The sequence below is a fragment of the Canis aureus genome, chromosome 25 (genome assembly GCF_053574225.1).
Source record: "Canis aureus isolate CA01 chromosome 25, VMU_Caureus_v.1.0, whole genome shotgun sequence".
NCBI lineage: Eukaryota > Metazoa > Chordata > Mammalia > Carnivora > Canidae > Canis > Canis aureus.
The window spans coordinates 41,632,758-41,700,614 of NC_135635.1; the positions used below are offsets into that span (position 1 = coordinate 41,632,758).

General features: G+C 46.9%; 1 protein-coding gene across 1 annotated transcript; it reads right to left on the reverse strand.

Moving 5' to 3' along the window:
- Positions 1-327: 327 nt before the first annotated feature.
- On the reverse strand, positions 328-30,288 carry CCND2 (cyclin D2). The gene is made up of 5 exons (XM_077871405.1): positions 29,789-30,288; positions 27,777-27,992; positions 24,961-25,120; positions 15,216-15,364; positions 328-5,861 (listed from the first exon to the last, which is right to left on the reverse strand). The coding sequence occupies exons 1-5, from the start codon at positions 29,981-29,983 to the stop codon at positions 5,712-5,714; spliced, it is 870 nt and encodes a 289-aa protein (XP_077727531.1). The 5' UTR covers positions 29,984-30,288; the 3' UTR covers positions 328-5,711.
- Positions 30,289-67,857: the final 37,569 nt, after the last annotated feature.

The window sequence follows — 67,857 nt, forward strand, 5'->3', positions numbered from 1 at the left end:
TCCCAAGGCAGGAAATACTCACTCATAACAAGAGTGAATAGCTGGCAATAATCAGGACCTAAGCCCAGTCGTAACAGCAGGGATTTGCCCACCTCAGGAAGGTGGGCTGAAGCTTCTAGTTTATGACCCAGCTCCCCAGGGGACCCAAAATGGAGAAAAAAGGGTTGCCAATTATTTTTAATAACACATATACACATGTAGATTACCCTCCAGGTTAGGATTTGTTTTATGCCACTACCAATTGTTGCCAATCTGAGTTCTGACATGAGAAAATGCGTTCTATTCTGAGGGCTGCTGGTCTATAAATAAGTCAAAGTGGCCAGAGAATTTAGGTCAAGGTGAGTTTATTGTCCAAATAGCATAACCTAATTGCATCCAAAACCATTTGCAAATCCATCTTTAAGCTGGTCAGAATAACAGGCCATTATTTTTAAAAATCACTTAACACTGAACAGACAGGACCTCTTAAAAGGCAGCTGACTATACCATGTCACCATCATAACCAATAAAACATTTTTCCATACTTCCTAAAAACCTTTTGCTTATACCGATCATGCTACTTTAGCACTTGCTAGCATCCCGACCAAATAAACACCCACACCTCTTATAGAGTACACTGTGAGAGAATAACATTGACTCGATATGGCATCACACTCATTTTAAAGCAAAAAAAAAATTATAATAATAATAAAAGAAGTCCAAGACGAGAAACTGTAACTGAGAGAGAAAGAGATCTGAGGTACACGGTACAAGGGTAATGAACATAATGGAAAAAATCCAATGGCCCAGTGATTTGCTGGGGATTTAAGAGTTGGCCAACAGTAAGAAACAAAAACCAATTAAAAAAAACAAAACAAAAACTTTTTTTTTTTTTAAGGACAGGCACCTGTCAAAATACATTGGATACTGTAATGGCTACAGTCAGTAAGGCACTTTTTTCCCCAAAGTAGGCTGCAGGCAAAGGGATAAACGTTGCAACTACAGCGTGCATGTGTACATTTGCTGATGGCTTCTTGAAACCTGAGCCAAGAATCGGGTCTGATAGTCCAGCCAAGTCTAAAAGCAGAGACACACAACTGTATGAGAATAGCTCCAGCTTAAAGGACTGTTCTGGGTTGTTTCGAATCCAGAATCATGAAAAGCCACATGGTATCAGAAAGTCATAAACATCCTCCTGAATCTTCCTGCCCTATCTTGTACAAGTGGATGACAGCATGAGTGGCTCTTACAAGCTGCTCCGAGCCCACACCAATAGAAGCCTGCACTCATTCTATAGCTACAGTTTGTCGGCTTAGGGGGACTTTACTGTCTCAGCACTAATTTCCCTTTTAAAGCTATTCTCAGGGTTGGACTGTCTCAAAGATAAACAAAGAGGAATCCTTTTGGCTTAGAAACCAACAGGCTTACTCAGACTTCCTCCCCATTCCTACCACCCATTACCACACTACCAATATTATCTTCTTGAACTAGAAAATCATTATTTACATGATATAAGGTGCAAGTCTATTTCTTCTCCCAGCCTTGCCCCCTGTGGCCCATGGAGAGAAAATACCCCCACCCTCTTTGAGAAAGTCATCCAATCCTGCCTAATGCTCTTCACCGCAGTCCTAGAGCTCCCCCCGGGGGCAGTGTGGAAAGGCCCAGAGGGTGCCAGGTCACAGGAAAGCTACAACTCCCTCTGAAGAGAAGCCTATCCTGCTGGCAAAGGGATGCAGTGCAACGCTGTCAGGGTTGCTTCCTCTGAGCCACGCATGGCCCTAACCTGCCTGGGAAAAGAAGCAAAACAAGAGCCTCTTGTACAGAGCACGTAGACCAAAGGGGATCTGACTAGAAGACATGGTGAGCTCTTCAGTGGGGTCCTGGGGCAGTTCCAGAATAAAGCCTCCTTTAAGACAAGCCCCTTTCTCTGAGGATCCCTCCGCTGAACACGGGAAGACATTCTACTGAGGGACCTGTCCCCTGCTTCCACCTGCAGGCTTCTTGGCTCTTAGGAACCTGCATGGAATTGAATTATGCTTAGCATATATTTTTGGCATACTAGGATTTTCCCCCCTGGGATTTGGCCAAAATAGGGGAAGGAATAAAATTTGGCAGGCTAGGGGAACAATTTAGCCCCCACTGATGGAGAAAAAGTTAACAACAATGACCAAAAACAAAGTAAAACAAAACAAAACAAAAAACAAACCAACCCCAAAACCAAAAACCAAAAGCCCAGAGAGGAGGAAGAACAGATAAAAGGACAACAAAGTAGCAGATGACCAGAATAGGCCTGGAACCCCATTTGTGGGAGGTGAGAAAGAGAAGAAAAATCCATGGGGGAGAGCTGACTTTCCTCTCATGCAAAAACTCCTAGCAAGGAGACCAAGATCTAAGGAGAGGGCATCAGCTACTGTAACAAATCCAAGCTTCTTTCTTTTGTTTAAGGAGGGGGTAGGGCAGAAAACCCAAAAGACCTAGCACCTTCCCCATCAGCAACCCGTCCCATCACACTAGGCCCCGAAGAAAAGAAGGAGAAAAAGATCAGAAGGCCCCAATGGCACCCAGGCTCCAGGAAAACAGACTGGGAGAGTCTGCAGGCCTGTTCCCTTCCTCATTCATCAGTCAGCTTCTCTCATTTGCCGCTGCTGTTTGAGCGTAGGGACAGTCACTGTTAGGTGACTTTGTACCTTGCTTTCTTTAGGCTCCAAGACTCCTAAGGACTTTAGGGACCGCGCCTCCTTTCCATTCCGTGTTACTCCTCAGGGCCCGAAAGAGGGTCCCATGCAAAGTGAGCTCTTGACAAAACCCTGGCTGCTCAGCTGTCCTCTCTGAAACTTCAGAATTCACCACCCACTGTCCTACCAGAAACTCCCTAGAATTCTAGGGTCGTACTAACTCGCCAAATCCTGAACCCTTCCAAACATACTTCAAGAGACACAGACTCACCCGGAGTGGCATCTCTGTAGAGACGCAGCCTCTCCACCTCCCTCCCACCACCATTCTAATACTCATCTGACCTAGTTTCCCAATCATGCCAATTCGATGCAATGCAAAGCCTGAACACCACTGAGTGCCACTTAGCAGAGGGGCTGGCCTGCTGCAGTCTAGAGACAGGTGGGAGAAGGAACCCTTGTGATCCTACATGCTGCCGATTCATATGCCCACAGATCCAGGCCTATAAAAGTCTCGGAGATGATCCAACTGGGGATGGCCATATCAGGGGAGGGGAAAGAGAAAAGCAGATGAAAGCCCTGTTTTAAGAAAGGGCCACAAGATGATCTCCAAATAGCCTGCTAGAACTCTTTTCAACCTGTCTCCTGATGCCTGGTACCTAAGTGCTAATTATGACTTCCTAGTTCACTGCATGAAGGTTTGTGCCGAACATCTGCCCTGGGGGTTGGGGGAGGGGAAATCCCATGGTTCAATTGTATTTTTTCCATCATGATGAGGATACCGGAGTCAAAATGGAAGCCTGATGACCTTCATGACTGAAGAGGTCCCTGGGTGTCAGACCCCAGGGCCAAACCCACCCGACCCTCCACCTGAGAGGGGCTTGTGGCCCCCTCGCCAACTTCTCCTTTCCCCACACTATAACGGCTCCCAAGCAGAAACTATGTGGTTGTGAGGTATTATGAAAACAAAAATGTGAATCATTTTCTTTTGTAGCTATTGACTTTGTCCAGTAAACCTGAGGTAAAGAATGCTGTCTTTGAAGAATATGAGAGAGAGAGAGAGAGAGAGTGAGTGAGAGAGAGAGAGAGAGAGAAAGAGAGAGAACCAAAAAGGATTAAAAAAAAAAACCAAACAAACAAACAAAAAAAAAAAAACCCAAACCATGAATACGCTACCAGAAGAAAAACTATGGAAGGGCTTTTCCAGTACGAAGAACTCCTATCTCAACCATCTACTTCAGGACTTGGAATTTAAGCAGTAAAATAATATATTATAAAAATGTTTATAAAATAGCAGCACACTCTGTGAAACATTACAGCTAGGTACTGTTAATGTGAATAAGAATGAATGATCTTAGCTTCTTAGCAGCGCAAAAAAAAAATAATCATAAAAAACTGAACACAATAAAATGAAAAATAAGAGACCCTTAGATTTTTCTCCATCTTCAACCCTCATACTACGAAACAAGGCAGAATCTGTGTATAAAATAATTCTTCAAAGCAGCCCTGTTCTGATTTTTCTTTCTAACTTAAAAAGGAAAATATTTTAATAGCTTCATTACCTGTCAATCATAATTGTGCAAAAAAAAAAAAAGTTGTTGCTCCAACCTCTTTGCTAAATGAATGCCTCTAAGAAGTGGAGAGGAAAAAAAAATTCAAGTACGCTGAATACAACTTTGCAATGAAATTAACGAAAAACGGAAAAGGGAACAAAATGCCACACTCTGATATTCAGCTGTCTGTCTGCACCAGCAAGAACTTTTCTTTCCATGTCCAAAGGAGAAGTCTATAGATGGGAATTAAGATCTTTCTTTGCCATCAAAATGATAACAGATCTTTGTAGGCTTTTTGGAGGAATGTTGTGATGGGAATGTCAGTGGAAAGGGGTGTCTCTTGGGTCCTGGTAGGGATACCAGAACTGTGTACAGAGAATGTCAGATACCAGAAGTGAATAGTCATGCGACTGGGGGCAGGAGGGGAGGAGGAGCACAGGAGAAGAAGGGAGGAGTCTATTCAGCATGACTTGCATAAACCATCCCATCTATCTCTCAGGAACAATTTTTCAAAGTGCTTTTCGAATGGAATGGTTTATAACAATGCTAAACTGTGGACCAGACATGCCAATCAGCACCAAAAATCAGTTTTTTAATAAAGGATGCCAAGGTCACATTACCCTCTTGAATACATTAAGAGAAAAGATTCCATAGAGAAGAGATTCCATTCCAGATCCCACCCTTGCTCCCCATCTGCCTCCATTTCATAGGAGTTTTGGTTATGGCCCAAAGCTAGATTGCCCCGTTTGATGAAAATATGGTGGTGTCCGCCACGAACCACGTTTGGAAGAAGAAGCAAGATGTCAAAAACACATGAAACCCAGAATCCAACCACCTGTGTCCAACTGGCAAAATAAAACATATTTTTTTAGGTAGCAGCTACTGTAGACAGCAAGAGTTCGTACTAGAGATTCAGCTATGCTCCTGACTTAGTAATAAACAGGTGGTCGAGAGCAAAGGTGCTTCTACCTCCAAAATGGTTCAATCAGGTTGAGAGATTGTTTTGTACTCCCCTCCCTATCGTGTCCCTTATTTCTAATTCTTTCTTGAGTTCATTGCTTTGCAATCTAATAATGCCATAAATGGCACACGCAGTTCCTTGAAATTATCCTACAAGGGGTGTGTACATGCTAGTTCATAACATGAAAAAAAAAAAAGCCTCCTCTAATTTGTTCCCATATTTGCAGGCGTACATTTTCTCTAGCTACTCTGCAGGTTTTCCTGTAAGCATTTTACTATTTTAACATAATCAAACAATAACTGTTCGCATATACAAGGGATTCCCTTCTGTTGTACTTCAAATAGGCACCAAATGCTTTTTTGTTATTCTGTTTTTATAGGACCTTTTTCTCTCACTTCTAAAAGATCTTTCAATATGCTCTAGGTGGGGGCTGAATTTTTTTTTTTTTTTTTAAGTTTCATCCTAAAACATAAAGAACAAAACACAACCAGAGAGAAGGAGAGAGCAGATGGGAATACGTCTCTCCCATTCGGCCCGACTGCATCCTCACAGGTCAATATCCCGCACGTCTGTAGGGGTGCTGGCCTGGTCCAGTTCATCCTCGGACTTGGACCCATCCCCCTGGTCCTGGCGGAACTGCTGCAGGCTGTTGAGCAGCACCACCTCAATCTGCTCCTGGCAGGCTTTGAGGCAGTCCTAGAAGGAGAATGGGTCAGACCAGAGCGGTTAGGAAGATCAATAGTGTGCAGAGCATTCACGAAGAAAACAAGACACAATTTAAGCCTCGCACACGACACGCTAGTCTCCCCGTAGAAAGAAGCACAAAGTAAAGGAGAGGTGCTAGAGCAGGGCCGCAGGACCACACTGCTCCCTCCAGGTGGGGCCCACAACCAACAGCATCAGCACCGCTTCGGAGCTTGCAGAAAAATGGCCAAATCTCAGCCTGCACCTGACAATCTGGCCCAGGTGCTGGACTGTTTGTGGATGTGCGGCACCCGATAATCAAAGCCCCACCCGGGTGCTTTCTGTTTGTGGACACTGGGAGGTGACGGAGAAAAGGCAAAGGCCAGCACTACACAGACAGAGCCACAGATCTAGCCACAGATCTGTAGCACCTGAGGGATGGATACGAAGAGAATGGACTGAACTGTACTCACAGAAACCACACAAGCTCTTAAAAAGAACTTTTTTTTCTTTCTGCTTACTCACCACCCTCCATTCTCATAAAAACCCAACCCAGAATGTTGACAAAACTCAGGACATTTGAGCTGTCCACTTTGGGAATTAGTAAGAATTTGCAGCATTGTTTGATATTAGTCTATATTTGGTAGGGAAAATTCAGAGTAAGTCTGCCCCAGGCAGAAGCTTCTGTTAGTGGGGTGCCAAGGAGCATGTGGCAACGCAACTCATGGGTGTCACTGGGAGGGGCTGGGTCCTGCCACGATGTGGGATGTGAACTAAAGAATATCGTTCTTAGCATTATACTCCCTCTCTCCTCTGGAAGGCTACCTTTCTGCACTGAAGCAGCATATACATATGGAAAATATGTTAAATGGACTCTGCTTGGGTCTTTCCTCACCTTAAGGTGCTTCCCTTTTGTTGATTTCACTGTGCAATTTTCGCTGCCTGGAGGCTACAGTTTGCCAAGCATAAAAGCATTATCTTTATTTTCCCACAATCTAAAATAAAGTTGGACTTAACTACTCAGCGACACAGTTTCCGTACCCCCAAATTTTCCATTCCTACCTTGTCCATTCCACATTTCAAACTACAGCTTTTTACGAAAATTAAGAGCAGGAACAGCAGCTGCCCGATTGCTAAGGGCAGAGGTGAAATATCACCCAGAATGTAAGATGAACAAAGAGGGAAGAGTAGTATTTGCGACGCACCCACCACACTTGGCAGGCAGCAGCTAGGTCATTTCACTTCTTGGATCCGTTCCCCAACTTGTAAAATAAAACACTCATAGGGTAAAGGCCAACAGAGATAATATATATAAGGTGCTAAATTCTATAAATGAACACCATTTATTGTGAATAACAACAAATTCGTCCTGGAGTCGGAAAGAATTCTTTAGATTTCTTGAAGATAAGGTATGGATAAGCATTTGCTCCAGATTGGTGAAGGGGCACTGTGTGTCTGGCGCCAGCGGGGGAGTGTGGAAGACAGACAGAACCCAGAGATCTCTTTGCCACCCTGAGCAAGCTGAGGAGTCCGGCACTGGCAACCAAGGGCCCAGCATCATCTCTCAAACTTCTGTAGCATGTCATGGTCACCGCCCCCCCAACCTGTCTAACCCCCTATTGACTGGAAACCTTCCCTGGGCTCCTCCTCCAAAGCCCAGTCCCCAGGGGCTGTGCCCCCAGGTCACTCACCACTTGCCCAACAAGCCCGAGGGTAAAGGCTAAAGGCATAATGTTTCTAAGGGCACTTCCATTTCAGTAGAGGATTTCAGAAACCTGAAACCTTATAGTCTAAAGAAAATTGATCTTAAATAAAGTCAAAGCTGGTGTGGGGGTAAACAAGGGGAACAAATGACTATAGGCAAATGACTCTTGGCTGTTCCTTGGGAAGGTCCTGCATCAGAGATGGACAGTGGGGCCCACTGTCAGTTTTCCTTCCGCAGCTGGAATAGTTGGCTTGTTCTCCACTTAACCACCATCTGAAGAAGGGGACTTGTTCCGAGAGGCCATGTTGGTGGCTTAACACCATCCTCAAACACCCTATCTCAGGTCTCAGGTGCCCTCCACCCTCCCTGGCCCACCTGCACTCCTCAATGAGAAATGTGGAGGTGCAGAATTTAAATATTATTTTCCTCTTTTTTCTCGTTGAGAATAATGAGTTGAATCCGGCCCGTTGTTATGGGATGCCCCTCCACTACAGAGGTCCTTCAGGAGCTATTGGAGGTCATGTTTAAAAGGTTTTCTCTAGGAGGCAAGGGGAATGAGTCAGAACCCCTCCACACATAGAGATGGTAGCTGCATGCTTGCCTCCGTGGAAGACCAATCCTATCCAAGCACGTGGCATAAAGAGTTTTTTTTTTTTTAACCTCAAGTATCATTAACATACAGTGTAATATTAGTTTCAGGTGTGACATAAAGAGCTTTTGTTATCTAAAGAGGATGGCAGGATTCTCCGCTGATCAAGAGACTGTGTGTGTGTGGCCGGTGTAGGGGAAGGAACACACACACAATATGTCTGAACCACTAAAATAAAAAAGAGATGCCAGCCAGGTGTCAGCAATGAGGCCTCTTTAACAAGAGAGCTTCATATGACACAGCCATTTGGTGAAGACTTCCTGACGGGAAAGTCGTGTAGAAGACGTTCGTCTCCAACATGAAACACAGCACCTCCTGGCCAATCCTGTCCAGCTTTCCTTCCTCAGAGGCTCTATTTCAGTGCCATGGGGAGGTCATCAGGGTCAGTCCACCTTCCACTCCCAAAATATGACCAACTCCATGATCATCCCCACATTAGCCACACCAGCATCCCTGAGAAAGATGGTCCTCCAAATGAGGAGACAAAGCAAAAGAACCTGATCTGGGGCCATACAGAGTTTTCCATTTTGGGGTCGCCAATAATTCTGTTTCTGGCGTTCAGCCTTCCCTTCCAGCAGCCTGAAACCTCAAAGAACAGTTCTGGAAAAAAATCCTACAGGGAAGGCTGGGGCACTGGGCAGTCCCCTCTACTGGACTTTCAGAGCCATGGGACTGAAGATAACATGCCTCGAAGGTCACATTTATGTACATTCCAGCCAAGAACACATGTACTGGTTTTCCCGAATAAAATGAAGGTCTCACGTAGAACACATTCTTCGATCTAAATTGTAACTGACAATGGCCAGCTCTTGATCTTAGATATCTCTTAAAGAGATAAGTGACTACAGCAGTTACTCAAGAAATGAGGGACCCTGGACCCCATTCCCTTGCTCTCTTCTAGATTCATCTGTGACAGAGCTAAGAAGCTAAAACTCTCTGGGGTCAATCATATCCCCCACTCCTGGAAAGCTCTCTGGGTCCTGTGCCTAACCCTCCTTCGGGCTCCCCTTCTTCACAGCTTGGCTAGTGTCAGTTTGAGTTTTAACCACAGATTGCCCATTCTTAACTCGATAAAAAAAACCTAAGCGTGAGGCCCTGTCTTGTATGAACAGTGTCAGACAGTCCACTCTGTGATGGTAGAGACAGAACTAACTCAGCAACCTCCCTTCCTTGAGACGGCACTCACTCCCTGTATTTCAATACTCTCCTTCAGCATCGTCAGGAACCATTCTTGGACTTGCAGAAAGCATGAGAATTTCCTATGAGCTGATGTTAAGTGAGGAAGGGGAAAATGTGTGGTGGTGCTATTACCTGCAACCAGACACGCCAGCCCCACACAGCCCGTACCTGCCAACTCTCCTGAGCAGCAGGGCAGGACAGTGCATGGGACAGGGGTGCAGGAAGCGGTGACCTGGAGGGACAAGGAACCTGCCTCAACCCCAGCAGGGTTGCTCATGCTGGAAGGTCAAGCTGAGAGAAGGGAATAAAGGCGCGCGGGGGGGGGGGGGGGGGGGGGGGGGGGGGCGCCAAGTTAAAAGGCCTGAAAAGAAAAGGAGGCAAAGCCAGAGAAGAAGAGAATTATAGTACTTCCAAAGGACACAATCACAAGACGACATGCAGAGGCAATGACAGAAGCGGGGTATCTGGGGGTCCGAGGGGTTTTTGGAGCCCAAATAGCCGCATGCCCTCACTGTACAGCTCGAGAATGGAATTGAAGCTCTCTTGTCCCCTGGTTACATCGGGTTAAAAGCTAAACCTGGCTTTAAATGGGCAAGCCTCCAGCCTCAGAACTCCTACCCCTAAGACCCTCTGCTTCTTCCCAGCTCTAAGGACAGACATATATGGCAGAGAATCTCCAAGGAAGGGAGACGTAGCCCAAGTGGCTGGGGTGGGGTGGGGTGGGGGGCACCGACAGCTCATCCAGTGAAAAGATGCTACGTGCATGCAAAGTGCTGTGGCTCTGGGACCTCTGCTTTCCTGCAGCCTCCGAAAGCACCAGTCATTGTGTTTAGATGCCCCAAATTAAGCTGATTAAAAGGAAAGCCATAATGCTCGTCTGTCAGCCTGGACAGGTGGCACTCCACAGTGCTGGAGGTCGGGCAAACCTCCAACTCCGATGATGATAGGCCCCCTCCCCAGCCCTGGCCCGCCAGCCCCACAGCCCTGACAGCAGTGTTTGTGATCTCCAGCTCGTGACACGGGTCTCCGACTTCCTCTGCGCGCTGGCTCGGGCTCTGCGCCCTGCACCCTCCTCGGCTCCCATGAATGGGCCGACGGAACTCCTACCGTTAGCCCTCAGTGTAACTGCATCACGCCATTGTCACCACACACGCACTGCACTCAACAGGGGGACAAAGGCTGAATGAGCCCCAGACCCGCGGCCAACTCAGGCAGAGACAACTTAGGAAACTATCTCATTCTTCCTTTCTTCACAGGCTGTTTGGCTTATTTCCTTGCATACCAAATGAAGCCCGCAGAAGAAATAAGGCAGGACAGGGAAGCCTGAGCTTGTGATTCGATTCCGTCCCCCTCTCTGTCCCCAGCCTCCCCTCCAGCCGCTCTTCACAAGGTCCCCCACCACAGGCCCCGTCAAGTCCCCTAAGGACAACCCCAGACCTACAGGGGCCCTTCGGAGAAGGTGTGCCAGGAGCGTGTCTGTGTTGCTCACCGAGGGGAAACAAAGACACGGTGCCCAGGACCCAGACAATAGCATGGAGTCAAAATCAAGACTTCCTCCACGGCTCAGCGGATGGGATATTAACAACCCGCTGACAACCAAGATCCTAACACAACAGGGTGCCCCTAAGGAAGGGGTGTTCTGGAATCTTCTCTGGGCAGTATTCAACAATGGGACAGGGTTCCGATGTGACCCAGGTAGAAAAGGATGAATCCGGTGACCAGGTGACCAGCTCTGCTCCCACTGAATATCTCCCAACAGGCTCACAGCATCATCGCGGCCCATGAGCCTGACCTTTGCTTTCTTATTAGTTTGTAAAACTGTGTCGTGTGAAGGTGACAGGTTTTGCTCAGGACCCTGGCATGTAATTAACGCTAAGAAATCTAAGGGTTTTCTGAAAGACCTGGGGAGACCAAAGAATGAGCAACACACTCTAAGCCCATCTGCCTGGCCTTTGTGCCTTCCGTTCCTTCCTTCCTGCTTCCCTCCCGCTCTTCAGCATCATTCCCAAGACTCTGCCAGGGGCTCTGGATAAAGAGCGCAGTAAAAGTTGGTTCCCGTTCAAGAGGCTCTATAGACAAGTGAACAGTGAGATAAACGCTGGCACAAAGCACCAGCCGAGTGCCGAGGGGACGGAAGAGGAACCCCGACTCTGCCTGGCGAAGCAGGGAAAGGTTCACCGGGGAACCAGGACGCCCGGTCCCTCCTCTCAAACTCACCCTTGGCAACGGAAACCCCGGTAGAAGTTCCCCCAAAGCCAGCACTGCCTCGCTGGCTGGCGTCTGTTTTTAGCAACACTTATGACTGGAAGGAAAAAGTACTTAAAATATACCACCCTCTGAGACTTTTATTCCCTGTAAAACTGTCAGGCTTCTCACTCAGCTTTCTCTTTGGAATGAAGCATTCCGGTTTATTTTGGCAACCAGAGGGAGTAACAAAGACCAACTTTCTCAGAGCGGCATGGGTCCCTCCTATCAAAGCTATCTGCTGCCCGCCAGTGAGCCAGAGAAGCTTGTGTGCCTACTCCAAGGAATTGAGGGGACCCTCTTTCACCAGTCTGATCCCGATGATGCATGGAGAGAAAACACCATAAGCTCGAACAGGTCACAAATAACAAGGCTCACGGGGTGCGCACGGAACTGCGGGGGTTCCAGGGCACCCTGTCAGCGCTCCGGTTCCCTAGTCCCCTTCCACGAGAGCCGATGCGGCACAATGCGGTCCTGTGTACCTGGCCTCTCCATGGGAGAGCCCAGCACAAACCTGTGGGCATCTCACAGCGTGGGTCTGACAGCGTTGTGTGTGCATGCATGCGTGCGTGTCTTAATTGTGGCAAAATAAACCGAACCTAACAGTGACCACCGTAATCATTTTTAGGTATACCGTGGCATTAAGGATGTTCACTTTGTGATGCAACCATATCCACCATGCATCTCCAGAACTTTCAGGTCATCCCTAAGTGACTCCATACCCGTTAAATAACTCTCCGCTCCTCCCACCCCCTGGGCCCTGGTAACTAACCCGTTTGATTTTCTGTCTCTACGGACGCGACCATCTGCTATAAGTATCTCCTGTAAGTGGAATCATACATTTGTCTTTCTATGTCCAGCTTCTTTCACTCAGCATGTTTTCAAGGCTCGTCCATGTTGTGGCGTGTGTCAGAATTCCGCTTCTTTTAAGGCAGACTGACACTCCATGGCACATACATACCACATTTTGTTTCTCCATTCCAAGGGCATTTTCTATGGCTAATGCCAGGAGGCTTGCATTTCACATTAGGCCTGGTGAGCTCTCTCCCCCAGGTTGCTTCCCTATACTGCATTTATCATAATACTTCAGCATTCATTTCTTGATGATCTTCACGTGCTAGGATTTTGCATGCTTTACTTTTGATTTGCCATACAGTCGCCAAGCTCCTTGAAGTCAGGAACATCATCTCCTCTATTTTCCATACAAGACCCACCCGCCCCAGTTTCTATCTTGGTTCCATCCAGGCCTTGCTCATCATGCAAGTCTTCAACAGTGAGCCTTTAATAAATGCTTCCAGAAATGAATGGAGAGTAAGTGCTTGAGACACACCAGGAAGTAAAATGTGCCTCTCTCCAATACTAATGCTTTCTGAATTCCAGTCCTTTCCTTTTCCTTCACTCTGAGCTTCAGTTCTTCAGGGAACACAGCCTGATGGATGGGAGGAGACCTATAGCACTTGAAAGCCAGCCTAGCCCAATGCTGCTCAAGCCTTTTTACTAACATTCCTAGGGGGAGAGTGAGCAATCCTCTAGGGCCCAGAGGAAAGTTTGGAACTCCTATCTGAAAAAGTGCTATGGAGTTTATATTCTCTTCTGTTCATGCTTAGCTTTTAATATTAAAATGTTTAACTGGAGGCCCACTAGGAGGAGTGAGGCACACATGCATTTCCAGTTCAACAGCTGGGATCTATAAGCCCTCTAGCCAGCCAATCGGTTGTGTATCCATTGAACCCAGTCTGACAGCTAACTTGGATGGACTGGCTACATTGTATCTGAAGGGGGCAAGCAGTTTCTCCAGCATAAGATGAGAAACTGGTTTGCAGTCTGGAAAGGCAACGGAAGAGACTCAGTGGCACCTCAGTAGTGACCTCTGTCCATCTGAAACTAGTAAGGGGTGATAAGGCCAGAGACCCATGGGGCAACCCGCCAATCAGAGCAGGTCTATAAATATCTGAAAGAGGTTACAATGGCTGGGGGTCAGACTCTTGTCACTGACATTTTTGTCTCTGGGGGTCGAGCAAGAGCTTGTCTTAAGCTGGTTGGGAGTCCTTTTTGTAAGGCAGCCTTAATAGGAGATGTTCAGAAAAGGAAGAAAGCTTATCATTTCTATAAATATTAAGTTCTGTCCCAAGATTTGCCTCTGGAGGATTAGAAAAGCATTCTTCACGTGAAGCACACTGGAGGGGTCTCTTCAATTTGTGTTTTAGATACCAGGTGGTATCGTACGAGCCCTTTTTTTTTTTTTTTTAAAGCCCATGTTTAGGACCTAGAATTTTAAAAGCATATTTAAGAACCCTGCGTTTGGTTCCATGAGGCCCTTCAATACTTCCGTGCACTACTTCCTCAAGACAGTAATAAAGACCAAGGCAAACTGCAGGTGGGAAGGTGAGAGAGCCAGCAAGCTGTGGTCCTCACTCTGAGTTGTCAACCTTCTGCTCAGCATCCCGGATGGGGCATCAGCCACAGGCCCGTAAGCCACGCTATCTCCTAACTCAATATATTCCCATAGCAGGGCATTCAGGAGCTACCTGGAACATCCAGAGGGGCGCTTCGTGATGTTCCCCTGCACCTTGATTCTCTCCGTGGTGCCACATGAGGGCCTCCCTGCTGACAAGCCTCTCCAACTGCCTTTAAAAAGCAGAGGACTTTCTTGAACAAAAAGCTTCAGAAGCTATAACAAGGGTGGAGTACAACGTTCCGAGACGGGGAGTCGGAGCTTCCAGGTTCTGTCCCAGCTCTACTACTGCCCCCACCCTACCCCTGTGCCCCAGTCCTCTGCACCTCTCATGGAAAGTCTCTACCCGCCCCTCTGGCCTCTCACAGCCACCCTAGCTTAGACCTTTAAAGGACTGCAGTCTCCTACCAGCAGAATCAGAGCCTCACTTGACCCTGGTCTCTCAAGACCTTTCTTCTAAGGAGCTTCAAATTCTGGCAAGCAGAACTACATCCTCTGGGCAGTCCACGGGGCACAGGGGTGGAAAAATCTATAGCTAATAATAGTTCCTTAAATTATGATGGTTCTTTATTCTTGTACAAGTACTTTTTAATCCATTACCACATTAAACAAAAGGGGAAGTGAGAGGCGGGTGGGGCTGAGAGGTGTGTCAAGGCCAGACACGGTCTAGAGGTGGGGCACCTCTTGGATCCCCACCGCCCCCGCCCCCAGGGCAGCAGCCGGCTCTAGTCCCTTCTCCACTGTGTCTCCGCCCGAGTGGGTGTAAGCAGAGCACGACACTGTGGGGGAGAGGCAGCCTGAGGACATGTACATAAATGGACATGAAACAACAATTCAGACTCATGGGGAAGCCCACACCACGAAGGAAAATTAGTAAACAGCCCTCCTCCCACCTTGTGTCTGCTTGCTAGGTTCTCTTCTCTATTTTCTGGCACGGAGGCTTTCAAACCCTTACAAGGAAGCCTCACCTACTGAATTTCGTACTACCTTGGATGTTGATCTTGGAAAATAGAAGCCACCACCACCAAAAACGAAAAAATATACCTCCCAACACATCATCATCCAGCCGACTGTCTCTTCCTGAACTGAGAAAAGAGACATCTGGTTTTAACCAAGAAGATGGCGTCCACCTACCACATCCGTGTTGGTGATCTTGGCCAGCAGATCCACCAGGGCATCGCCGGTGAGGGAGCTCACGTCCTCATCCTGCTGCAGCCCACAGATGGCGGCTCCCACGCTTCCAGTTGCAATCATCGATGGCGGATACATGGCGAACTTAAAGTCTGCGAGAATGAGAGGCAGAAGGTCAAGGCACAGGAAGAATTTGGATCTGGGGGCTCCCCGGCCTGAAGATCCTCAGAAATAGGATGGTGAAAGGTCAGCTGCACAGGTGACTCCTCACCCTACAGACACATCCTCTCCTGAGTCTCCCTTCACAAGATATCCTTTATTTATTTACCATTACTGTGGCAGGTCCAGAGCTCCAATGGAGAGACTGAGGCAGGGAAGGTGGACAGCTTATCTGAATACACAGAGTAATTTTCAGAGAGGGGACTCGTCCCCAACCCCTCACCTCCATGAGCCTGTCTGGGGTTGGCACGTGTAAGGGGCAGGAAGGTAAGAAATGCAGTGTCCTCTGCAGTCACAGTGAGCAGAGCTGGGATGGCTGAGGTGAGACCAGACAAGGTAACCTAGGTGCCGTACAAGTGAGACAGACCAAGGGATCTAGATGGTGGAAGGTGGGGAAAGTATAAGCAGGTAAAATGATATGAAGAATGATAATCCTGATGTAATATTGCCCCTATTATTTGTGGACAGTCAACAGACAGATGGCCCAAAACAAAAGATGATTTTATTTCATTTTTTTAAAAAAGGGGGTGGGGGAGAGAAGCAGTAATGGATGGAGGGCATGAGGGCCAAGTTTCACACAATTCCCAACTTCTAGCCCAAGACCCTCAGAACATAAGGAGAGAAGGCAAGCACCCAGTATTAGCCACTGCACCCTAACCACATGGATGGCTTTGTTTAGGTTGTATGGCTCTTGGGCCCAAAGGTCCCATTTTCTTGCTGGGGGAAAAAAAAGAGCAGTTTGCTAAGAGAAGTACAAAGTGAGAATAAGTTGAAGGAGCTCAAACCCCCATCCACTTTCTTTTCTCCAAAAGCAAACAGAGGGTATGTTCCTATGTTCCTGTGCACCGGTGAGGGCTCAGCGTGGGAGACCAAACACCTCAGTTTCCTGAATGTTCCCGCAAAGAGGCTGGGTGACCAAGATCACCTACTGCCCAGTTATCAGGAAGAGATAAGGGCACCCACACCTGACTCCTGCTGCTGTTCCTAATGCCCGCTGATGCCCCACATATACAGTCCCATCGGTGTAACATGCCAGTTCACCCACACTCCCACCAGAGAAGGTGCTCGCATGGTGGATGAGGAAGGGCAGACCCCTGAGCTGACACACTGCCCTTACCTGTGCCTTGTTCTGATATGCTAGAGAGGTTACTGTCACTCCCTTTAGTCAGTCCTGGAGTGGAGCACATCCTCCAGTGCGTCACCTCTGGTTCTAGCACTCCTGCAGTTGCCCGTATAGAGCTGGGCAAGGGCGGAGGTGGGTGGGGATAGTGAGAGGGAGGTACAGAGGGAGGACCTGGGTCACACTTCAAATTCTAGCAGGCACAGCAGGTTGAAACTATAAAAACAGATGAACCTAATGCCTTCCCTTCCTCCTGTCCACTTCCCTATTAAGCAACATATCCCATTAAAGCCCTTTTATAGATGACCCCACTGTCCAGCGTCACGTTAGTGGTGTGCTGAGCAACACTACTGATCACTGGACCATGCACACACCTCCCATCTTGGCCGAATCCCATGCACGGAGCAAGCCTGGCCGCCTGTCAGTCTGTCGGTCTCCTTGGCTTTCTTTCCTTAGGCCGCTCACCATTTCTACTTCTTGAGGGACACATATCGCTGCGTTCTGCCCAAAGCCTGCTGGCCACCAACTCCTCCCGTGTCTTCTCTCCCCACTGGATGGTGCCAACGGCGGCCTCCCTGCCTCCTGCTCTGCTGTAGGTCTCCTCCACATGGGCTCACAGGACTGTTTCTCTGCCCAATAACCTCGTTAGCTTCCCCCTGTGACATTCATAATACAGACGAGGCAGCCAGCCCATGGCCTTGGGCCCACAGAGGCCCTGGGTGGGAGCATCTGGCAGGGAAGAACAGGAGGATATATCCCTAGCCATCCTTTTCCTCTGTCCCAGGCCTCAGACCAGAGAGAACACCTCATAACGTGCCTATCTTTTGTTGTCCAATTGCACACAAAACAGACTCCTAATTTTAGCAAACTAATTAACTTCTGGAAGCCAGGGGATGTATATGGGTGGTCCCAGGATATGGCAGGTGCCAAAGTGGCGAGAAGGACTATGCCTCCTTTCTTATTTCGCTAGGAAAATGCTGAGGATACTGGGGATACTGTCCCCTGCCTCCCAGAAGTGGGGTCACTGTGTACAAGAGCGTAGCTGCCCCTCGGCGGCTCAGACCAGGTAGAGCTGCCCCTGCCAGGGAAGAGCTGCTGGAAGCCAGGCCAGCCGCTGCGCAGCTCTTCTGCACCCACCCCAGTAGCAAACCAGGGTCTTCCTCTAGATTCCTGAGCACCTGCTAGGCTCTCCTCTGAGGAAATCAGAAGGAAGTGACATTAGCACTAAACCCAGATTCCATTTGTCTGATAAAGGGTGGAGTTGAGGGACACCTGGGTAGCTGGCTCAGTGGCTGGGCGTCTGCCCCCTGCTCAGGGCGTGATCCCGGAGTCCTGAGATCGAGTCCCACATCGGGCTCCTTTCATGGAGCCTGCTTCTTCCTCTGCCTATGTCTCTGCCTCTCTCTCTGTATCTCTCATGATAAATAAGTAAAATCTTTAAAATAAATAAATAATGGGTGGGGTTGGATCCGTGTTTTTCTAACTTCCAGTTGCACTCACTGTTGGGTCCCAAAATCCATTTGCAGTTTGTTTTTGTTGCTGTTTAACTGAACAGAATAGGATAGAAAGTATCAGCAAGTAATCATGTAGTAAGAGTAAATATTGTCTTGAGAAACTATTGTATCAGTTTGATGGACATTTATCTATATCCTGAGCTGTGCTATAAAATGTATTTCTTTCTTCATGGTTTGGGTCAAAAGGTTAGAAGACCTTAGTCTTGCTAATCTCCCAGGTGCCTTCCAGCTCTATTTTGTTCTTCCTTGAGGATCTAGAATAAGAACCACTCCCAAGAAAAGAAGTGTCAACAGAATGGAGCATGGCTTCCACCCACCAGCATCAAAGTCACAAGGCATCTCTGTCCACAGAGCAGCGCTAGTTCTGCATGGCCTCTGGGGCTGCCCCAGGACCACACTCAGGGACACCCCCTCTCTGTTGGTAGGGGAAACAGCACAGAGAAAAACACCAGAATAAAACAGCTGAAGGGTCATGTCCTTGCACTAGTTCTAGTTACCTAACCTCTGCACTCACCCGTGGAAAGTTTCACCCAACCCATGCAGCCTCTCCTGGAAGCCTTCAACTTTGGCTATGTAACTTTACTGAAAAGTATTCAAACATACCCACTGGGGCAGGGGGAGTGGGCAGAAACATCAAATGCCATGTCTGCGTGCTATGACCAAGACTACAACCTTCCAGAAACATATGAATAAAAATACATATATGTAGATGGTTGAAGTAGGAGGAGTCCCAGAAAATGTATGTAAACTTTCTGTTAGACGAAAGAAATATAAATGATTTTGTAAGTTCTTCTCTTAATGTTATTTTATTTCAGCAAAAATAAAATGCCAAGTAAAAATCTCTCAGAAATCTCTACCTGTCTTGGTCAAAAATACCAACAAACTATATATATCTTGGTGCAGAAGGCATATTCATGAGCGAGGATCTATCTATCTCTACCCTCCGCTGCCCACCGGAATGGTTAAGAGGTGACTTCCTGAGACCCCTCTTTCCTCCATGGCAGAGTGAGAGGCAATTAATTGACCAGTGAGCCATTCCAACAGTCATTACAAAGTCGTCACTGTTCCAGGGAGCATGGATTAATCCCCACCCCCTCACCAGATGTAAACATAGTAATCGAATACAGAACTGTGCATTCTAAATGCCTAGGTGCCTACTACATGGGTAGCTAGTAAAGAAACTTCTCAAAAGCAAGGGAGTGCTCGAGGCAATAGCAGCAAGATACTCAGGGAGACTCTTTAAGGACATGGGAAGGATTTGAGCCAATCAGCTCCAAGAACTGGAGGGTGGAGTATGGGGAGGCCAATGTCCTACCACCTATCAGCTGTGTGAAGATAGGCAAGTCACCTGACCTCGCTGAGCCTCCATCTTCTCACCAGCAAATCAGGAGAATAATTATACCTACACCTCATACGGTTGTTCTGAGGACAGGACTAAAATAATCTATGTAAAAGCACAGCGCCCAGCTCATGGTGAGCAATCGGTGTCATACCACCACGGTTTTGGCCCCAGGAATCTTCTATGGGACTGTGAGGGGTGATCCTGACTGTTGGAGATGCTGTTCAGCATCAGCAGGCACAAGGAGGAAGGTTGCGCTGCATCCCTGGGACACAGGCGGATGCTGACAGCAGGCCAACCGTGCCGAGACTGCTGGGAAGAATGAGGGCTCTGTGCTGCCTGGAGAATCTTTTGCTATCACTTGTGTTCTATGTCCCAGAAATGACCTCATCGAGTCTCCAAAGCCTCGTGCTGGTTTGTTGGGAGTGGGAGAAACTGAGGGCCCCCATATGATGAATGGAAGACAGAGGTTGGCAACTCCCTTTCAGGTGCCCCCCCATATTCACTCAGGTGTGGTTCACCCAGAGCTGAGGAACAGTGCCCACATATTAGAAGCCTCTGAAATGACCTCCTGGGGAAGTGGTGGAGGCAAGGGGCACACCTTAGGGGAATCCCAGCTCTATTGGTTGCTTACTCATCCAAGTAGTAGTGGTGAGGTATTAATTAACAAAAAACGTAAAACTCATCTGTTTCAAAACACTTCTTTTACAGGTGAATCAATGAATTCTTTTCCTTTTTTCTTTTTTGGGAGGAGGAGTAGAGAGAAAGCATAATCATGCAAAAGCGGGGGTGGGGGCATGAACAGGAGGGCGCAGAGAAAGAGAATCTTAAGCAGGCTCTACACCCAGCACAGAGCCAGATTTGGGGCTCGATTTCACAACTCAGAGATCATGACCTGAGCCAAAATCAAGAGTCAGATGCTTAACCAACTGAGCCACCCAGACACCCCAAATCAATGAATTCTGGACTTGTCTAATGCTCAATCCTGGGTCTAGGGTTAAGGTCAAGACTTTTGGACTGTGGACTTCATGCTCTTTATAACTTACCAGAATGTGAATAGCTCCTGAAGGCTACCTCCCACATCCCACTAAGGAATACAGTGTGATCTTTCTATCAGAAGTGCAAGAAAAGCCCTAAAAAGCAAGCCCCGGCTCAGGAGTCCGAGAAATGGGTTGTAGCCATGGCACCAGCAAGCTTTGTGACCTGCACAGCCCACTTAACTTCCCAAGCCCACCACAGGCACTCTTGGGGGCCCCACGGGACTCCTTAATCTGGGCAAGGACAGCGAGGGCTCCATATTCATCAACTTGGTATCTGCATGCCCTGGTAAGATCTCACTGTAGAAAGACTTCTGAGCTAAGCTGGTCTGAAAGCACAGATTAGATGGCCCTGCACATCAGTTTAGCGCCGATTGTTTTGGCTATGGTGAGGGAGACCTTCAAGTCCAAGAGTGACCGCTTTGCTCTTGATCACCACTAGGGGGTGAGAGATACTTGCCATGAGGCTTAAGAGAAAACAGGGAAGGGGGGGCAGTGTCTCTCATTTCCCCCATCCCTCCCCCCTCCTCCAACCTGCAGCAAGGTGGAAGTTAAAAAGGTCAGAATCCCAGACGCCTGTTGGCTAAATGATGATGTGGGCAGCACACACCTCACCTACCACCCCCGAGACAGGTTTAGCACACGGGTTGGGTCTGCCAAGGCAAGCTAATGCCCATGTGACTCCAAAGGCCTAGGTGGGAGGGGAAGGAGTGGGAGATGGCTGGAGAATAGCAAGCAGCCTGTTAGTCATTCATTTTACAGCCAGATGGGAAGTGAGATAACCCTGTCACGCTGCCTGTCCCCACAGGGTGCACTTGCACTGCCGGTTGAACACGCCCCTTCCCCCCCTCAGCTCTGGGCCCTGTCAGCTGTGGAGGCAGTGCAGAAGCTCAGAAGAGAGGGGAAGGTGCTGTAAATTCTTCCCACCTAGCAACCACCAGGGCAAACCTTCCTTTTTGTATGAGGGGCCGAGTCACCTACCCTGTCTGGGTCCCAGCTATCATTACAATACCTCATGATGGAAGGTCATGAAGCACCCTTAGGTAGGGAAAACCAGGGAGACTGGCAACACAAGGCACAAGGGTTATCTTCATCATTGGTGCTCGGGCCTTGGGGTGGTGACATGGTGCAAAGAGCCTAAGCAAAGCTCCTTGGGGGGGGGGGGGCAGGCAAAAAGAGGGAGATGTGGGGCCTCGGGTCAGGAGGCAATGCACCTCCACCCTACCCCCACCACGTTGAAACTCAATGTCATTGTCTTTTCTAGACTAACTGGAATCATCTGTTGAGCATGATATCATGCATCAAGAATCTTCCAGTGCCAGAGCGCGATCCTGAGTCATCTTACATGGTCCTTCTTTCCTTGTTTGCAGACCTGGGGGGCTCTACCATCAGGGCGGCAACCATAAGACACGAAGGCTCAGTTCTGCTTCCCCAGGATCCAAAGCCCCGGGAAGGGGAATGCCAGGGGCTGACAGTTATGAAGGTCTCCTTCTCACCCCAATGCCTCTGCTGACCACGACTGGCCCCGAGAGGGACACTGTGCACAGTCTTAGGCAGTCTTTCCCCCCAGAAGCCATTTTGAGCCGAGGAGGGAGGGGGAAGGAGGGCACCTCGCTGCCTTGCCACCATCTTACCCTCTGGCCAGAAAGGAAAACTGCAGCTCCGCTCCCCTTCTCACGGCCCCTCTCTGCTCTCCTGCTCTCTCTTCCCCTTTCACACACACACATGCACTCCCCGCACAGACTAGGGAACCACTGCCAGCTCTTTCACAACCAACTTTTCCCATAAACTAGCCACACAGCCTTAAGGGTCAGCTACCATGTCCTCAGGACCCGCTGTAGGCCTGCAGGACCCCAGCTACAGGTGTCTGCTGGGCTTCAAGGCAGAATATTGAGGACTAGGGGACCAGGACAATGGTGTGAGACACAAGGAGCAGAAAGGACGGTCTCCGCATCCATCACCACCTACCTTTGGTTCTCAGTCCCTTTGCGCCCACTACTTGCCAGATGGTCTCAGGCACTCGACCATTTGTCACACCCGGACCCCCAAAAGACAGCATCTAACTGGAAGATGTGTCCTTCAAGAAAAACAGCCCTTGGCTTTTATACTATCAGGACAACTGCTATAAAACTCCACACAGTAAGGATGCTATGTAATTCAGTCATTCAGACTCAAGCACCGATCGAAAGAAAAGCCTTGTGAGACATAGCCATCCTTCCTAGATTCTGAAAACTTGTGAGAACCCCTCTCTCACCCTGACCAGTCCACACCTAAGGCTTAGTACTTGACTTGTGGTTTTCATTAGATTGGAGTTGTTCCTTCTATCTTTCCTCATTTCCTGTCCAAAGCTAGCTCCGGTCTCCCAGAAGGCAGTCTTTGTGACTTCCCATGCCACCCCTTAGACTTGTCTTCAGTGCCTGAGTTCCGTGCTCCTTACTCTGGCCTTGGAGTTGGCAGCCACGTCAAGGATCTAGGAAAGAAGGCCAGAGTGGGGGATGGGATCCCCAATTTGAGAGAATGAGCCTTTACAGAATCTGGGGATCTGCCCATGCCTGGGTAATTCCACTCACCATCTCTATCCCAATCAGAGATCAGAATGGAGGGATGGGTGGACAGACCCCAAAAGATCTGTCAGTCAAGAGACAAGGTCAAAGCAGAACTCTGGCTAACAGCTGGGCAATGGGGAAGCTAAGGGTCAGGGGGTCAGCTGTCCTAGGGCCAGAGGCAAAAAAGGACTGGTTGACCCCTCCCCCACAGTGAATCATGACAATGGAGAGGAAGGGACAGCAGGGCCTGGGAGACAAAATGACAAGTCAATGAGGGACTGACCTCTAGGGCCCCAGGCCAGACAGCAGGAGAAGAGAGGAAGCAAAAGAATGGTGACTGTCTAAAAGGCAGCAAGGTATCCACGGGGGCTCTGAAGAATGGCCCCCTCAGGGCTGCAGGAAGGGCACTTTACCCTCCCACAAAGGGGCACAGGATGCATACACATGCCATGGGCCCTCCTGGATTGGGAAGGGCAGGACTACAGCAAACCAGTAAAACAAAACCTGTGTCCCAGAATCTATTGTGGATGTCTGGAAATCCTATATTCAAAGCCAGTCAAGGCAGAGCAAGGGGTTCTGCCGGCAGCGGATGAAGGCAACGGGAATAGTTAAAAGTGGGAGATGGAGACATGTGCACAATCGGTACCACCTGGGTTCACAAAGTGCCTCCTTGCACATCATCTCTTTCTGAGTTTCGTTTTCCCAACCACCCTGAAAAGGCCCTAAGATCGTGCATCCACAGGTGGGTTTTGCAGAGGGAAGCTGAGGTTCACAAAGGTGAAGCAGCCTGTCCAAAGTCATCCAGTGAGAAGTAGCAAAGTCTGACCTTTTGACCGAAAACAGAGCGTATACACTCTTGCCTACTGTGTGATCCATCTGTATTTACTCACAAGTAACATGTAACAAGGTATTGGAAAAAAGTTAGCCCCAGAGTCCCAGCTATAAAATTCAACAACTCTTGGCAAACTTGGGCTGAACCCTCTGCACCCCACCCCTCCCCACTCCTCCCCCCCACCCCCCATCCCCAAACAAATGATCTGCCCAGATGGTCGGTTCTATGACGTCTCTATGATTAAGGCTCCAGGGTCTCTCCCATGGCCACTACCAAAAAAAAAAAAAAAAAAAAAGGTAGAAACTGGCCCAGGTTCAGTTTAAGGAGACCTGTCAACCCTCTGCCTTTAGTTTATTAGAGAAATGCAAAGCATATGGGCCAGTGAGAACTATGTATCAATTGTAGGACCAACATGGTGGGTGGAAAGTTCTTCATAAGAAAAAGCCAGTTGTGACTATTGTGTGAAAGGTTGCAACCAAAATCAAAACACCAGCACTTGAAGGAGTGCATCAAAACTCAGTGCTCAGAACGTGAGTCCTTGCTGAGAGCCAGCCAGGTTTACTCCCCCATCCAGCAGAGGCAACAGCTACATGTATGTGGCCCACAGTAGAAAGAACTCCTCCGGCCTTCCCTTTACTGCTTATCAGGGCAGGGAGCGAATTTATCTTGACAGTGTTCTTTTAACCTATATTTGCCCCCACCCCCCAAAGTTCCTCTTGGGCTTATCTCCAAACCATCCTTTTCCTCAAAAGATTAAAGATTTAAACACAACCAGAGAGCAGTATATATAATCTTCAAAGAGCACTTTAGACATCATAAAGAATATTTTAACAGGCATTATTTTTTTTTCCCTTACCACACCCGCCCTCATAAACCATTTATAAGTTGAGCAGAGAAAAAGAATGTACCAGGCTGAGATAAAGTAAATAAAACAGCCCAGGCATGAAACCTGGTAGTCTAGGTTAGTGGGACCACCTATCTCCTAAACCTCTTAAGCCCATGCCAGGTAGTACGCCAGGCTGCCTCCCCTTGACCACCCCCTCCAAAAGGACTCTTCAGCCTGGGTGTGCACCTGCTTCCACTCCCCCAGGACCCCCGACCCCCCCCAAGCCCCCCACCCCCCACTGTGGCCTGCTCCTACCGGTGGCACACAGAGCAATGAAGGTCTGCGCGTGCTTGCGGATCAGAGACAATTTCTCACTCGGCTGCGGCAGCTTCCGAAGGATGTGCTCGATGAAGTCATGAGGGGTTACGGCAGCCAGGTTCCACTTCAATTTCCCCAACACCACCAGCTCCCACTCCTGATGAGGGAGGGAGGAAGAGAAAAGTATAAAACCCAGAGGCTGACCTGCTGTTGTCCCAGGACTGGGATTGGGGATCCGGACCAGTTTTAAAGACACTCATTTGGATGCTGTGGGATGGTGAGGTGGGCCCATTTGTCCCAGTACCTCCCCCACCCCCAAAGCTTGGAAGTTGACGACATCTCTTCTTAGGCTTCCAGTGTCAGGCTCGCTGGGCAATAATGAGAGCCCAGGTGGCTGTTGCCAAGATTCTACTTTCTGCCATTTCTTTTCCTGTCTGGCTCCCCGCTCCCAGCCAATCCCAACCTCCAAACAGTACTGTTGCCTGCCCACCCGGAAGGCTGAACCTACAATAAGATACTGCCAAGGTCATTGTGGCCCTTAGGTAGTAATTTATTGTCTGTGTCTCTACCGCTGGATTAATAGTCTTTTTAATCCTCGGGGCAAAAATGATGCACACAGATAAAGCTCAAAATAAGGTTCCTGGGCCCAACTCCTTGGCAACCAATTAGCTTACTTGTAGCTGGTGCCAGAAAGCGCCACTTCTCTCTGCTTTAAAACTTTCCCCTCCACAAATAATGCAGAAGTCTTGGGAAAAGGACACGCAGCCAGAGTGCCCTTTCACCTAAAAGCTTCATAGGCCTTTGTCATCATGACTAAAGGACCCACCAGAGGGTCACTAGCAACCCCATGTTGCAGCTAGAGGTGATGGGGCAAAGTGAAAGTGCTTGTACTAGGTCACGGAATCCCTCCGTTCAAAACTGAGGGTGGCCAGTGCGACTCCCATCTCTCAAGGGCTTCTCATCACCAGCCCACCTTGTGAGAAACCTCTTTTCTCCCTTACTGGGATGCATTTGGAGAACTGTGCTCAAGGTAAACCAAGCCAAAAAGGAAACCCTAAAAATATGTGCAATCAGAGGGAAAATGGGCCTATCCATTCATGCCTTCATAAGAATGAGAGGAGGAGACCTGCCTGCCTGTGCACCCTGCTCCCCCATTTGCCCTAAGAGTCCCCAGGCTATCTCCCATTTGCTAAGCCAGCAACCAGAGCCCCAGCCCCCCTCTTGCAGCACTAAGTGGCTGTGTGATTTGGGGTGCCTCCTTTCCCCTCACTGGGCATATATGAGGACTCCTCCAGATCCCAGCTTTGGGGATAAATAGATGGGGAATGGGCGGGGTGGGGGGTGGGGGGATGGAAGGCAGCGTTTTGGAGGAACAGTATTAGTTAGCTTGGCTGGTCCCGGAAAACCTGGGGTGTCCTGAAGAACACCATGGCCCACCATCACACTGAAACAAATGAACCACATGGAAGACTCATTCTCCTGGTCTCCCATGAGGAAAAGCAAACTGGCAACGAATTCTAACAAACTTTCCTTTACATGCTTTATAATGTTGGCTTTGGCTTTTTACAGGACGTTGGGGTGGAGGGAAAAAAAAAAAAAAGATAAAATTACTAAACCACCAGTGTCTTCTAAGATGGCTTGAAATTCCAGCCCTTTCTTCTCGCAGGGGAATACGAGTGTAAACCACTCGTCTTGTACTATTATTAAAGGAAGCAGATCTCCCAGAAGAAAGCACCTTTCTGGGCCTCCCGGACCAAACCAGAAGCAGCTGAAATCTGGCAGCGGTTCAAAGGTGAAGTCATTCAGGCCCCTCTGCATTCCCTGCAATTCCTCCCCCAACCTTGCACATGTCTGCCACTAGATGGCAGCCCAGCCCCAGAAAGGAAGGCCTCTCACAAAGAGCTCCGTTCTAGCAGCCAGCCCTGGCCCTACGGACTTCACTTCGGGCAGGCCTTGCCAGTCCGGAGGGGGAGGGGCAGCTAGAGGGGGGCCCCTTTCCAAAGAGCGCAGAGAAAGGTGCGCACACCACTCCTGGTGGGCCTGGGTGCCACTCTCCCAAACCACACTGCCGTAACACGGACACGCCTTTAAGTGCGAAGCTGCAGGGAAAAAGAGTTAAGACCGGGTGGGAAAAAGGTTTGTTGCCAGAAAACCAGTCAAGACAGGACCCTTGTCATGGCAAAGAGGTCACAGCCCCGCTGGAGCTAGGAACCCAGGCTTCAGATTCCTCCAATAAAAAGGCCAAATTTTGACTCGGCTCCAAAGTCAATGAGCTGATATTTAGTTAACAGCTACTATGTACAGGTATCTTGAGAGTTTATCCATTGATGTTACCTTTGAACTGTAGATTCTTAGGACACACAGGACAACACACTCCTATCATGTGGGCACATTCCTACCATGTGAGAAGTCGAACTATTTTCTTAGAATTCAGTGGATGAAAATTTGAATTTAATTAAAATGTTATCACTGTGTTCCAGGTTTCCCCTACACACACATACACACACAAACACACACACACACACACACACAGGCACAACTGTAATTGAATTTCACCGACACAACAAATGTCTTGGGGTATCTGGGTATCTTATTCCTGGATGTAGCCTCAGTGCTTAGTATAGTGCCTGGCACACAGTAGGAACACACAAAAAAAAATTTGTATTTAAAGCGTTATTTCCGGGAAGTGTGAAAATTCCAGCAGTGTGGTAATTTGGGATCCAAAGGATTTGTTTGGGGAGCAGGAGGTAGAAGCTCGCCAGGCCTGGAGAGAGCAAAGAAGGAAGGAGGAATAGAAAGGAGATTGTCATTACCAGCAGCTCCTGAGGCTTGATGGAGTTGTCAGTGTAAATGCACAACTTCTCTGCGGTCAGAGGGATAGTCTCTTTAAGTTTGGAGGCCAGGAACATGCAGACAGCACCCAGGAGCTGCAGATGGGTCTTAGGAGTTGGGACCCCGGCCAAGAAGCGATCCAGGTAATTCATGGCCAAAGGGAAGACCTCCTCTTCGCACTTCTGTTCCTCACAGACCTAAGATGGGAGCGGGAATGGGTTGGGTGGGGGTGGTTGGAGGGAAGAATATCAGGAAAACACACATACACAAAAAAAGAAATGAAAAGGCATAACCTATGGAAAGAAGCAAAAATATTTAATTTTTCAGCGGGGAGGGGGAGGGGAGTAGACTATGTGATAAGAATAAAGATGAGGAAAACGGGGTAAATCTAAATGGTCGGTGCTGGGGTACTCCCCAGGAACGTAAGAGAGAGGTGAACTGAAGATCCGAACCGAGGAGGCAAACAAATGCGCAGTAGCCGCCAGGCTCGGCGACGCTCCCTTTGGCTACTGACTTCTTTGCTCCCTCTAACTCACTCACACTCTCTTTTTTGGATTTCGTCATCTTTTCAAAAAATCAATAAAAATATTCTGGAGGCTCCGGGGGTCTTCTTCTTGGTCTCATTCGGAGCCCCGGACCCTGCTCTATCATTCCCGACAATTGAAAAAAATGTCCGGGGGCGTCCTTGCGGCCCAGGCGCCGCTATTGGGGGGGTGGGTGGGGAGAGGTGGGGAAGAGAGGGGGAGGGAGGAGAAGAGGAAGAGCCGCAGCCTCGGCGGCGGACTCGGAGCCTGGGGAGACGGTTTCAAAAAATAATTAAAAATCGAGGAAATATCCTAGAAAAGCCCTTTTGGCGTGAAAACCCCACAGAGGAACCAGGCTTCCCGAAACGGAGATTTCGGGTGCCGGAAAGGTCTGTATCTCAACCCCTGGGGCTTTGGATCCCGAGGGGAAAGTTGGAGGGGTGAGCGCCGCGGCGGGAGTGTCCGTCCGGCTGCGGCCCGCAAGGGCAGAAACCGGGGACCGTGGTGAGGAGCCGGGGGAAAGGCGAGGAGCGGGGCGCCGCCGGAGAGCACCCGGGGCTCTGACCTCTCCGTTGGGGGCGCCCCGACATCCCCCCTACACACACCTCCTCCCCCCTTCCTACCCCACCCAAATCTCCGCACCGAGAAAACTGGAAAGCCAAACTGTAAGTAACCTTCGTGAGGTGGGGGCTGGGGGAGAGGGTACTATTGCAAGTGGGGGGGCCGGGCTAACGGGGTGCGGGGGGCGAGCGGGCAACGCTTTCCAGCCTTTCCAGCCGGAGTTTGCAAAGCAACATGGCGAAACCACGGCAGGTCCAGAGCCGTGCATACGTGGGCACACGGCTCGCTCGGCAAAGATTTGGAGCAAGGGTAAAGAAGTGGTTCTTTTGGGTTCCCCTAAAACACACGTTTCTTCATTGCGACTTCCGGGGCTCCTGAATTCTCCGTTTCTCTCCTCCTCTCTCCTCCCCCCCTCCCCCCCCCAAGTGCCAACGCGGAGTCGCAACCACATGCGGGGACCTGAGGCTAGGACGATTTTGCTCTGGCCTTTGGGGGGCTGCTCTTTTTTACTTTGGGGCCCCGATTCCACGCTCCCACTCCCAGCTTCACTGCACCGAAAGCAGCCGCAGCTTCGCAAAAGACAGATCAGGATGGGGGTGGGAAGAAGAGGCAGCCACATGCAGGCACACGCGCGCGGGATGCTCCCCCACCCCCGCCCCAGGACAGTCTCGTTTCTCCCAGATTTTCCTCCTCCCCCCCCCTCCCCCAGTTCTTCTAGCATCCTGCAGGGAACAGAAATGAAGCCACGCGTCTCGCCAAAGGGCGAGGGGTAACCTCGCGCGCGGGAGTGCGGAGGCGAGCGCGGATCCTGCCATCTCCCAGTTTTAGGGTCCCTGCGCTGGGGGCGGGGGTGGGGAGCGTGGGCGTCTATCCGGATGGGGACAGACGGAGTCCGTCTGCAGACCTACCTCCAGCATCCAGGTGGCCACCATCCTGCGCATGTAGGGCTGGATGTCCTTCTGCACGCATTTGAAGTAGGAGCACTGGGGAAGGTAGCGCTCCTCGATGGTGAGCAAGTTCTGCAAAACGCGGTCGTCGTAGAGCAGGTTGGCGTCCGGCACGGCCCTGCGGACCGGGTCCACCTCGCAGCACAGCAGCTCCATGGCCAGTCGGGTACCCGCTCGCTCCCCTGCTTTCTCCGGACTGGAAAAGTTGGGGGGTTTTGAAGGGGGGAGGGGAGAGGGTTCCCCTTACCTCCTTCCTTTGGCTAAATAGGGGGTTTTCGAGAGAAAAGTTATGGGGCAGAGAGAGACAGAGGCTGGGGAGAAGAGAGGAGAGGGAAGGGCGCTGGGAGAGGAGAGCCTCGGGGGCTGCTAACTCTGCCTGCCCTCCCCTTCAAACTTGTCTCGCTCTCCCCTGCTCGCTCTTCTCTGCTCTGCGAGGCAGTGACGCAAACTGGCTGGGCAGTTAGTTCTCCTCCCTCTCGCCTCGCTCCCCTCTCCGGTTCCTCCTCCCCTTCCCTCCCCTCTCGTCCCTCCCCTCCTCCTTTCAATCTCTCCGTCCCTCCCTCCCTTTCCCCTCTTGTTATTTAGGAGAACAGCAGCTGGCCCGACCTAACTTCAAACGCGGTCCCCCGCCCCCCCACCCCTCTCCTTAGCTCTCCGAGGCCCTTTCCCTCTATCCAGCCCTGCATGCCAGGGGCCCCGAATAGGGGAACCCACAAAAAAACCCCACCGATTCCTACTTATTCCCTCTAATTTCGCACATTCTGTGGGCGTATCGTGCCAAATACGACCCTCCAACTTTGGCTTTCTCAAAATTGACCTTTCCATTCCTGCCCATGCATGTAAGATCCGAGAATGACGAGTGGATCACTTGAAGATGGGGTGGGCTCCTGCAATTTAGAAGCAGATCCCTTAAGTGAAGAATAAGGAGGGCGATTTTAGAAAATAGCAACCTCGGATATCCAGAGATAAAGATTCTGTCCCGGACGTTTGAGCTCCTGGATCACTTCGGGCTGTTTCAAAAGCCCGATTAAAGGGGCCAGAACAACGCCCCCCCACCCCACCCCGCCTGTGTGTGCGAAGAGGAAGGAGAGGAAGGGGTGGGTGTTAGGAGGGAGGGGGCGGCTTCTCCGACGTGATAGAATGTGACCCTGAAGCAGAAACCCTCCCCTTCTTGGGGGCGCTACAGGCGCCACGGGGAGCAGGAGAGAAGAGGTCTGGGCTGCCGCAGGCTGGGGGGGGGGGGGGCAGGGCTACCATCGGTTCTTCCGCGGCCCGCGGCCACGCAGGAAAAACCCGCTTCCTCGCCCCTGCATCTGCTGACAAGCCGCCCGAGGTGTCTGCGCCGAGCGTGGCCACACTGATACAGCTTTCTAGGAAATAGCCCGGGAGGGGGAGGGGAGGAGAGGGGGGCGAGGGAGGGATTAGGTTTGGCTCCCCCTCTCTCCCCCTGCGCAAACAACACCACCCCTTCCTTTCCTCGGAGGCCCGAGACTTCCATCCTGTGTCCTCCGCTGGCATCCTCGCCGACCCCTCCGGGTTCATGCCTCACCCGCCAGCCAGGGCTTTCTCCCCGGGAGCCGGGTTGCGGTGGGGACGCTGCCAGCGCAGTCGGCTCCGACATGTGCTCTAACGCATCCCCGGGTCAAGGCTGCTTTTACAGGGGATATGGTGGCGTTTCCTCACCTTCTTCCTCCCCCCCCGCCCCCCTCCCCCGGGTTTCAGTGTAATTTCACTTGGGGGGGAAGGGGAGAGAGCCCAGCGCCCCCGGCAAGTTGGCGGAGCTGGCACGTGCAGGGAGCATGGCGTGGGTCAGGGCTCGGGACACACCGTGGTCAACCGAGCGCCTCCTTCGCGGAGGCCGGGGGCCCGAACCGGGGTGTGGAGAGCTGGCGGGGAGGGGGGGCTGGGTGAGCTGTACACTCGGTTCCCTGAAAGGAGCGGGGCGAGTGGAATAGGGAAGGCGGGGAGTGAATAAACCAGAGGTGCTAGCGATTAACTCGGGCCCCGAGGCCAGCCCCTTTAAACGAGGGTGGGGCGGAAGGGGTGGGGGGGAAGGGGGGGATATCGCTTTAAAAGGGTGAGTAAGAGTTTGGGGCGCCGTCTCCCCTCCCTCTATTTGCATAGCCAATAGCTCTGGGGCTCCTGCTACTGCGCGCTGATTGTTACCGGGCAGATTACTTTTTTTTTTTTTTTTTTTTTTTTTTTTTTTTTTTTTTTTTTTTTTAGTAGGACGCGCTCCCCGCTACATCAAAAGGAAGCCAAGGGAGGGCGGAGGGAGCGCGGGGACTGGGGCGGGCGAGGGCCGGGGAGAGGCCGGGGCGCCTGCGACCTTATCAATGGCCGAGGGAATTAGGATCCAATCTACCGTAGGTAAAGAAAGGGGAGGGAAGGGGGCGGCGAAGAAAAAGTCTAATTGCTGTGGAAGCCATTAGCTTTCGGGAAGAAGAAAGCTCCCTGAGAAACCTAAGTTGCAACTCAAAATGAAACAGTCCTGCGCAGCGGATGACACTCCGGCTGAGTACAGTGCTCCTCGGAATAGAGTCGGTCCCTAACAATTACCTATTGATTTTAGTCAACTTGGACTTTCCGACTCCTGCTTGAGTCACTCCGGATAAATACATTAACTTACATTTTAAGACCCCATAAAGGAATTACTCAAACTTTACCTCAGCCACCTATGAGCGGTTCAAAGAAAGCTGCTGGGGAGGTGGGGGGGCCCGGGGGGGGGGTGAGAGGTATTTTTAAAGTATGAATCTAGCCCGACAGGCAAGGACAGAAGTCGGCGAAGGCTTCCAGCCTCTTTACATCACTTGATAACTAATTCAGGAGGGTCTTTTCTCCACCTCTCTGCAGGGAAAGCATCCCCAGCCCTGGGGCTCCCGAAGTGGGGAGGAGGGGGGAGGGGCAAAGGCGGGTGGTGGTCCTCCCGGCCTGGCCCACCCTGGGGAGAGAGCCTGGGTGGCGACGGCTCAAATCACAGAGGCGAGCCGAGGGCCCGCTCGCCCCTTCCCTCCCCTGTGCCCCCCGCCCCTGCCCGGGACTGGCCTCCCGGAGAAATTCCGGCGGGGCGCGGGGCTGGGGGAGCTGGAGCTGCGAAGGGGAGGGGCGCGGGGGGACGCCCCCTCTCCCGGTGGCCACTCCATTCACCCAGACCCGCGAGTAGGACGCTTCCCGCGTGGCAGGCTCGCCTCTTCAAGTTCCCCCATTCACTTCCCCTTCCTATTACGGACTGTTCCCGAACATTAACCTCGCATCGAAGCCGTCCCCCAGTCGGGTTTCAGTCTCCAACGCGCGGGGTGGGGCGTGAGAGGGTGCGGAGGTTGGCAGGAATGTCTCCGGAGGCTTGGACTGGAAACTGAGTTTTCCCTTTTGGTCGCCACTCCGACCATGTGTTAAAACCGTAATTTTGCTTGTTAAAAAGCACTGCGCCTAGCACGCGGGAAAAGGCACGTTGCCTTCTGGGCAAACGTGCACATTTTCTTTGAGTATAGACTCAGGTTAAGAGAAAAAAAAACCTCAAGCTCCTGTGCTCTTAATTTTAAGTCAAAACTGGTCATTGTGGGAAACAAGGGGGGAAAATAATGTTGGTTTTTCCTTATCCCTCAAGGAAAAAAAAAAAGCCTGCCCTTTATAGGATCAGTGATAAACTTTAGTGAACATAAGTTTTATTGGACTTTTATTCCCTCCCGTGCCGGCTCCCCACCCCCCTTTCCTCGGGTTTTGGAGTTTCGGTTGGAAAGTGTACAAAACCCTGTAGGTGTAGGGTGCAGCCTGGTGTTGGGTGTTTATAGCACATTTCTGCAGGAGCCTGCAAACGCTAAGCACACATGCTCCTAAGCTCACCTGGCAGATGCCGGCAGGCCAGGTGATCACGCTGTCGGCTCAAAGCTTCAAAGCCGCGCGAGTTCGAGCCCGGCTGCCTCCGCGCAGGGGCGCTCGGGACGGGTGGGGGGAGGGGAGGGAGTTCAGGCTTGGGAATCGGGACCCCCGCCCTCTCCCTAAGTTCTCCGAAGACTAGCGCTGTGCCTGTGTTTCTCTATTGAGGGGTGACCAGACCATGCAAAGCAAAACCCCGACGGTTACTTAAAAGTAGATGGCAAGTGTCCCGGTCTCAGCCCCTGGCTCCCGGGACCCCAGCAAAGAACTAGAGAAGGTACAGAAGGAGAAATTGGGGGAGGGCGGCGGGGTCCCAGGAAGGGAGCGAAAGTGAACCGGGGAAACGTGCGAGGGGAAAAAGACAGGTCGGGATGGAGGGCGCGAGGCACGGAAGGCAGGTGGGGACCGGCCAGAGGAAGGCGCCCCGCGCCCGGGCCCGCGACGCCAGGTGTGAACCGGCCTCCGGGAGCCCGTCGCCGCTCTGGGGCGCTCGGGGTCCCGCGGGGGCCGCGGCGGCCGGGCCTGTGCGCGCAGACGGCCCTTTCGGTGCGTGTCAGCCCGGCCCGGGGCTGTGCTGGGGGCGGAGGCGGCAGATGCGGCAGGCGGGGGTCGGGAAGGCCTGCGCCCGCCGTGCGCGCACCCACCTCGCATCGCGCGCCCCTCCCCTGGAGAAAAAAATAAAGACTGAAAAGACCCAAACTTCCCCCTCTTCCTGTCTGATTCAGCTGCAGGACACGCCTCACGAGGCCGAAAATAGCCCTGGAAATGCATGAGCTTTATAAAAGTAAATTTTCCAGTGAGATTTGGGGCGGGGGGCGCCTGGCCCGCGGCGTCGGCGGGGCCCGGCCTCCCGGAGGAAAAGGAACCGGCCGTCTCGGGGCCTCGCCCTCCCCCGGCGCGCCCGGGAGGGGGCCGCTGGGCGGCGGAATCGCGCCTCTGCTCGGGGAGCCACCACGCGGCTTTTTCGCGGAATTTTGACGTCACCCACACGTGGGGGGAAGGGGCTGGGAGAGCGAGAGGAAGCGGCGGGGGAGGGGGCCGGCGGGCGGGCGGGGGCGCGGCGCGGGGCGGCGGCGGCGGGCGCGGGGGGCGCGGGGCGGGGGGCGCGCGGGGCGGGGGGCGGCGGGGGCGGCCCCGGGGGGCGGCGGGGGTGCCTGCGGGCCGGGGCGCCGACCCTCCCGCCGCCGGCCCCCTCCCCACGCGGCCGCCCCCCCCCCCCCGCCCCTGTGCGATCCGGAGCCGCTCGTTCGCGGGGTCCCGGCCCGGTTCCGACCCATATCGACCTCAGCCTGAGTATCGTGATTGCCCCTGTCTCCAGCGAGGGGGACGAGGCCGTGTTTTTCCGCTCGAGTCACGAGTTCCGCGGCTACTTTGACACCAGGAGTTTTCCACGCGCGACATGCTCCTCCCCGCCGCCCGCCCCATCCGCTATGCAGACACCGGCGGGGGTGGTTCATGCTCTAATACTGACACGCGAGACCTTCTCCCGAAGATGGAAACGAGCGATATTGGATGAATGTTACTGTGCGAGGAGAAGATCCGTCTAGAAATACGCTCGTCAAAAAGAGTCCCACAAATAGACGGGCAGAGGTGCAGGGCGGTTCCCCTCCCACTCGCGGGGTCCCCGTGTGGCGTCCGCGCTCGTGAAGAACCTTCTAGACTGCAGGGGCCGGACACTGCAGCCGCACGCACAGCCCATGCACCTTCAGTTTCCCCTCAATTTGGACAAAGTCTTTTTAATCTTTCAGTCTGGGGGATGATCTCTAAAACATGTCATCTTCTGAACCCACAGTGACAATTCTGATTTTATGCTGAATTTTCCAAGGACCTGTCGTGGGAATGTTTGAGAGAGAAAGAGGAAACGTGAACTGGCTTTTACCTCAATGAGGTAGAGAGACTGTTGCAGGAATCAGATGCAGAAAGCTAGAGGCTTCTTTAAAAATATGGATCTGAAGTGGAATCATTTGTTTCAAATGTAAAGGAGAAGCTTTGTGCTCCAATCAGATATCAAGTGTGGAAGTGTTTCTTTTTTAAGATGACAGAGTTTGATTTTGAGTATTACTTTCTTCATTCGTTTTAGTACATTTCCTTTATTTTTTAACTTAATATTTATTTCTTTTTCGTTTAATGGTTGCTGATCTGACCCAGGACACTCTGTTTTGTTTCTTTTGAAAAAAAGGAAGAGTTAAAATTAATGATAATGTCAGTACTTTCTGTTGAAGCTCAGTCCGGGTGAGCTGTATTTAAGAGAGCTCGCTTCTTGGTGCCTGGTTTGATAGACACTTGCTTTGTGTATACAAAGGTTTTTAAAAAAATAGAATAAATTATTGAAAAAAAAAAAGGAAAGAACCAAATGAAGTGTTTTAAAACTTAAAAGATGAATGTCCTTTAAATTTTGCTCCTGCCTAATTTCAGACACCTGAGTTGTGGGAGGTCAGGTTAAACACTTTGTAAATCTAAATTCTTAGTAAAATGTCAAAACTACCCCCACCAGAAATTTTTTTTGAGCAATAGTCATTTTTGTTTGTTTTCTAAACACTTCAGTTTTGTCTAAGTTTATTCATCCCCCTTTAAAATGTCCACTTCCCAGTGGAAGATTGAATATTCTTTGGATTTCATGGCATTATTCAGCAGTGTATCAGTTACAACCAAATTGAAGTGATATAAAATATTTCTAATAAATATTCCTTATTTCATAATTTACTTTGCAATCTTTAAACACAAGGATTGCTAGCATCTGTTAGTGCAGTGTACAACATAATTCTACAACATGCTGAATTCATATTCTCCAAATTTTTATAAACTCATTAATAAAAACCGGAGAAATAGTTGTCTTGTTGAGGCTTTTCGGTTTTTTTGCTGGTGGCAAATTTCAGTAGACAGATTGAAAATTTTTCTAAAATTATTTTCTTGGTGGTCCTTTTGTTGGCGTAAAAGGAATGAGTTTTAAAATGTGAAACAGGTTGTCCTTAAAATTTTGTAATCTTCCAAATGTGTACCTCTGGAGGGATATATTCTTTCTGTTTTAGGGTTGACCTGAAAGCAAGCAGTTTGTATAAGTGTGCTAGACAATCCAAGCTAGGTTGGATTTAGACTCTTAGGAGGAATGCATTTCCTCTTTGTTCAGCCTTAAGTAAGGGCATCTGCTTTTACATGAACTTGAAACAAAGTCTGTGCCTATGCATTATGTAAACAACTTAGAAAAGCACAAATCCAGAGCAGAGGGGTTTATGTGGAAGGTGAAATTAGAGCAGAAAATCCTAATTTATTTCTGCTGTTAGCCATCTCAGATCACACTTTCCTTGTGGTCTCATTAACTATAAACCAAATACTTCTTTCTTTGTGATGTATAGAGGTGGGTTCTTTCAATCCCTATTTAGTAATGATGGTGATGATGATAATCCTCAGTCTCCTTTCAATGAGTGTGTGCAAAATTTCACATTATTTTTCTTTAAAAATGGTCATCAAATTGTAAGAAAAAAATTACAAATACTATGTTAAGTTTTTGTCCTGGGAAAAAAACACCAAAAGCATTCAATTTTGCACTTTTGAAAATAAAAAGTCACCAAAATTTATTCTACCTATTGCTTAGGGGAAGAGAAAAATACAGTAGATTAAAAAGGAACAAGAAAATTACTTTGCCTAACTTCCAAGTCCTTTCCTTCATCGTGCCCACATATGTTTCCATTTTTGAGAGCCGCCAGTCAGTCCTTCAGGCAGATGCAGAGACCCAGAACCAAAACTCCTTCCTGGTGTCAAGGAAGAGATGTCCTGAAGCAAATGGTTTGGGTTAGTTTACATAAGGTTTCAGATGAAATGTCTTGCATCTGGCCACCAATTATTTCAGGCTCATGAAACATTATTTTAAAAAAATATTTTGAGAGAAGGGAGTCTAGACTTATACAGGCCATTTTGCATCAAGGTCTTCCTGAAATCATTTAAACTCAGGAAATTTAGTTATATCAAGAAGCAGTGCACGAGATCTCTACTGTGTGATTCTAAAAAACTGGGTGAGTAGTAGGTTTTTCTACTCCCTACTTCTGAATTTTTATTCCTCTAATCCTTCTCTTTTTTAATAAAATGGTATATCTAATTTAAAATTTCCCTATCAAAACACTGAATAAGGCTCCAATTTACTTGCCTTTGCACAAGAAAAGTTCACATAAATACTCTTTGTAGTCTAATTACCAGCAATTTTTTTGTCATCTAGCAGATGATTTAAGTAAATCAGTAATGGCACTTGGTGAAATTGGCTACATTTGGGATGAAAATCATACCTCAAAAAATCAAAAGTCTCGCCTTCCATTTAGATACTTAAGACTTTACGTAGGCTGCCTATATGTTTCACCAGTGGAAATCATTCAGATTTAGGAAAGCCTTGTTCTCTACTATAGATTAGATGCAGTCTTGCTTGGAAACAAGGAGAATGTGCTATAGGACCTCATGACATTTTGTCCAGTCACAGAATATGCCTCTGCATCCAGGAGTCTGCAATTGAAGTTCTGTATAGTATTCATGCTGAGCAGTCACATATGTGTTAAACTGATAACATCAAGATCTGTGCATGGATACATCAGAGCATGTCGGGGGCATGCTTCAGATTCATAAGGTAGAATTTTAATGGTTTAAATGGAGGAGTCAAATATGCTGAGATTTCCGTGCTTTGGAGAATGCCTTAAGCTTTTGTGATTTATTCCTTCGTTTTTTAAAATAAAAACCGAGTCCTTACCATGGCCAAACAGTGTGCCAGGCATTGGGAATGTAGTGGGCATATAGTTAGGCACTTAATGAGTGTTTCGGAAGGTAGGCAGGAGGGAAAAAGAGTCGAAGAATACAGTCCCCAACCTTGAAAAAGCACATTTTCTAGTGATTAAGCATGAGAAATGAGTGCTTTAAACATAGTAAAACTATAGAACAAAAGGCACAGAATGAGATGCCATGTTTTATCCATCTTACACAACCTACCTTGAGCCAGGGACATGGAAATTTATCTTCTCTTTAAAACTCAGTCTAGTTAAGTAGTTATTACTTGAATTACACAGTGTTTTTTACAATGTTCTTAAACTATTCTCAAATTATGTTCTTAATTTGTTTATACTTTGTTGGGACTAGTTGGTTGAATGTCTGGATTACATGTTTAGGGTTTGGTTAGTCCTTTTAAAGTTGCCAAAGATAGAGCTGCTTTCTTGGTCCATCATTCTGAAAGCATTCCTTTCTTTGAGTAGCTGTATTTCCCAGAGCATCTGTTTCTCGTCTGAATGAATCCTCGCTGAATCCGACAGGGTATTGATTAGTGTTTCACTCCTTTGGTTGGGAAGTGGAGGTCCGAGTAGATCATTTACTTGTCTCAAGTCTCCTGGACGTTAACAGAGCAGAATATAGACCTCTAATTAATAGCCCGGATGCCTTCTAAAATTGATGCCCAAAATATTGTCTGTCCTTGTCACAGCATCATGTTGGCGAAATTGCACTAGGCTAGAATTCAGAATATTTGCACTCTGGTTTCTGCTTTGCAGCCAAGCAGCAGTGTGACCTGCAGATGCCTTAAATGTTTCTATTTCTGAACTTAATGATCATTAAGTTCCCTTTCAGCTTTTTTTTTTTTTTTAGGATTTTATTTATTTATTCATGAGACACAGAGAGATAGAGAGGCAGAGACACAGGCAGAGGGAGAAGCAGGCTCCATGCAGGGAGCCCAACATGGGACCGGATCCCAGGTCTCCAAGATCGCACCCTGGGCCGAAGGCAGCGCTAAACCCCTGAGCCACCTGGGCTGCCCGCCTTTCAGCTTTAAATGTTTGTTATGTCCCCATGGCTTTCATCATCATCATCATCATCATCATCATCACCATCATCAACAGGAATTTTCTTTATAGCATCTTTTATATATTTTACGTTTTACATAACAATTCTTAAATTGTGAATTGAGGCATAGTCTCATTCCCTAAATATCTGAGAGATGCTAACTCATCCCAAATTGGACCCTTTTGAATTCAGTTCCTTATATAGATGGGTACTTCAGTGAATGCTGTCAGCTGATAGAGAATGCTGTTTTCCTAATCCTAAATTGATAGACTAGCATGACAGCCTTCAGAAAATATATGGAATGTAGGGTCGCTTGGGTGACTCAGTTGGGGTAAGCAGTTGACCCTTGATCTAAGCTCAGGTCTTGATCTCAGGGTCATGAGTTCAAGCCCCACATTGGGCTGCACATTGGGTGTGGAGCCACCTTTAAATACACACCTATGTGCGTGTGTGTGTATGTAATATAAAAATATATGGGGAATGTAAAATATGGAATATATACCTGTTGTAGAATGCTTAAAGAAATTCCAGCATATGGGTTAAATTAACGAAATGCTTTATTCCTATAACTCAAACACAGCCCCCATTACAGCACATATAAACATAGTTTTGAATGGGCCCTAACTTGCATGCCCTTTGGGTTACTAAATGACAGCTCGGAACCTTATGGGCATCTTTAAATGAAGCATATTCTAAACTACATGGAACTTATGTGCATCAGGTACCTACTTTGGTGAAAAGGAAGTACTGCAAATTTTCAGAGTGGCCATCATTACACAGGACATCCCTCATTGCTTTCTGGCATGTCCTGATAAACTAGAAATAAGAAAATAAAGCTTTCTGTTCTGTTCCACTTCTCTTCATCACTTTTCATTGCTTGGAACATGTGAGAAACCTCATTCATTGGGATTCTTTGCACTCCGATGAAATCTGCTTAGATTTAAATTATTTGCTTCATAAAATCATGTGTTTATAGACATATCTCCCTCTTAAAATGTGGCTACTGAGAAAGAGAAACTTGTAATGAATAAACAGCTACACTTGGAATAGTTTCTAGACAGTGTTTCACATTATTTTGTTAATGTATGATATATGATGTCATGAAGAGAGCTCTGGACTTAAGGATGGTAGAGGTGGTTTCTAGTCCTCACTGTGCCACAAACTGGGTAACTTGGGGCAAGATTTATATGGAGTAACAACATTTTAGGGTTGGAAGGGAACTCTGTGGGTCTCCCATCTATCACAGAAGAACCTGTTTAGTGTCCCTGACAGATAAAGATGATACCTTTGATCAAACATTTCTGCTGATGAGAACCACATGTCCTATACGGTATCCTCACTGTTTATTATATGTTTGTGCATTGGCCATCTCCCTCATTTATGCTGACAGTTGATCAGATATTTGAGGATATTGTCCCTTTATCCATTCTCCACCCCGCCCCCCCAGGCTAGACTACCCTTTCTCTTCAACTATTCAGTTGGAGCTAGCCCCTCATTAGCAAGCTGTCCTCCTTTGGATCTCACTATTTTACTGATATCCGTCTTAAAGTGTGGTATCTTTCTTTTTTTGTTTTTTTTTCTAAAGATTTTATTTATTCATGATAGTCAGAGAGAGAGAGAGAGAGAGAGAGAGAGGCAGAGACACAGGCAGAGGGAGAAGCAGGCTCCATGCAGGGAGCCTGACATGGGACTCGATCTCGGGTCTCCAGGATCGCGCCCCAGGCCAAAGGCAGATGCCAAACCGCTGCGCCACCCAGGGATCCCTGTTTCTTTTTTTTTTAATGATTGTATTTATTTATTTATTCATTATTACAACAGAGAGAGAGGCAGAGACATAGGCAGAGGGAGAAGTAGGCTCTCTGTGGGGAGCCCAATGTGGGACTTGGTGCCAGGACCCCACGATCATGACCTGAGCCCAAGGCGGACGCTCAACCACTGAGCCACCCAAGTGCCCCAGTGTGGTATCTTTCTTAACGTGTGGCTAATGAGAAAGAGGAACGTGGAGCAGCTTCAGAAACCTGCAGACCATTAAAGCAGTTACAACAAAACACACTAGGGCCATGGACCACCATTTGCCTCCCCTCACCCTCTTTTTCTGGCATCCCCAGTGCTATTGAGGTCGACTAGACTAGACAGGAAAGAGAAAATGGTTATCCCATCTTCTAGAGGCGGATATTATTAATGAAAGCCAAAATTACACACCATTTTCTCAACTATAAATTGGGTGAATTAAACTTTAGGTGGTCTTATGTTTTGTGGCCCCAGGGAACAAAATTAGTGTCTCTGACAAAACAGTGGAAGGAGGAAGATTTCTGCTCATATAGAGAGCTTTCTCTGGAATCCATTCTAGCATGGCAAGGGTTACCTCCAGTGATTAAATAAAGGACCTATAGGGCTGTTACAAGAGGATTGATGAGTCACTCATTTGCTCTGAACCTCGGTTTCCTCAGCTGTAATATCGGGATAATAATATGTACCTAGCAGAGTGGTTGTGAAGAGTAAAGGCAGTATGCTTAGCACTGGACTCTGGCATACAGTAAGTGCTAAGAGCAAGCTAAGTGAGGTTTATTATTATCGTGTAGGGTTCTCTCAGAATTGGTTCAGCTCTAGTACATGGAATTATTAATGTATTTCAAATACTCTATGAAATCATAAACAGCTCTGTACCAGATGTCAGCTCTGGGGTGTCTCAACCCACTTTTTACCACCACCATGGATTAGTTACTCAGTGGCTGCTGCCAACACGGTTTAATCACAAACTGGTCCATCCTAAACTCCGAATTTACCTTGTCCTCTGAGAGACACACTACTAACAGGTAATCTTCCAACCTGAATAGAAAGAACAGAGGAAAAACCATCCACGTAATCACAGAAGTGGAAAGAACCTTACACATCAAGTCCATTGTCTACCAAAGTGAGGTAGTTGGTACATGGAGGAGCATTTCTATTTTAATGGTTTGTGGTTTCTTTTAATGAGCATTTTTTAAAGGATTTTATTTATTTATTCATGAAAGACACACAGAGAGAAGCAGAGACATAGGCAGAGGGAGAAATGGGTTCCTTGCAGGGATCCTGATGCGGGACTTGATCCCCAGACCCGGGATCAGGACCTGAGCCAAAGGCAGACACTCAGCTGCTGAGCCACCCAGGCATCCTTTTAATGAGCATTTAAAACATTAAATTAACAAAGTGATATATAGATATGGGAGGCTAAAAATCAGGAAGGTTGTAGACAAAAATTAAAATTTGGGAAACAAACTCCAAACTCCAATTCTTCCTTAGAAAACTAAGGGCTGGCAGTTTAGTTACACCCATACAGCATATTAGTGACAGTGCTAGGACTAAGGTCACACTAGCACCCCTCACTTTAAAAACTAAAGTTAAGACTTTGCATGGATCTTTTCATTACACTTTTCTTAATTTTCTTGTTTTTTTTTTTCTGTAAGTATTTTATTTTTTTCCAAATTTATTCTGTTCTCTGACTGGCCTTAGATCTTACTGCTTATTTTAATTTTAAAGATTTTTCCCTACTTTGAAATGTTGGACTGGGTGCCTTGCTTCTTACCAGACTATAACTGCCTGTGACTTTTGCCTCTTCGAAATAGGTTTTTCTTTTGTCCTGTCACTTTTTTCAAACTTCTCTGCCTTTTCAAAGGCAGAGAAATATCATTATTTGATTTATTTAGCAGTTCTCTGGAAAAGCTCCAGTCTCAGGCTTTGTCATTAATTGACCTGCCTTGCTCTTCATGAATGGCCTTATTCCCAACATGTTTGTCCAAAACAATCAATGGCAGTTGTTTAACATTCCAACCACCTGAGGTGGCAATATCCATTGGGGTTAATAAAAGGCTGACTAAAAAAATTAAAGGAACACTGGAGCATGTGCTGCCCATAGGGATTTTGAAAAGCTCTGACATGTTCTTGGGTACCTAGAAGGCTATATTCATGTGCATGGCTTTGCATGTGCCAGGAAAGACCTGAGAAAGTTCTGACTACTAGCTGCCACTAGCTGATCTTGAGCCTCTGTGCAAACAGAAACTGAAGGTTTAAGTAGATTTTTAAACTGCCTGCCAGATTGTTGAAGGTATGCCCACACATACACTAAAGTCCCTTGGTAAAGTCTAGGAGACATATTGGTTCAAGAAATTTAAGGAAATCTCTGTCTAATCATTGTTTGACTATGAAGCAAGCTAAACAGAGACTTCCGTGGTTGGGCATGACCAAGAATACAGATTTTACAGAATTAGTCTGGGAAAGCCACTAAGTAAACAGCAACAAAGACAATAAACCTAGTAGTGTGTGTGTGAGAGTGGTGGTAGTGGGATCTGATTTGCAGAGTTGCTACCTTATATTATTTGAAATGTCTAGTTTTCAGTAAAAAAATTGTGAGACACACAGAAAAACAGGAAAATATGGCCAATACACAGGGTAAAAAAATAATCAATAGGAACCACTCCCGAGGCAGCCCAGATATTACATTTATCAGACAAAGATATTAAATCAGTTATTTATAAATATGTTCAAAGCATTAAAGGAAAACATCTATAAAGAGTTGAAGTATAAAAAATAGAAAATAATAAAGAGAAAAATTATTAAAAAGAATGAAATATAAATTCTGGAGTTAAAACTAAATTAGGCTTATTAGTTATTTATAATAACTAAATTGAAACATTCACTAGGTGGCTTCAACAACAGATTTGAACTAACAGAAGATGTAATAAGTGACCTTGAAGATAAGTCAATTGAGATCACCCAGTCTGAGACACAGGAAAAAAAAAAAGGAATGAAGAAAAATGAGCAGTCTTAAAGACTTGTGGGGTACCACTAAATATACCAACATACATATAATGGGAGTCCCAGAAGGAGAGGAAAGGGACAGAAAAAATATTTGAAGAAATAGTGACTGAACACTTCTCAAATTTGTTTTAAAACAATCTACACAACCAAGAAGCTCAACAAATTCTAAATAGAATAAACTTAAGGATAGTCACACCTGCACACATCAGAGTCAAATTCAAAAGACAGAATCTTGAAAACAGCAAGAAAAAAACAACTCATCATATACAAGGGATCCTCAATAATTTTAACAGCTGACTTCTTATCAGAAATCATGAAGGCCAGAGACAGTGGGATAACATCTTCAAAATGCTAAGAGAAAGATTAGTAACCTAGAATTCTTTATCTGGCAAAATTATCCTTCAAAAATAAAGAAACAGTGAAGACATTTTCAGATAAACAAAAACTGAGAAAGTTTGTTCCTAGCAGACCTTCTGTGCAAGAAATACTGAAGGGCATTCTTGTGGTTTAAATGAAAGGACACTAGACAGCAACTCAAATCCCACAACTAAAAAGCACCAGTAAAAATATAACCACATAGGTAAATATAAAAGATGATATAGATGTAGTTTGTTTTTCTTGTTTTTGGGAACAACTTTCTTCTACCTAATTTAAAAGCTAAGTGCATAAAGTAATAATTATAAAAGTGTGCTGATAGGCTTATAATGTATAAAGATGTAATTTCTATGATAATAATAGCACAAAGGAGCAAAAGGAAACAGTACTATATTGGAGTAAAATTTTGGTGTCCTATTGAAATTAAGTTGATAATAATCCAAACCATATTGTCTTAAAGTAAAATGTTAATTTTAATCCCTAAGATACACACTAAGAAAAGAATTTTTTAAAAAAGGAAATGAAAAAAAAGAAAGAAACAAGAGAATTTAAATACCACACTAGATAATACTATTTTACATAGAGCAAGGTGTAAGTGGAAAAATAGAACAAAAAAGACATAATATATATAAAAAACAATAGCAAAATTACTGATGTAAATCCATAAAATGTAATTACCTTATCAGTAATTACATTAAATGTAAATGTACTAAACACTCCAATCAAAAGGAAATGATTGGCAGAATAAAAAACCTGATCCAACTCTATGCTCTCTATGAGAACCAACTTAAGCTGTGCAGATACAAATAAGTTTAAAGTAAAAATATGAAAAAATATATAGCAAACACTAACCAACAGAGAACTGAAGTGGTTATACTAATACCTGACAAAATAGACTTTAAGACAAAAATTATCATTATAGAATTTAAAAAAAAACAGAAAAACCTATAATGATAAAAAATCAATTCATTCAAAGACCTAACAATTATAAATATTTATGTACCTAATATAAGAGCCCCCAAAATACATGGTAAAAATCTGTTTTGTATTAAGCAGAAACCTGTCCCCATTGCTTTTACTCCTCAGTCTTATTTCTGCCCTCTAGAGCACAAAGTAAATCTATCCCTGTGCGACTTGAGAGTTTTTCAGATATTTGAAACCAACTCTCATGTCTTTTCTCACTTTTAATTTTGTGATGTGGGGGACACCTGGGTGGCTCACTGGTTGAGCATCTGCCTTTGGCTCTGGGTGTGATCCTGGAGTCCCTGCATGGCACCTGCTTCTCCCTCTGCCTGTGTCTCTGCCACTCTCTCTATGTGTCTCTCATGAATAAATAAATAAAATCTTTAAAAAAAAGTTTTAAAAAATTTTGTGATGTGACCTTTATCATATATACATACATATATCATATATATGTATATATATGATATACAGGATATATATATGGTTTTATATATGTGTTATAAAAATCATATATTTTACTATGTTCTCTAATAAAGAATTTGATTATGTTCTCTAATAAAGAAAATTATTGCAGTGTTAAGAGTGGAAACTACTTTCATAGAATTTCAAAGTTGGAAGGAAACTAAGATTATTTTTTCCAAACCTCTAATTTTATAGGTGAGTAAATGGGATCCCAAGCTGGTTAGATCATTGAACTGATCAGTGGCAGACCAATATCCATAATCTTAATTTCCAAACTCCTCATCTAGTGCATGTTCCAACATTTTCCTTCTATGACTGTTTTCTCCACTTTGGATACTAAGAAAGGTTGCTGGATTTGTGAGAGTGAACAGCTAAATAACTTTTCTTTCTTCCCCCACCTTTCAGTGGGATTTGGCATCCTTCATCTCAAATTTGCCATAGAAGAAAAAAAGCTAAGAGTAATGGAAGAAACTACACTGGGTATAAAGAGACATGGATGCTCACATTTTTTTGGTCACTAAGCAACTTCTGAGACCCTGGTTAAGTCACTTCAAAAAAAAAGTAAAAATCATTATCTATTGAGCACCTATTGTTTATCAGGCACTGTGCTAGGTGCTCTACCCATAAGCCTCCCTTTATGTAAGTGTTCAAATGCATCTCCTCTTTTGTCTGTAGAATAAACAGATTGTATTACATGTTGACCACTGTCTCATCCAGTTCCAGAATTGAGTGATTGTGAGGAGGTATCTTTATTAGGATAGTCATCTAATTCCTGGGGCTCCACCTTTATCCCTTTCTTTCCTGTTTCCTAGCTGGCAATGTAAGGTCACCGTTGAATAATTGCTCTAGACTTGTCACTGTAGTGAGTCTATGGGGTGTGGCTTCTCACTCTATTCTTCCAAAGGGCTTTCCATTTTCCACAGTAATTGGCTTTACTCTCACTAGCCCCTTTCAGGGTTTCTAGGATTTTATTCTCTGCTTCTTCTCTCTTTAGATTATCCTCATAGACCTTTGATTCACTCTAATGGCTTCTTATTTCACCTGTGAGCTCAGGGAAGTCACCTTAAGAAAGGTTACTCAGCTTTATATAAGTAGCAGACTTGGCAGCTGTCTGATGTCATTGAGTTTATCTCTGCTATAATTCCTGTCTCTAAATATTCCCTTGATCTAGGGGTTTCTGGGCGGCTTAGTCAGTTAAGCGTCCAACTCCTGATTTCAGTTCAGGTCATGGTCTCAGGGTTGTGAGATTGACCGTGTCGGGCTCTGTACTGGATGTGGAGCCTGTTTAAGATTCTCTCCTCTTCCCTCCCCCATCAAAGAAAGAGAAAGAAAGAAAGAAAGAAAGAAAGAAAGAAAGAAAGAAAGAAAGAAAGAAAGAAAGAAAGATTAAATAAATAAAATAAAACTTCATTTGATCTCAGTTTTTCACACTTGCTTTTTTCCGTCATCACCTCACTCTGGCCAAATGCCCTTTCCTCTCAATTTACCTGGCATATGTTATCTGTGCTACACAGGAGGAGCCACCTTGAGACTTATGCCTTGGGAGACTCCATGGCTTAGTGGTCATGAAGGTGGGGTTTGGAGTCAGTGGACCAAAGTGCGAATCCTGGTGCTACTACTTATTTGCTGTACAATCTAAGGAAAATTATTTCACTTCTCTGGGCTTTAGTTTCCTCAACTACAAACTAGAGATGCTGGTAGCACCTACCTCATGGGGTTCTTGTGCAGATAAACATATAAAGACAAGTAGAACAGTGCCCAACACAGGAAAGAACTGTTTGATAAATTGATTCCATCACCAGATGTAGGGATGAACTCTCACTGGCTTAAGCTGAGCAACATAATCCCATCTGTCCTGCCAGGGTGAATGAGTTACGGACGGGTATGTGAACTTGACCAGTCCAGAGGAACTTTCAGGCCTGCAGTTTGATGATGTATTCTCAGACATGAGACTGGAATTGCTGGAGCCTTTTTTTTTTTTTTCCTATTGTTCTCTAGCCTGAGAACAAAATGGAGACATATAGTACAGCAGTACTAAGAAAGTCAAAGAGAACTGGACCCATAGCCCTGATCAAATACCTCCCGAAGTGCCTCAGCCTCTTGAATTTTCCATTGCTCCAGCCAATTAAAAAATTAGTATTTAGGCTACTTTAGATTTAAAAAAATCATTTGCAACTAAAAATATCCTAATCAGTACTCCATATTATTATTACTTTCCCATGTATATTCAAACCTTTGTCATTAGACCGTAATGTCCTTTGACACAGAAAGTAACTTACTAAGTAAGCACCATGTTGCCGTGCCACTTAGCACAGTGCTGTCACATAGCACGTTCTCATTCACCTATGGTTCATGTCATGGTATTCATTCCCCCTGGTATTTATGGACTTAGAGCATCTATAAGGCAGAAAGAGAAGGTGGTCAGAGTCCCAGATAGAGTGATTTTCTGTTGCTTCTTCATGTTCTTACTGGACCATAATAATAAGAAATAAGAAAGTAAAATACTTCATAGATTAGCTAAACCTTACTAAGCTCTAGACATAGTACACACAGAATGATCTTTTTTTCCTCCTGGTCTCCTATAGCTACTTTTATTATGCCCTGTGTTACAGATGAGAAACTGATGCTTGGAGAAGTTATTTAAGTCACATAGGTCACACAGCTTCCATATATCCTAATCTAGACTTCTGCACTCACATAACTGTATCTATGTCTTTAAGTTCTCATTCCACCTTACAGAAAACAAAACAAGAAATCGTAGATGATGCATTGTGGGCAAAAGATGATGTAGAATTCTGTCTCAGACCCATGCTAAAAAATAGGCTTAGAACTGGGGTGCCTGGTGGCTCAGTCAGTAGAGCATGCAAGTCTTGATCTCAGGGTTGGGAGGTCAAGCCTCGTGTTGGGTACACAGCTGCTTTAAAAAAAAAACTTAGGGCTGATATCAAGAGATTGGTAAATAAATTCACAATAACTTCAAAGAAATATTCAAGGTACATATGATTAATTTTTAAGTATTTCTCCCAGCATTTTCAGAAAACCCATCACCTGCTCAATCACATCATAGAGATCTTTACTTTTTTTTTTTTTTTTTTTTTTTTTTTTTTAGTAAGAATTTAAAAACCTGGGCAGTCCCAGTGGCTCAGGGTTTAGCACTGCCTTCAGCCCAGGGCGTGATCCTGGAGACCCGGGAGTTCAACGTCGGGCTCCCTGCATGGAGCCTGCTTCTCCCTCTGCCTGTGTCTCTGCCTCTCTCTCTCTCTCTCTGTGTCTCTCATGAATAAATAAATTAAATCTTTTTTAAAAATAAAAGAATTAAAAAGCCTATATAGGATCATGCCAAACATACTGTTTGGTAACTTGATTTTTTTCTTTTTTGTTTTTTTTTACAATTAACAATAATCTCTTGGAGTCTTTCTATGTCAGTACATATAGATCTACTTCCTTTATTGTAAATGCAGAATGGTTTTCAATAGTAAGATTATATCATAATGTAACTTTTTTTAAAGATTTTATTTATTCATGAAAGACACAGAGGGAGGGGCAGGGACACAGGCAGAGGAAGAAGCAGGCTCCCAATGGGGAGCCCAATGCAGGACTTGATCCCAAGACCCCAGGATTATGCCCTGAGCCGAAGGCAGGTGCTTAACCACTGAGCCACCTAGGTGTCCCAATGTAACTACTTCTTATAATTAATAGGCATTTCAGCACTGTCCTTCATCAGTTTTTTTGCTTTTAAAAAAAAGTGTTCCATCCAGCATCATTGTACTTTGCTTCTTTGGACATTTGGGTGTCCATTGGAAGAGAAGAATCTTGGGGTCTTAATTCTATAAATTAAGTGGTCTGAGATAGAAAGTGAACATCTTGAAGTTCCTACCTTCAGCAACCTTACAATCTAAAGGATTTTTTAAAAGATATTATTTATTTATTTGGGGGAGAGACAGAAGGAGCACAAGCAGGGGGAGGGGCAGAGGCCAGAGAGAGATGAGCAGACTCTCCCCTGAGCAGGGAGCCCCGACAGCATGACACAAGGCTTCATCCCAGGACCCCAGGATCATGACCTAAGCGGGTCAGACACTTAACAGACTGAGCCACCCACGTGCCCCATCACACATAGGTTTCACATTAATATAAGGGAGAGGAAGTCACCTCAATGTTATGGGAGTGTAAGAAGAGAGAGAGTGAGGGGTTCAGCTGAGTGGATGAATGACAAGGCTGCCTGGCAGAGGTGGCACTTGAGTCTGGGTTTGGAAGATGAGAAGGCTCTGATGTTTGGTCTGTTTATCTTCTTAACATTGCCTGGCACTGTGCCTGTTATTTGTCTGGACTCTTTGTTAGACCATTTGGCTGGATGAATAGTGGCAGAGATGGATGCTCTGGAGAAAAGGAGGCAAAGCTCAGGAACAAAAGTGGAGAAGTGGATGGTGTGCTCAAGAGCAGTCTGGTGTGGCTAGAGCATCTGGAGCATTGGTCACCTCGGGGGAGTGAGAGGATAGAGGCATAGACTAAAAAGGCATCAAAGGCATAGACTAAAAAGCACCCAAGAGAGTTAGGTTTGCCTGGAAGAAATTTTTCTTCAGGGTGTGTGATGAAGGTTGGGTAGAGAATTTAAGGACAAAGCAAACAGCTCTCTGATTGGGATGATAGGAGGCAGGTACATGGATCCATGTTGTTCCAAGTAACCCAGCAGCTCCAGGTTTTTACTGAATCTGTTACTATGACAGTCTGTATGCTTTACTTTTGGGGGCTGTGTCTGCTTTGCATTTAAGTGAAATAGCTATGTGGAAGAAAAACTGCAAAGTTTTAGAAAAAAAAAAAACCCAACCCTACATACTTTTAGCTGCCACTGTGTCCACATCCATAAAAATCCTCTCTGTGCCCCATGGATTTCAAAACGCAGTTTATCTCATTTGTTCCATAAAACATCAGATGCAACTTTAATGGCCTAACCCCAAAAAGATAACTTGACAGCCCTCAAACATTCAGCCGCATTCCAAATAACCTTTTGCTGGAGCCAGCCTTCTACGGGGCCATGTGGATGTCAGACACATACAACTTGAGTCACGCTGACATAGCTGGGATGCCTGGATTGCGATGGAATCTCAGAGGTACCAATCGCAGGCCAGAGAGAAGCCATTGGCTGGAAGAAACAATGCCAGAGTGTTCACATCTCTGCAGAAGGAGGGGTGTTGATGGTGGCGAGAATGGCGATTGCAGCCCGAGGAGGACAACAATGTGAAGCAGGATGAGCACATGTTGGTAATGCCGGGCCACGGCGCAGATGCATTCTGCATCAGAGGCTCAGGCCATGGCCACACCCTTGTTTTGCTGACCCCTCCCCCCCCATCAGAAAAATGAAGAAGGCGCAGATTTTTCCCTGAAACTGCTTCCTGCACAGAAGAGGGTCCTAATACCCTCTTCTGGGTTTTAGAAATCCAGAGTTGATAACCATCACCAAAATGTATAAAGCACTCACATCTACCGGGCACAGTGCTAAGGCATCTTACGTATAACTCGTCTAATTCTCACAACCCCATAGTGAGATCATTTTCACCTTTCCTATTTTAGGAAAGAAGGGAGAATTAAAAATTTACCCGAATCTGTTAGTAACTGGCAGACTTGGGACTCGAACCACAGTCTTCTAAAAGCCATGGGCCTGGACTTCTGACCACTGCTTTCAAAGCCATGTGGCTGGCCTGTGTGATCTGTGCCACCCACAGCAGCTACCCTTCCAGATAGTGGAGCTCTGAGTGTTGGGCAAGCAAGAAAAAAAAAATTCTAAAAAAGATTCTTTTTACTCTCCTGGTTTCCAGGGGTTGGGTAGGTATATAAGCATGCTGTTCATTCCACACTACTTTTACCTCCACGACTGAGTGGTGCAAGACCCCAGGCTAGGCTCAGGGAGGGAGGGCGAGGACGTCCTGATGTGGCAGCCCTTTGGAGGGGCTGCAGGGTGCAGGCCCTGTGGCAGGCGCCTGCACTGGGAGGCAGAGCTGCGGGGATTCTTCTATTTCCATCGAGTTTGTCATTACTTTCCTAGCCAGGATCTGTCTGCATCTGCTTATCTGTTTCTTTCTTCAAAGATTTTTTTCCCCTTTATGGTGTACACCTTTTCCTGGCAAACTGTATGCCAAATATGGTGCTAAATCATCCACACAAAGCCATTAGTGTAGAATGAAGTGGGTACTATCATTAGTCCAATTCTCAGAAGATGAAGAAAACAACCCTCAGAGACGTTAAGTGATGTCTCCAACGTCTGCCTGATTCGGTACCCTGCTCTCTGAACCAACAACAACACAGTAGTAATAGTGCCTCCCTGGGGGCGCTCAGTCAGTGAAGCATCTACCTTTGGCTCAGGTCATGATTCCAGGTTCCTGAGATCGAGTCCTGCATCAGGCTCCCTGCCCCGTGGGGAGTCTGCTTCTCTCTGCCCCTCTGCCCCTCTCCTCGCACGTGCTCTCTTGCTCTCTGTCAAATAAATAAATAAAATCTTAAAAGAAAATAGTGCCTTGTACTGTGCAAGGCACTGTTTTGAGTACTTCTCTTATAGTAATGAATACAGTCCTCACAACACTATGATAGGGACTACTATTGATAAATAGCAGACAGAGGCACAGAAAGGTTTTGTCACTTGCCCAAGCTCACCCAGCTGAGAAGTGCCAGAGCTGGGATTATATGTGACTGCTTACATTTTGTGATAAAATAGGAAGACATTCCTCAGTTTTTGTTTTGCTTTCCACTTGAGCTCTCCCGTGATAGCTTGGACCGGGATGCCAGGGTGCTGAGAATAGTCTCCGAGCTGGACTGGGAGGGGGTGCCAGTGATGGCTGCATCCCTGCAGCTCTTGGAAGGGGGTGGCGGAGACGGCGACCACAAGCTGGGGGCCCTGCCAGGGAAGACCGCTAAGCTGACTCGTGGGCTGGCATCCCCATGCTGGGGGGTGCACAGGGATGAGTCGTGGCTTCCAGGAGACCAGCAGAACATGGTCTTTGGGAGAAGAGAAAACCTGAGGGAAGGGTTGTGCCCAGAGGAGGGGCCTGTAGAGAGAGGCAATGGGCCACCCTTAAACTGACCTCTGCATTATCTCTGCCCCTTACATTCTGAAACCCTATCCATCTTTGGAGATTTGACTTCACTGCTACCTCCTCCACGAAGCCCTCCCTGACTGACCATTCCCCACACACCTGCAGAGCTCAGTTTCATTCAGGGGACAGAAAGCCTGGGTACTGACATCTAGACCAGTCCATGTTCATTCGGGGCAGGGGTCCCCAGGGGGCTGAGACCAATCATTCAGGTGATTGATGCCTCAGACACTCTGGAATTCAGCCCAGTCAGCCCTGGGAACTCTCCTCCCAGTAACCCCATTCTTACAGTCAATATGCCCTCTCTGCTGTTCATTTGGCCTTGGGTGGTAGATGACTGTCACCTTTCTGGTATGGTGTCTCCTGGCATTAGCAGCTTCTTGCCTACATGCATTTCTCAGACACTCATAGCATACTTACTGAGCACTTACCATGTGTTCAGCATGACTGTAATGGCTTTCCAGAAGTGATCTCATTTAATCCTCACCCCCCAACAGCACTGTGAGCCAATGTTTTAATCACAGTACATTGCAGAGGAGACAGAGACCTAAGTCCTCAGCAGCTAAGGAGCAAGCCGGGACTCAAACACAATGTTGAAACCTTGGGCATCAAAGTCTGGGATATGTTTCTGACTTGTCCCAACAAAAAGAAGCCAGGGACCTTCCTATACCTTTGCATATCTCTTAGAGCTCCTAGCAAGTACCGGTACATAGTGGTTGTTCAGTAAATGTTGGCCGATTGGACTGTACAAATACATTTATAGTCTGCTTTTTCCATGATCAGTGAGTGAAAGTACTTTTGAGAGGATAAAATAGTGTCAAATCCTTGTTTGACAAACTCAAGTACTTCATAAAGCAGTAAGAGATTTGTAGGCAGTGTCCTCGACGATTTTGTTCGAAGTCATTAGGGTAGCTGTAATATAATAAAAACAGATATTTGGTCTTTGTCCCTGGTTCCTGACACAGAGCTCCTAAATCCCTTGGAATTTCCTGGGTGAGAGAAGTGATAGGAGCATTCTTTATTCTAGTAAGACTACTCTTGGTAGTCCCTACATAGCTTCAGGATGGGAGCCTGTCACCAAGAAGACCCAGGCATGACTAGAAGGTTGGAAACTTTAAGCTCCTTCCCCAGCATCCCGGGAGGGGAGAGGGGCTGGAGACTCAGTCAGTCACCAAGAGCCAGTGATTTAATCAGTTGTGCCTAGGAGAGGGGACACCCCAGCTCTACAGGCAGCCTCTGTGCTCAGGATTCTTCAGACCTCACCCTGTGTGCCTCTTCAACTGCCTGTTTATTTGCATCCTTTATAATATCCTCTATAATCAACTGGTAATAGAAAGCAAACTGTTGCTGAGTTCTGTGAGACATTCTAGCAAATGATCAAACCTGAGAAGTGTCTTATGGGAACCCTCGAATTTACAGCTGGTCAATCAGGAGTACAGGAACTTGTGACTGCCACCAGACATGGGGTTGAGCCCTTAATCTATAGGGTCTGTGCTAACTGCAGGAATTGAAATTTAGGGCACCCAGTTAGTGGGAGAATTGGTTGGTTTTGGGGGAAAGCCCCCACATTTTGGGTCAGAAGGGTTGTGAACAAACACAGTTCATAGTAGCAAACAGAAAAGGGAAAAGCAGTTGGGAATGAGGGGTACAGGGAGATGACTGCATTTCAGCAAATCAAAGCCACGTTATTAACTGCTCTTCCCTCAGTCTTCCACTTGTAGGAAACTATACAGAAAAACTGGCTTATACCAGGATTGATGTTGAAAATGCACCTTCCAGAAGATGCTAAGGCATCAGTGTAGACTTGATCTCTGCCCCATCTGTCTGTATGGGAATCCTGCCCATATCTCATGTCAGAAGAAGCCCCTAACTGCGATCACCAAGAAGGTTGCATTCATTTCTCTGTGCTTGCTAAGATAAGAAATTAGCCTCTTGGTTTTAAGAAATGTTTTGTAAGAAGAATTGAAACATAAAGAATTTTTTTCAAGTTAACATCCAGCTCATAATAATGATGTTTGGAAGAACTTCTCCAAATGCTGAGTGCTTTGGTCAATTGGCCTTTTGCTGTACCAAGCAAATCAAAAGCCACAAATAAATTGGGGAAAAGGGTTTACACTTCACCAAAAGATTTGTTGCTTATCTTCACACTTTATCTTGGTACTTTTAAAAATTGATAGCGCTTCTGGTACATTTTATTTTTTTTTAATTTTTATTTATTTATGATAGTCACAGAGAGAGAAAGAGAGAGAGGCAGAGACACAGGCAGAGGGAGAAGCAGGCTCCATGCACTGGGAGCCCGATGTGGGATTCGATCCCGGGTCTTCAGGATCGCGCCCTGGCCCAAAGGCAGGCGCCAAACCGCTGCGCCACCCAGGGATCCCTTCTGGTACATTTTAAATGGTTTCACTCCCTTGCAACCGAGACATATATTCCATTCAGAAAATCTGGTGAAGTAACTCACATTCTGATAAGTTAACATTTCATAAATCACTTTCCTTGATGTAAAATGAGAAAAGTGATACCTGGCCTAATGGATTCACTTATTTCATATATGGTAAAATGCATCATGTGCAAAAAAAAAAAAAAAAAAAAAAAAAAGGTTTTGGTCACCATAGAAATGTAAAGAACCTGGCTATTAAAATTTGTCTTTGAAAGGGCAAAAAAGGGGATCCCTGGATGGCTCAGCAGTTAGGCACTTGCCTTCGGCCCAGTCTGTGGCAGGCTGTCCAATTTCAAGTTTTTTTCCATTGCTATGCATCTTCCTTGTATCCAAAATATCTGGGAGTCCCTGGTTAGAACTATTTGGCCCTCAGTGGCTGTCATGGATGCTTTATCATTCATTGATTTGTCTTTTGTATATTTTTCCCTTTTATTATTGAAAATTTTCAAAGATAAAATAGAGAATATTATATAACTCCCATGTGACCCTCACTCAGCTTCTACAAGTATTAACATATGATCGATCTTTTTTTTTTTTAAGATTTTATTTATTTATTCATGAGAGACAGACAGACAGAGGGAGAAACAGGCTCCCTATAGGGAGCCCGATGTGGGACTCGATCCTGGGACCATAGGATCACGCCCAGGGCTGAAGGCAGGCGCTCAACCGCTGAGCCACCCAGGTGTCCCTGATCGATCTTCTTTTATCTATACCTATCCCCAGTTCCCTTTCCCGCACAGATGATTTTAAAGCAAATCTGAGCATCATGTAATATAATCTATAAATACTCCACGTGTAACTGTAAGAACCCTCTCATACATATACCTATGTCTGTATCTACAGTACGATTATTGCAACTAACAAAAATTAATGATAAATCCTGCAGTTGTCTGTTCACCTTTCTGTGTGTGTGTGTGTTTCTCTTTTTCAATTGCCTTGTTAGAATCAGGATCCAAAAAAAGCTAGAAATCAGGTTTCAGGTATCAGGTGAAATGATCAGCTGATCATTCAAAACTCCTGCATTGGAATGTTTGCAAACAAGGGGAAATGAATCACACATTAAGAATACTTTGTAATAATCATGGGTCACATTTCTATATGCCTTTACACTTCATAAACTGCTTTGAGCCAGGGCATTCTTGTCAGATAGGGTAGACAGGTATTACTTGTCTCAGACAGAGGAAACTGAGGCCAGGGGTTTGTACAGGATCCAATTAATGATCAAGCTGAGACCACCCAAGTTGCCTGACTAGGCTCTTCTCACTGCAACAAAGTAACATTATAACCATAGATGCTCATTAACCTTCCCAGCAACCTTAGGAAATAGGCACCTTTATTCTCATTCTGCAGATGAAGAATCCCAGGCACAGAGGGGCTGAAACATTTTCTCAAGGTCCCGCAGCACCATCATTTCCACCCAGGTCTTTCCGATTCCAGAGCTCAAGCTCAGAATTTCTGTAACATACCAGTATTGCGCTGCAAGGCAACTGTAGTTTTCAGTGTTGAAAATTAACCTATTGACTTCATCTTTCTTCCCTTTCCTAATTTGGCCTTGATTAGGAAATAAAATTACGTTCAAAACAATACCTGCTTTTCAGACATTAAATAAATGTGGATGTGATTTTCCTTTATCTGAAGCACTACATGACTCCTGACTAAATAATTAAGAACTGAAAATAAATCCTAGGCTCCGGACCTGTCTGCCCCAACCTCGCACAGCCAATGGCTAGCGACACACAGTCCCCGCCTTGGCCTGGCCCTGCTCACTCTGTCTTGTGCTTTCAGGAGCAATCAAAGCCCTTTTTAGAAAATATTTCCTGGGCTTCTGTGGCCTCGGGTGGACAGAGTTTTCCACTAGGCTTTTTTTTTTTTTTTTTTTTCCAGCCACACTGGCCCTTAAGAAGATGTTAGTCAAGGTTCCACACCTACTTCAAACATTTTTAGGGGCCCTGGCTGGGGCCTCGTGCATGATTGCCAGGAACCCTACAGAGAGGAGGAGCCCAGCTTTGGGCCTTGCCTTGGTCACAGTATTTACTGAGAGCTCCAGAGGCCTGCTGTCAGGGTGGGGATTCTTTTTCTCACACTTCCACAAACAGCATATTCTTGTTAGGCAGCTGTAGCTTGCAGGGCCGACTCTCTGCCCCCGGTTGCTTTTCCCATGTTTGTATCTCTGGTGGGATTCCCCCGCCCCCCCTTCCTTTATTTAAGGGCTTTCTCCTTAAGTCTCTCTGTCGCAGAACAGCTGTGCTCTGATATTAGATAGAATGTTTCCTGTGCTCACCACAAGCTTATGAACAAAAGGGTTTTAAGAACCCTGATAAATGAACAAGGTCTCTGGGAAGATGAAATGTTACCAACATTTCAAACAATCACAATCCTTGTGCATCTCAAAAGCTTTGCCCTTTCAGAGCAGTGCCGGGCGGGTATTTGGTGGTGGAGCCTTGGAGACTGGGATTTTTTTCTTTTCAGTCTCCCCATCGACCTGACATGGGAAAGTCAGTCGGAAGATGGCCCTTCACTGGCCTTAAAGTCCAAACTTGCTTTCCCATCGGCTGTTTGTCTCCAAGTGAGGCCCCTCTGGAGGGTTTCAGGGAGTGTGGTCAGCAAGGAGAGCAAGGCAGGGCTTTTCTGGTTTCTGTTATCTTCCAGGTGCTGCTGTGGCTCTAGCCTCATCTGAAGGTACAGACTGTCCCCAATTTAACTATGGTTCAACTTAACAATTTTTCAGCTTTATGATTATGGAAAGCCATACCCATTTGGTAGAAACTGTACTTCAGATTTTGAATTATGATCTTTTCCCAGGCTCAAGATATGCAGCATAAGGCTCTGATGCTGGGCAGTGACAAGGGCAGCAGCTCCCAGGCAGCCATATGATCCTAGTGTCAACAACCGATACAGTTACAACCAACTCTGTATTCAGACAGCTATTCTAATTTTCACTTTCAATCAATTACATGAGATAATCAATTTCTCAATCAATTACTTGAGTTTAAAAAGGCTTTGTGTTAGATGACCTTGCTCAACTGTAAGCTAATGTTAGTGTTCTGAGCACATTTAAGGTAGGTTAGGCTAGGCTGTGATGTTTGGGAGGTCAGATGTATTAAATGCATTTTCAACTTTTATGTTTTCAGCTTATGATGTTGGGTAACTGGGATGTAGCCCCACTGTAAGTTGAGGAAGATCTGTACTGGTAGCCACTTTATTTATTTATTTATTTATTTATTTATTTATTTATTTATTTATTGGTAGCCACTCTTGATTACGAGCTACCTATCTGCAGGTGCTGGGCTGAGCACTGGACATTATCCTATTCCATCTGCAAAGCAATCCTATGGAGTCTGGATGTATCACCCCTAACTTTCAGAAGTGGACTCAGAGGCTCGAGGAAGTTAAGCACTTGGCCCAAGGTCATCACCAGTGAGAGGTAGAATTAGTATTTGAACCCAGATTTTTAGGACTCCAAAGCCTTTCCTTTCTTTGAGAAAAATGACATCTCTGTGTGCCTGGCCAGGGATGACTGGATGGGTGTCTTCCAGACTGTTCTGCTGCCCTACTTATATTCGGGACTTCATTCTAAACTGAAAAATTCTAAAATTCTTCCATCTTTTAGATTCTTCTCACCCCCATCCCCATCTCCCATCCATACCCTCTGAAGTGTCTTCCTCAATTCCCCATTTTAGGGCTCTCCAGACCCAAGGATCCTTGCTTTGGTTTGCTTGCAGCCCAGTCCACGGTCCCAGCTTAGACGTATTTGCTCCCCAATCCAAGTTTCTTCCTGGTGCTGCTTTTTACATGGGAACAGAAAGGTCTAGCTTGAAGTAAAATGACAGATGGAAAAGAAAAGCCTCTCCCAGCCCGTGGAGCTCCGTGAAATCCTTCATTATGGGATTTCCCTTGTCAGGGCTGCGAGGAGAAGCCTGAAGGCTTATGGCAAAAATCTATAACACATAAAGGCACTGTACATACAGGCATTGCTCATCGCCGTGAAAACATCTGACAAGCAGTCCCAAGAGTGGGGGCGGAGGATGATGGGGGGAATGAAAGGGGAGGGGAGGAGAGGAAAGAAAAGAGGCAAATGACCAGCATCATGATTGCATTTCCTGCCTGTTGGCCTGGTGCCCACTCTCCTCCACAGAGATCCAAAGAGGTCTTTTCAAAATGCGGCCAGAAGGATTTAGGCTAGACCAAAGAACATGAAAGCCACGTGAGCCTAGAGACCCAGGTGTTGATCGTCAAGGCATTTCCTTCTCCAGCAGTCTCTAAGATTAGGTTCAAACTCATCATCTGGGGGAGTTTAGGGATGAGTTGGCACAGGGACAGGGACATGGACTCCACGGTATTGGTCCTGGGGATTCAGGAATGAGTAGTCGTGGGTTGCCTTAGGAGGCATTCTCTTCCCAAGCTGGAGGGGACCAAATCGGTAAGTTCATGCAAGAAACTGACAGGAGGTGGACACCAATGGGGGAAATCCCAGAAACTCCCGTCTCCAGCCATACATGGTACACACCTCTTCCTCTTCTGCCCTCATACTTCTCAATCTTTTCTAATTTCCTGTAGACTTTGAAGCTTCCTATTACCCCCATTGAAAAACACAGACAAAGCATCTTTCCTTCTGGGATGTTCATGTTGATAAAGAAAAAGATTTGCCCAGGACACAAAGTTGATCACAAATCACATGTCTCCAACCAACTTAGGAGGGCTTTGTTCTTGCAGGGAGATGGGGGCAGGTTCCAGAGTCCAGGTGTGGTGAGGCTGCCTGAGAGTGAACTGCTTTCCCTCCACAGCCCCATGTGCCCCCTAAATGGGACACCTCTAGACTATTTTATGGGAGAGGAATCTATGAAAGGAGCAAAGACATTTTCATAGTGACCTCAGGGAGTGTGATGTGCCCCTTAGAGAAGGTGTGGTGGTGGTGGTGTGGCATGGGGAAGGTTCTATGGGTTCCAGGCCAGCTAACTAGCAATGGAACCTTGGACCAGTCATTTTTCTCTCTCTGGTCTCTATTTCTCCTCTGGCCCAAAGGGGTTAATCTGAGTTATCCTGCTTGGGAAACCATGAGGATCAAGTGAAATACAATTTGGGAAGGGACATTTAAGTGATTCTTGTTTGCTGCATTTCAGGAAGCAGAGAAATAGGAACCCACGATAGGCCACTCCACCCCTTCTGTCAGAATTTGCCAAGCCTCTGTAGTGGCAGTGGCCATGCCCTGCTGCGAGCTGTGGGAGGAGAGAAGCCAGCAGTAGTTGGAACTGTGGCTGGCCGAACCACCCTCCTCCCTCCTTGCCCAGCCTGCTCCAAACCCCAGGAAAGTCAGAGTTTCTTTGGAAACTTAAGCTGTGCCTGCTGGACCAGACTGGGACGGTGGTGGGGGCTGCACTCTGCCAAATGGTGGGCAAGGAGTGGAGTGACAGCTGTAGGGTAGAAAGCTGGAGGCAGCGGGAGCCCTTCTCCTGCCAGCCCGGGCTAGGCCAACCGCTGCCTGCTCACAGCAGAGGCAAAGCATGGGGGCTCTGAGCCCAGGGTTGGGGGCGGGAGGGCAGGGTGAGGCTCAGGGAGCCTGTGTGTGGGATGCTGGAGAGATCTGGGGCCAGCAGGCAGGGCATACGGTGCACACTGCCCATCGAAACCAGAAAGAGGATTGGGTCCTGCCTGGCAGGCCCTGTCTGGCTTTTCCTACACCAGAGGAGACTTCTTGCTCGCCTAGAATCATGTGAAAGACCATGGGCTCACTTGTCAGTCCTGGTGTACAAAGACCCCTTCTATGCCTCCCCTCTGGATCCCCCTGCTCTTTGCCAACACACATACACATACTACTCCCCACTTCACACACACACATACACACATACAGTTCCACCCTCAGGAGGACACCCAAATGGAGGTGACCTCCCTGTTTGCTCCCATGGGCACACGTGTGTGTTCGCCATGTCTCCATTCTCCCTTCTGTCTGGCCACCTAGCCAAGCAGAATGGCTCACAGCTCATGGCCAGTGACATGGAATCTAGAGAAAAGTCTGCCTGAGGTGTGACTGCTGTCACTCTGTGCACTGGTTGTCCTTCACGACAGCAGGTATCAGTTTTTATAGCCTGGCCTCTGACATGAACTGGCCTTGCGTAAGAGTCCATGTCCTCTTCTGCAGGACATGACATTTTAAGACCCACGTAAACAGCATGTAACAGTTTTAAAAAGTAAAATGCACGGTTACTTCTATATGTGGCAAGTGAACCAATGTCACTGGTGTCACTGGTCCCAGTATTTGTTTCATCCCCACCCCCACCCCCACTGCTGGTCTTGGGAGAGTGACTTTGCTTCTCTGGGCCTCAGTGTTTTCATCCTGGATAGGAGGAGAATGGGTCAGGCTTCCCTCCAGAAGGACAGCTCAGTGATAACAAGAGGAATGATTATGCTAACATTACTAGTTATAATGTGTAGGCTGCTATATAACATATAGGATACCATGTGTCCTTCACTTTTTTTCTTTTAGTCCACACCAAAAAGTGTAAAATTTTAGTTGGTAAAGGTTTCATTCTCAATTCCTGTTCTGTATCATTCACCTCCTTAAAGTTTTACCAAAGTGGTAGTCCTGCCTCCAAGTCCCCTGAATCTCTGGACCCCTGCTTTCCTAGAGTATGGCAATGGCCTAAGGGTGCCCCTCTCCACAGCTGCCATGTCCACCCTATTGGTTCTTCTTCTTCTTTTTTTTTTTTTTCCTATTGGTTCTTCTGAGACCGACGTCCCCCCAGCCTGAAACCCCACCACCTTACAGACAGACGAAGCCTAGGCTGCCTGCTGAAGCCTACAGGACCTGCATCAGGCTACTGTTTACACGCAGTCTACTAATAACGAGTGTTGATTAGCACGCGTCCTGTTAGCCTGCTTTTTTTTTACAGATGAGCAAACTGAGTGTGGAGAGGTAAAGAAACTTGCTCCTGCAGCTAGTGATGGGAACCCATTCTTAGTGACCGCAAAGCTTGTGCCTTTCCTCCCCTCCACCCTCTTTCTCCTGCCTCATTCCCACCACTTCTCACTTCCCTTCACCTAATTATCCCTGCACCTTGGAGGAGCTACATATGAAGCCTCTGGATTTTTTTCTACAGGGTGCTCCCTCTGGCTAGTGTGAGACCCACATTGTCTGCCCATGAACTCCTATTCATGCGTCAGATTCTTGCTCAAGAGTTTCATCCTTTGTGAAATCTTCCCAGATCTCCCGAAAGTTGTCCCTTCCTCTGGAGAACACTGACTTTTCATCCTCCTGTTAGTCTACCCTATCATGCAGTCACCACGGAATGGCCGATCCGCCTCCTCTAGGGACCTGTGAGCACTTCAGGGTGGGATGAGGCATAAGTTGTCATCTACCCCTCACCCCAGTCCCCAGTGCCAGGGCTAACAGGAATTGAACTGTTTTCCAAAACACTTAGTACTTTACATGGACTACCTTACTTAACTTTCCTATAACTCACAAAGTTATCATTTCCCCTCCTTTTCCAGATGAGCGAGTTGAGAGGGAGGGAGGTCATAATCAGGTTGTGGGGGCTGTCAGGGGAGTCATTGGGAAGCTGGGTTTCCTGTGCCTTGTTTTTACTTTACACATTGTATGTCTGGGGGGCGGCTATCAGTTATATGAACTAAAGCTTCCCATGGTGCCACCTCCAGAGGGAAGTTAAGCCATTAGCCCAAGATCACATGGGTGGCAAGTAGCAGCATCAGGACTTGAGCTCTGGGTAGTTGCTGGACAAGACCTAGATGGCTGCCAGGAGGCAGTTAGTGAGAAGTCATTAGGTAATGAGTCATTAGCACGGAGTTTACAAGAAGAAACCCATAGGACTCTTTTTTTCTAGCTTATAGGTTCATAGGGGAAATAAGTCATTAAAATGTACATAATGACACATAAAAAAGGACATGCCCGGCAGGTGCATAAAATAGCAACTGGGCAGAAATCTCTGTGTTGAGGAGCTATTGTGTGAAGGTAGGATGGTTTCTGGGTAAAAGGGAATATGACTCAAAATTCTGATGAAGAGAAAGAAATGTGCTGTCATGTTAAGCCACAGCCTACCTACCATATGGGTTCTGGGTTCTCCATCTGCACAAAGTGAGGGGTTGGATTTAATGGTCTCAAAGTCCCCTTCCACCATTGATACTTTATGATTCTGGTTTTGTTTTCAAAGGTGGGGAAATATTAAACAGATACAGACAGCACTTAGACTCTGCAATTTCTGCGACTTTTTAAAAACTCAGAGAACAGCCTCTCAGACATTTCTATGCAGTTGTCTGTTTTGAGACTTGTCTGTGGCCAGATCTCATCAGGAATCAGCTTTCCTTCATCCTTGTCCAGGAATTGCATGGATTTTAATATTCAATAGTCAGGAAAGTCGGCTGCAGGAAAGGGAAATAAAACCCATGAAGTTCTCCAAAGCCAAACGGAACTGGTTTGAGGTTCCTTGTGATTTTGCATTATCTGAGCCAATTCTTTATGACAGTGTGGATAATCCACTACTTTTATCTGAGAGATGTGGGTAGTCTGACAGGTGATAGAGAAAAGCCTGTGTGTTTCATTGGCAGGTGAGTGGGCCTTTCTCAGAGAAGCATAGAGAGCTTAATCCCAGGCTGTTTTCTCTCTCTTGCCTGGAGTCACAAGTTGAGCATCACACACGGTGGTGGGGAGTCTGGTTGCTTCCCAGAAGCCAGCCCAGCCCACCCCCTTTGGAGAGTAAGAGGGAGATGAATTTAATGATTTGGTTCCAAGCCCAACTATGGCTGCATCAGGGCAAAGGTTACCAGTACTCAGAGTCTAGGGGAGTAGCAGCTGCCTGGGAAACCCATGGAGCTGCCAAGTGCCTTCCATCGAAGGATCGCAGCGGCACTTGGAGGGAAAAAGCACAGAGGACATGGGGGGAAGGGGTGGCCCAGAGGCTGCTGGGAAGAGGCTGCTGTAGGAACCAGCTCTGCTGAAGCTCTGGATGCAGTGACTTTTAAGGGGGGAAGAGATAAACAAGTGGGAGGTGATGACCATGGCCTGTGCCCCTAACACCACCTAACAGGATGGCTGAGGCAACAAGAGTCTTCATGGCCTGCTGCAGGTGATCCTTCCATAGAGGAAATAGTTTTAAACATTAGTTTAACAAATCATTCATTTGTGCCAGGTGGAGATGGTTCACAAAGAATACTAATTTATGTGTTTTGTCCTGGATTAAAAATAAAATTTTGAGTGGTAAATTTGGAGTCCATCTTTAGAAAGATGTTAAAGATTCCCAAAAAGAAACATGTGTATGCCCCCAGTCTCTCCTGCTCTCTCTCCTGCTTCTGTGTCTTCTTCCTCGTAGGGAAGGCAGAGCAATGGGTGATGGGGGGAGGAGGAGTGAGCAGGAAGAGGGTCTGGGTGAGTTCATGGCCATGGTTGGACTTGCTCCCTTGCCTCTTTTGGGTCTACGGAGCCTCCTGGGATTCCATAACACAGTCCTTTTGTCCATTTGGGGAGCTGGGTAACCTTTCCCAAGGACAGGGTCAGACAGTTTCTCCCAGCCCAGACTCTTCCTGAGGTTAGATGCTCCTGCCATTGAACAGGCTAATTCATATGATCCTTGCTTAACATGTGGTTGCCAAGATCTAATAACACCTCCTCACACAGTAGTGGCTTCACCTAGCTTAAGGGAAAGTCCATTTGGGATGCTCTGATCCAGAATGTGGACAAAGAAGAAAGCTCTACTTTTCTAACATAGAGAAGATGCTACTGACCAGTGCCCCCCGCCCTCATGTAGGATGTATCAGGAGTCCTTTCTGGGTTTAGGGCTGGAGATGAGGATAAGCAAGACAGAAAACAAAGGGGCAAGTGTCCGTGCTCCCCATAGCTCATATTCTCTTGTCAGACACAGTTGTAAAACTAGCAATAATACTGGGGAGTAAATGTGGCTCCTGGAATATAGAGGTTGGGGGGATTTTCACACATCCTTCCAACAGGTGGCCAGAGGAATCAGGAAAGCTTAGAAGAGAATTTGATTCAGAATTCAGAGGGCAGTAGGATTTTGGTAAAGAGAGATGGAGGATGGCACTCCCAGGCATAGAAATATTTGAGCAAAGAGATGAATATAGGAAATATTGTGTGTAAGGAATGGCACTTTTAACCAAACCACAGAGGTTTAGGAGTATGAAAATGTTGTTGGAGATGCAAGGAGACTCCAGCCAAAGTATGGAGGATCCTACTTTCACCATATAGATTTTGAATTTTATTCAAAATAGACCCTATAGACCCACTGAGTGTCATGGATTTGAATGAAACTGTCTGCCCTTGTTCAGACCCTCCAATCTACAAAAAGACTGCCTAGAGCCAGGAGCTCAGCCTGGTCAAAGCTAACCAGCCCAGGTGAGCAATGACCTTGTGGCTACAACTGTCTTCATTAGCCCCATGCTCTAAAGAGCCCAGTTGGGGGCAGGCATAGATATTCTTGGAGTGGAGGAGCAAGATGGCTGGCAGAACCAAAAAGTACCCTCAATTTCTTCTCTGCCAGACCGAGGCCCAGAATCAGTAGTTCAATGCAGTGAAAAGAACAGCAGGATCCAACGCTCCTGGTCAGGATTCCCGGGCTCCTATTGGTTCTGCCACTAATGATGTAAGTATGTTTAGATGGAGAATTCATTCCACAGACATGTATTCAGCACAAACTGCATGCCAGGTACTGGCGAAACATGGAAATCCAAAAGTAACAAGACCCAGTTCCCATCCTCAGGGATGCCAATGGTGTAGACAGATAAATAGGTTGTTTCCAAACAATGTCAAAAGTGTCCTTATGTCCCTTCCACCTATGCCTGCCATGACCCCTTGTTCTGTACCTCTGTTTCTACAAACCAAACCTATGTGATGGCCAGGTTGCTGGGCCACCAGGTACAACTCCCTGGGCTCTCTTCTCTCCAAGTGAGAGAAAATGAAGAAGACTCCAGAGACTTTTTTTTTAAAGATTTATTTACTTATTTATTTTATGATAGAGAGAGAGAGGCAGAGACACAGGCAGAGGGAGAAGCAGGCTCCATGCCGGGAGCCCGACGCAGGACTCGATCCCGGGACTCCAGGATCATGCCCTGGGCCAAAGGCAGGCGCCAAACCGCTGAGCCACCCAGGGATCCCCGACTCCAGAGACTTAACTCTCTGAATTCCTTCAATCCATAAGCATCTTCCCTGCACAGCCACAAAGAACCTTCTTGCTCCTCACTGGGAATCAGAATTTGAACAGAAACTGTCAGTAAGGGGGTTACAGCATACAAGTGCATTCCATACACATGCCAGGGAAGGCCTTGATTCCCCTATAGCTCTTATCCCCTGGCTTGGCCTGAAAAGAGAAGTCTTGCTGTGATTTTTCTTGAAGATTATGGCTGCCTTCCAGATACATGGACTCCCAAGGGTCAAGGAAAATCCCACTGCTTTAATGAGGAGCCAGGACACACAGACCCCAGCAGAACAGACAGTGCCTGGGCTTCAAAAAAATGCAGACAGGCTCTGTAATAAGGAAAGTACCCAAGACCCAGGATAGAATCCCACCCAGCCTCCCTGGCTCAGCCTGGCTGTTTGCTGCTTCCCAGGCCTCACTCCTCATGCAAACCAGATTCTACCTCACTGCTACTCCCTTTTTGCCTTTGCTTCTTCCCACTCCTGGGGTCTGCACATGGCCTAGTCACCACCCTTGGAAGTGCCAGACCCTTCTGTCCATCCCTGTATCTCCCAGCAAAACCCGACTTCCAAGAAGTTTCCTGAACTGATCCTCAGTGATACCACTCACCCTATTTCTCAGTACCTATTCAGTACTCACACTCAGCATTCTTTCACTTGGCATCACCTGACTGGTCTCATTCTGTGCTATGTGACTAGCAAGGGAACTGATATAGATAGGTATGGTGTCCTCCTGGGTACACATATTTGGCAGTGTGTGCATGATATGTGGGGAAAAAATGGGAGACTTCTGTTTGTTTTTAAAAATACCATTATAAAGCAGGGATTTTTAGTAAAAACGTATCAGCATTGGTTCATTCAGTGGGACAAATCTACCATACTAAATTAAGACTTAATAATAGGGGAAACTGGGTATGGGGTATATATGGTGAGCTCTCTGAACTATCTTTACAAATTCTCTATAAATCTAAACTTTTTCTCAAATAAAAAAGTTTATTTTTAAAAAATTACAAATATCATTCTCAATGGGGAAGCACTGGGAGCCTTTCCCCTAAGATCAGGAACAAGACAGGGATGT

Excerpts from the sequence above, each read along its gene's own strand:
- CCND2 (XM_077871405.1), bottom strand. The coding sequence starts at position 29,983 with ATGGAGCTGCTGTGCTGCGAGGTGGACCCGGTCCGCAGGGCCGTGCCG. Across the intron at positions 15,365-24,960 it reads CATTGCTCTGTGTGCCACCG|ACTTTAAGTTCGCCATGTAT; the intron begins GTAGGAGCAGGC and ends TCATTCTCGCAG. Across the intron at positions 5,862-15,215 it reads AGATCACCAACACGGATGTG|GACTGCCTCAAAGCCTGCCA; the intron begins GTAGGTGGACGC and ends TTCTCCTTCTAG.